General features: G+C 45.9%; 1 protein-coding gene across 5 annotated transcripts; it reads right to left on the bottom strand.

Moving 5' to 3' along the window:
* Positions 1-17564: 17564 nt before the first annotated feature.
* Positions 17565-59359, bottom strand: LOC146859470 (uncharacterized). 5 transcript variants are annotated; one of them, XR_014980124.1, is made up of 4 exons: positions 59247-59334; positions 52384-52528; positions 28228-28387; positions 17565-21901 (listed from the first exon to the last, which is right to left on the bottom strand). XR_014980124.1 is itself a non-coding variant. In XM_085650191.1 (2 exons), exon 2 carries the CDS (start codon positions 20368-20370, stop codon positions 18994-18996), a length of 1377 nt encoding a protein of 458 aa, XP_085506317.1. In that variant the 5' UTR covers positions 20371-21901; positions 59199-59317; the 3' UTR covers positions 17565-18993. The 5 variants fall into 5 exon arrangements, 1 of the variants encoding a protein (XP_085506317.1); XR_014980126.1 differs by lacking the exon at positions 52384-52528 and having other exon boundaries at positions 59247-59352; XR_014980125.1 differs by lacking the exon at positions 28228-28387 and having other exon boundaries at positions 59247-59346.
* Between the last annotated feature and the right edge of the window lie 12730 nt (positions 59360-72089).

The raw sequence follows: 72089 nt of genomic DNA, 5'->3' as shown, positions 1-72089 counted from the left end.
TAGGGGGTAAAAATTACTATTCCCACTCTAGAGAGCGCAACAGTAGGGAAAGCGTTGGATAGCGTAGGGGTACAAATTACTATTCCCACTCCAGTAAGTGCAACAGTAGGGAAAGCTTTGGATAGCGTAGGGGTAAAAATTACTATTCCAACTCCAGAGAGTGCAACAGTAGGGATAGCGTAGGGGGTAAAATTACTATTCCCACTCCAAAGAATTGAAGAACCTGGACCTTATGGGCCTGGCGGCGCAGGGTACGCCTTAATCTCCTGAGTTCACCTGCTTTGTCGAACAGAGACACGGGACACTCCGTTAGGCGTAGAAGGTTTGGTTTATTAGCTGCAGCTAAGTACAGTTGTCCCAGAAGTACACTCGGTATGTTCTTAGGAGACTGCCACTTTACTTCGTGGCGCACAATCTTTTATAACACACATATTCACAAAGAACACTCCCAATGCATACAGGGTTAACCAATGAGAAGAATGTGAAAACAAGATATTAAGTAACTCAAATAAGCCTCCCTTCCAACTGTGTTTGTCACCCTTCCCCACAAGTTAATCAGTGGTAGTGTTTATAAGTCGACTTGCAGGTGGCAGGACACATTTGTATGCCCCGCAGGACAGTTGTGAAATGAGAGAATACGAGTAAAGAATAGCGAAGGCCAGAGGATAAGATAAAGTCAGGAAAGAATGGTGCGAACCAACAGATAGTCGAGACAGGGATCAGTCAAACCAGACGAGGATTAGTGGAGTCGGCCAGACCCTGACACCAGCTATAAACAGAGGCAGGAGGTTATTTGACACGTTGCAGTAGGATGAGGGAAAACAACACCTCGTTCACCGTGCTGCCTGAGTGAGGGCAACACAAAATGGCGGAAAGACACAAAATGGTGACTAAATAGGAAAACTGAATTACCTCAGAGTGCAACTGTAGAGAAAGCGCTGGATAGCTTAGGGGTAAAAATTACTATTCTTACCCCAGAGAGTGCAACAGTAGGGAAAGCATTGGATAGCGTAGGGGTACAAATTACTATTCCCACTCCAGTGAGTGCACCAGTAGAGAAAGCGTTGGATAGCGTAGGGGTAAAAATTACTATTCCCACTCCAGAGAGTGCAACAGTAGGGAAAGCATTGGATAGCGTAGGGGTAAAAAATACTATTCCCACTAAAGAGAGTAAAACAGTAGGGAAAGCGTTGGATAGCGTAGAGGTTAAATATAACATACTTATAAATCAAATAACTATTGTAAATAAATAATGATTTATTAATAAATTAACAATAAATAAAATACAAATACATTAAAATTAATAATTACTTTAATAATATTAAATTACTTCCCACCCTATTCCCCAATAAACACACAACACACTCCACATACAATTTCACACAATTAATGTAATTTTCAATTAATCAATTAATAGAAATCAGCAATTAATTAACAATACAATAATTATCAATTACAATAAATAATTAATAAAAATTAATAACCAACGAATAATTAATTAACAAAGAATTAATTATCAATACTCCCCCCAAAAAATGATTACTTAATTACAATTAAATTACTTCCCACCGTATTGCCATATAAACCCACAACCCGCTCCAATAATACATTAATACAATTAATATAATAATTAATCAATTAATAAAAATTAATTACCAAATGATAATTATTTAACAACAAATTACTTATTAATACCAATAATTAAAAGGTAATAATTACTTAATTAAAATTAAATTACTTCCCACCCTATTCCCCTATAAACCCACAACTCGCTAGGGTACTAAAACACATAATTAACTTTAAAAAAAGTATACATATATTTAAAAAAACAGTACAATACTTAACAAAAAATATAGCACACATTCATACAAAATAGATACTAAAATACATAACACGAATATAAATATCGATATTATTAACATCGATATCTTTGCTATCGATATTACTTACTTCGATATTTGCAACATCTATATTTCTTACCTTCGGTTCGATATTCTGGTAGTCTATATTCTTGATCGATATTCTGTCCCCACGATATATAAAATTAATGTAGGTCGATATTAAAAACTCAATATTATGTCAGTGCACCACTACACACTTGGAATGTGAGAGACATTGGCACATATGTGTGAAGAGGCATAGGTTATACGCATATCTAAAGAGGCGTAAAATACACTTTGTATGCCTCTGGAAGACACATTTAACACCAGTGGAACTCACCAAGCTGTGTAAACAATGGCGGGGAGGGATTTTTGACAGAATTTATTAGGCATTCTCTAAGGAAGTTCTTGTGTGGGTGTTCCCAGGAGTCCCGTACGTGGTCTCACACACTTGTATAGATCCAGAGGGGCGATATATGGTGCTGGAGAGACTGCTAGACTCAGTGCTTAATTTGAGCCAGTGGTTTCCGGTGCTCGGCAATGGCACTTAATTGGTTTCCGATGCTCGGCACTGGCACTTAATTGGTTTCCGGTGCTTGGCACCAGGACTTAATTATCAACACCACACTTATGAAAGTCTGCCACATGGTGGCGCTGCTCATCTAATTTAGAGATGAGCAAAACAACAGTTTATGAATACAATATACATTTTAAATAAATAAAACCTACCTCCCCAGCCATTCATTTAGATTTGAGGACCTGGAATAATCTGAACTGTTACACTTGCAGGCGAGAGAGGGTTAGTAGTTGTTTTGGTACCATCATTAGTAGCGTTGACCGGGGCAATGGGTGGTGCAAGCTGCAGTGGACTCTTGGTCAGGGCCCTGGCACTTAATATTTTACAAATTAAGCAGTGGCTAGATGGGGAGCCTCTGGTGTCGGTGCTTGGGTATGCGCCCAAAACAGGGCAGGATTCATTCTTTGCCTCCTTAACAACCTCACTCCTGGGAGACACCACGGTGTCCTTGATATGGTGCAGGGAATCCAGTTGTGTCCCAGATCTATTGAGGGATAGGCCCTCGCCCCCAGTTCCGGGCATGCACTCCTGTGTATAGTGTACTGTTCCCATGACCTGGTCCAGTCATTTCCATGGGCGGAGCACCTGGGGCGGGCCCTCTCTGGTCACAACACACTACTGATTTCACTCACCTGGGGCAGACCCTGCGGGAGGATCCAAACGTGGCGCCTGCCGACAGCAGCGCTGAATGATGAGGGGTTCTGTACGCAGTCGAGTGAGACCACAGGGCACCATTTCACTGTAAAGGATGGCCCAGCATCGGATGCGCTTGTAGAATGGGATGCATTCAAGGTGGTTCTGAGGGGAATGTGCATGAAAACTGTGTGAGGTGCAAAAGATGTTAAATGAGGAAGTGCTTGGAACAATGGATCATATTAAAACCTTAGAAGGTGAGTGTGTGTCACACCTGTACTGACGGGTATAGCTAATGGAGAAGAGGAAGGATTATTGAATAAATTATCCAATCTAGACTATAAAACCTACCTTAAACCCAGTATGAAACGGGGAATACAGTTGACAGCCTCCTGGCGTGGTTGTTATGAACAGAGTCCCCCGACCCTAGTAACTGCTGTCCGTTCAGGATCAGGGCACATGGTGAACTCCAAACAAAAGATATTTAATTTGAGGTTTATTACAGGGAGTTATATGAAGACAACATGGGAGTGATGCACGAAATGGCAGTGTCATACCTAGAGAAAGTCACAATCAACCCCTTTCATGGACAGGATCTGAAGGACCCCTTAGCCCTGGAGGAAATCATTGGGCATATTATCAACGGCCAGCGATAATTGTCGCTGGCCGTACATAGCGATAAAAATATTATCGCCGGCTATCGCTGAATATTATCGCCATGATAACGCTATATTTACAACGCATAGCGCTATGGCGATAATATTTCAGCGATAGCGGTGTTTTCAATGGAACACCGCTGGTTTTCCAGCGATGTTCCATTGAAGACAGCGATAACATTGCTGATAGGACCCTGTGGTCCTATCAGCATAATCCATCTCCCATTAAAAGTATGCCTTAGTCAGGAATTTAACAGATGTTAAATTCCTGAGTTAAGGCTGAGGTAGCACGATTTTTTTTTATCGCTGCACCTCCTGGTTAATATCGCGAAGCTGCCTTCAGGATATTAACATGTGTTGTTTTCACAGCCACGCCTTCTTTGCATATCATTAGAGATGCGAGGCGAGGATGTGAAAAAACGGGCTGTACATCAAGGAAACACGTGCTAGCGTGTCCTTGATGATATTGCGATATAATTATCGCCGCTTTTCGCCCAAAAACGGATGCTAAAGTGGCGATAATTATATCGCCAGCCCTTGCTAATATGCCCCTAAGTGTGCAAGCGCAGCTCACGTGGGGTAAAGTGCCGGGAACAGATAAGTTTCCAATGGAGATTTACCGCACCTTCCAGGTTTCGATTGCCCCCAGACTGCTGCAGATGTACGAGGTGGCACAGGGGGTCCTTCTCCGGCTCAATGAAGGATGTATTAATTGTAATGCTTCCAAAATCTGGACGAGACCCCCTGAACTTGACATCTTATCGCCCTTTATCCCTATTAAATTTGGACTATCAGATACTTCACAATAGTCGATTCGTTAGGGCACCCCGACCAAAACAGTTTTATATCGGGTTGCAACATGTTTCTTAACTTGTCCATCATAGACAGGGCAGGCCCCACAAACACGGATAGATGGGTTGCCTCCCTGGATATTGAAAAGGTGTTTGATACGCTCGGTGGCTATTTCTCATGGCGGTACTGTGGTGCATTGGCACAGGACGGTTTATTCTTGAAGTAGGTATCACTTCTATAGGCAGTGCCGGTGGCACTGGTGCGCAGAGGGGAGGGGGTGATATTGAATCCTATTCTGATTGTCAGGGGAACAACACAGAGATGTCCCCTGCCCCCCATTCTCTTCGCTTTAGCAGTACAGTAGTTCCCACATGTCATATCACTCTATGCCGATGATGCGTTACTATATCTCTGAGCTCTCCCGAGGGTGCTCCCTGAGGCAATGACAGTATTGAACGAGTTTGGGCAAATATCCGAGCTCAACATTAACCGTGTTTATTCTCTCTGACCCCTGCTGACTGATACCCTACAAGCACCGTTCCTAGATTCGGGCTACAAATGGAGTTTGACAGTATCAAATATTTAGGGGTTCAAGTTTACCATGTGGAGGATAACTTGGATGGTAATCTAGGCAGGGCAGTGACCTAGATTCGTCGTTCCTTCCCCTTCTGGACAATACTGCAATTGTCACCAATAGGGAGGGTGACCATTTCCAAAATGCCGATAGTCCCAAGGCTCCTTTATAATTTTGCTGCCATTCCGATGGTTTTGCAGAAGCCCTTCTTCAGGGAGTCACGAGTGCTGACAGCTAGTTTGGGGGGGATAGCAGGTGCTGGGTCGCACTTAGTGAGCTTTTTGCCCCACTGGAGGAAGGTGGATTGAGGGCTTCTAATTATGAACTGTATTATGCTGTGGCACAGTTGCAGTGGCCAATGCGCTGGCTCGCTTGTGCACTTCCTTTAGAATATATGGGACATTGGATGAACTGGGTGGGCGGCCCCCTTCTATATCAGTTACTGGATGTCACCGAGTCCAGAGGGGTAGACATTGTATTAATGCGCCTAGCAACACAGACCTGGCGACGGTATGTTCAAGGGGCGCCTAGGCCACATCCTACGCTCCATGTCTTCTCATATGGGCCTCCGTATGTCATTTCGGACAGAAGACTGAATGGAAGCGGGAATCCAGACATGGGCTGATGTGACGGTGGATGGCAGTCTGAGAACTTTTGAGGACCTAGTAAATTCATATGGTCTGAGACCTGCGCAGATTACGCTCTATTCAACCCTTAAGGGAGTGATGTGGGTAGTGGACTGCAGTGTGTCCTTCCCCCCACCCCTCCCATCATAGCAACCTCGTTGGAGGTGCTATTGACTGAAGGGGGCACAGGAGAGCTATCACCTGCCTATTTGCAGATAATATGGCATCACTACACGGGGGAACCAGAGAACTTAAAGAGTGATGGAGCACAGCACTGGCTACTGACATATTATGGGGCAAGTGCTTTTAATCGTTCGGCAAGTGTCACAGGCTACTCGATTCAGATTAGTCCAGTTCAATTATACCGATCTGACCCCTGAGAGAAGTAGATTATACCTAGAAGTGAGGAGTGCTTCTCCCAGGTGCAGGAGGGTTAATGCAGGTTTTCTACACATGGTTTGGTCGGGTCCAATGATATCCCAGTTCTGGATGCAGGTGACACAGAGCATATCAGGGGTCTCCTCCCACTTCCACCCCTCAGGTGTTTGCTGGACGCAGGACCCGCTACCAGAAAGCTAGCGGCAGCATGCTGTTCCAGAACCTACCCCTGATCTTGGCAAAAAGATTTATAGCTATGGCTTGGAAAACTTATGGGGTCCTACCCGTGGCCTGCTGGAGGAATGGAGTGGCAAATTGGGACAACACGGATTTATTTGTTTACAAAGCTTTGAATTCCGGGGGTGAGAGGGGGACCCATTGGAGCACCTACCTGACAAAGGTTGACCCAAAGCCACATGAATGACCCCCCATGAATGAAGTCTTGGCCCTCTAGAGTATGTGGGACAGGGGGAGGTGCCCAAAGTACTCTTTGCCAGCACCCGAATATAGTATGTCCTGAAGACTGCCACATCAGTTGAGAAGGGATGTATGACGTTACAACGCACACTATTACAACGCATGCACTTACAACGCATTTTTTACAACGCATAATCCATTACAACGCATGACATTACAACGCATGACACTACAACGCATTTTAAAAAAATACCTTTACAACGCACTACCATTACAACGCATACTACCTTTACAACGCATACCATTACAACGCATAATATTAAATTACATTTAAGGTAAGTATTAGATAGTATAGGGGTAAAAATTACTATTCTAACTCCAGGGGGTGCAACAGTAGGGTAAGTGTTGGATAGTGTAGGGGTAAAAATTACTATTCTAACTCCAGGGGGTGCAACAGTAGGGTAAGTGTTGGATAGTGTAGGGGTAAAAATTACTATTCTAACTCCAGGGGGTGCAACAGTAGGGTAAGTGTTGGATAGTATAGGGGTAAAAATTACTAATCTAACTCCAGGGGGTGCAACAGTAGGGTAAGTGTTGGATAGTATAGGGGTAAAAATTACTATTCTAACTCCAGGGGGTGCAACAGTAGGGTAAGTGTTGGATAGTATAGGGGTAAAAATTACTATTCTAACTCCAGGGGGTGCAACAGTAGGGTAAGTGTTGGATAGTATAGGGGTAAAAATTACTATTCTAACTCCAGGGGGTGCATCAGTAGGGTCAGTGTTGGATAGTATAGGGGTAAAAATTACTATTCTAACTCCAGGGGGTGCATCAGTAGGGTAAGTGTTGGATAGTATAGGGGTAAAAATTACTATTCTAACTCCAGGGGGTGCATCAGTAGGGTAAGTGTTGGATAGTATAGGGGTAAAAATTACTATTCTAACTCCAGGGGGTGCATCAGTAGGGTAAGTGTTGGATAGTATAGGGGTAAAAATTACTATTCTAACTCCAGGGGGTGCATCAGTAGGGTAAGTGTTGGATAGTATAGGGGTAAAAATTACTATTCTAACTCCAGGGGGTGCATCAGTAGGGAAAGTGTTGGATAGTATAGGGGTAAAAATTACTATTCTAACTCCAGGGGGTGCAACAGTAGGGAAAGTGTTGGATAGTATAGGGGTAAAAATTACTATTCTAACTCCAGGGGGTGCATCAGTAGGGTAAGTGTTGGATAGTATAGTGTAATATTATGCGTTGTAATGGTATGCGTTGTAATGGTAGTATGCGTTGTAATGGAATGCGTTGTAATGGTAGTTTTTAAAAATGCGTTGTAGTGTCATGCGTTGTAATATCATGCGTTGTAATGGATTATGCGTTGTAAAAAATGCGTTGTAATGGTAGTGCGTTGTAAAAGTTGCGTTGTAAAGGTTGTTCCCCGTTGAGAAGGGCCTGCCTACCATACGTAAGGTTACTATGTTAGGGAGTGCTCTAATGAGTGATTAGATGGAGTATGGAGGCCTGAGGGGAGGGGTAGAGGGAGAGTGGAAGCCACACACAACTTGTTTATTCCAATCTATTTTTGTACTTAATGTGGTTATAGTTTTTATTTTTTTGTGGATATTTCCTGTCAAGACATGATGTTATTATATTAAATGCTGGATCAACAGATATCCGCTTCGGAGGTACCGTACACACCGACAGGGGGACTTTCCAATACCGCATTGTGATAATTGCTTTCTAGACACAATAAGTTTGCTATGGGCTTTCCTACTGTCAACGGCCAAAAGCCATGTGAAATTAAAGTGGATTTTGTAATTGTAAAAACCAAACAAATATTTGCAAAAATAATAGTTCCATGTGTTCTGTAATATTCCAATAAAGGCTATTTTACAGGAAGCTGTTCCACTAAGAATATTTATGTCACTGTCTGTATAGTCTGATTTCTTAGACAACCCTTTAATAGTAAAAGTGGTCCTAAGATACAAAGTGGTCTTTGTCTGTGATCCCAGCATGTTACCGGCAGTGCTTTCTTTGGAAGCACTTTTCCAATCCAATCCAAATTTTCTTTATTTCGGCCAATTAGGCCATAAAAGATGCAATCACACAATACATTTAAAACAATCAGTAAAAATACAAGCAATTAATAAAATCAGTAAAATCAGTATACAAAAGGTTACGGACATCTAGGCAATGGAATTCATTAAACAGAGCAGTTCTTATTTAAATTAGACCTTATATGCCACATAGCCGTTAAAAATTTTGCAACTGCAAAGACTATGTGCGGATCAGTGTTCGTTTTCAGTATTCTGTACACCTGCAGATGTCTCCTAATGCCCAGATTTCTGCATAGCGGGGCTAGCCAGTATCTTCTTGGTCTATTATAAGCTGGGCAAAAGAACACAATGTGGGTTTCTTCCTCATCATGAATGCAGCAGCCTGGACAGATTTTATCATTCTTTTTTGTCCAGTTGCGGGTAAAAATTTTAATAGGGAGAGTCCCTAGCCTCCATTGTATAAACAGTTTTCTAGATAAAATGGGAAAAATAATGTCCATAAATCCCTCAAACTGGTAATAGTCCTTGAAAGTCAAAAATCGATCAGTCAAGGTCCCTTTGTTAGATGCAGAGACCAGGGAGGCATAACGTTGCTCCCTGTATATACCCACAAGGCGTTTGCGAGAGACCCCAAGACAGCCTTGCTCGGGCGATTCCCATAATTCGGGGAGTCCCAGCCGATAGAGTTCTTTCTTTATGGAGGCTAGCCAGGTAATTTTATCGCAGGAATTCAGATTCATAACATGTACAAGCTCTTGCCTATAATGTGAAAGCTCAACAGTAGACCAGAGCCTATGCCAGAACCTTAATGGCATAAGTTCCAGGTCCTCTTTTATAGAGGGTAGACCCATGTCCATTCTTAGGGGAAGAAGGGGTGTGCCTCGGGGGAGGGCCAGGAGACGCCTTAAAAAATTGTTTTCTACATTAATAATTCCTGTGCCCGCCGTGTATCCCCAGAGTTCTCCACCATAGGATGCGGCTGCTTTGGCTTGCGACTTGTACATTACGACTGCCGGGCTGATTGGTTTGTAGGTGGAAGAATTTGCCACCTTCAGAATTCCCCCCCGACAGTTGTGCAAGTTTCAAGCGACTGATTGCTACGTGAGGTTCCCATGATAGGTTCTCATGCAGCGTTACCCCTAGATACTGAAAGGTTTTTACTCTCTCCAGTGTTACTGAACTCAAGGATGGGTTTGGTCTAGTTTTGGCTGTAGGGTTGAATATCATAAACTTGGTCTTCCCTGTGTTTATTTCCAGGCCATGTTGGCTACAGAAAAGGCCAAAACCATCTAAAATCCGTTGGATCCCCATCGGAGATTTGGACAGCAGGAGGGTATCATCCGCGAACATAATGGCCGGTACCCTCCTGCCGGCCAGAGACGGGGCATCATTATCATGAACGTTGTCAAGATATGCTATTACGTTGTTAACGTAGAGGCAGAACAGGGTCGGGGCAAGAACACAACCCTGTCTGACCCCTCTATGAACTGGAAATTTAGATGTCAGCGCACCCGTCCTTCCATACCTGACCTGTGCAAAATTGTTTTCATGGAGCCTAATAATGGCATTTAATAGATGAAGTGGAACTCCCAGCCCCATTAATGTCTCCCATAGTTTCTTCCTGGGGACCAGGTCGAAAGCTGACCTCAAGTCCACGAACACCATGTACAGCCTTCCCCTCTCAATGATCACAGTTTTCCAATATAGGAGTACGAGGCGGAAGATCTGATCCATGGTGGACGTGTTTTTCCTGAAGCCAGCTTGTAAGGGGCTGAGAATTTTATTTTCCTCCATCCACTCCGTGAGGTGGTTTAGGAGTAGGCGCGAGTAAATTTTCTGGGGGACGTCTATGAGACTTATCGGCCTGTAGTTGGCTGGGAGTAGAGGAGAACCCTTTTTAAAAATGGGTACTATCTCAGCCCCCAGCCAAGTACAAGGAATCTCCATCCCACCCAGAATGGCGTTAAAGAGTGTGAGAAGATAAGGACCCCATATGTCTGCGTATGAACGAAAAAGATCGCCAGGCAACCTATCAAGACCAGGGGCCTTTCCCCTCGACAGGGCTAGAATAACACTGACCACCTCAGAAAGAGTAAATTCCAGGGCTGCTACTGGGGCAGGAACAACAGTAAAAACCGTGTCCCTTCCACCGTCAATTTGAGGTGGTTCCTGGTATAGTTGGCCAAAATGGGCCTCCCAAACGGATGCTGCAATATTTGGCTCTATTGCAGCTTTGGGATCTGGCATACCAGTGTTCACCAGGGACCAAAATTTCCTCAGATCTTTCGCTTCCAGTGCTGATGTTAAATCCTGCCATTTGTTCCAGTCCCAGTCAGCTCGCGCCACTGCCATGGTTTTCTTGTAAATCCGTCTAAGCTCAACAAGTTTGCGCTTGTCCGATCCTTTTTTAACACACTTCAAAAGTTCGGACTTAGCCTTTTTACAAGATGCATTATACCAGGTTGGAGTTCGAGTTGTATTTTTCCTTGAGGGTAACACTGGGTAAAAGACCTCGCCTAAAAGGGCCACCAATTCTTCATGTATGTGGGCTAGTTTCTTGTTGAATTCCAAGTTTCTTGGCTGCGAGATTAGATTGTCCGTTTCTATTAGCTTCGGGAGTGCTAGCCGAAAAATTTTACTTAGGGACTCTTCTGAGCTCGCCAGTTTCCCCCATTTGATCCTACGTCTATTGGAACTAATTAGCAAGTTCCCAGGATCTGTACTGGGCTCAACGGCAAGTGATCGAGCAGCACCTTTAGGGTGCGCCATATACATTACAAGAGCATTATGATCACTGTCCGTTCTTGCTATTATTCTGAAGTCCTGGATCATGGGCCAGAGACTAATGTCTACAAAAATATAATCTAACCTAGATTCGTGGTTCACCCTATTAAAAGTACATGCAGAGGGGGTATCTGAGGTACTGCGACCATTGCATGCCCTTAAGGAGAAGTTTAGCGTTAAGGACAGAATTTGTACTACTAAGGGAGACCAGATTTTAACATATGGGGATTGGCAACGCGGAACACCCCAGAGGTCATCTTCAGCTACGAGGGCTCCTTCCTTAAGGCCTTCTAAGGGCTCAAAGTGGCAGTTCAAGTCGCCTCCCAAGACTATCTTAAAGTCATTAGGGAGGGTGGCCAGAAAGCAAGTAAGATCATCAAGTGTGGGAGATTCCATGGCCAGCTTGGTGGGACGGGAGTATACATTAATTATTGCTAAACTCGAAGCATTAGGCCACCTGAGTAGGACACACTGAATATCCTGCGAATGCGTCGGTAAACTCTCCGCATCACACCCAATGTGACTAGCTACCCAGATCGCCAATCCTCCGGAGGGCCTCCCTCTACCTGACCAGATCGCGTTTATTTCAAACACAGCATACCCCACTCTAGATAATGGTTCCCTTGCCCATGTCTCTTGAAAGAGGCAGATGTCGCTATTGGCTATCAGGGAGTCCCAGTCGCTCGTGTCAAGTTTATTGGCAATGCCAGCGACATTCCAGGAGAGAACCTTTAAGGAATCGTCAAGCGGGTCTGGATCACTTCCACCACTTTTAAGCGGGGCAGCATCCATTGGTGGAATCATAAGCCTGGGCAAAGATATTTCCAAAGTAGATGGTTCCATCGGGTCTGCTTTTTGATGTGTTGGGACTGGCAATTTTAACTTGTTATTAGTGCCGCCCAAGATAGTTATGATTTTGGATGGATCGGTTTCTTCACCGTGGGGGTTAATAGATGTCAAATTCTCCCCTCGAGGGGCACCATATTCTTGAATGGCGATGTCTATTTCGCATCCGCCATGCCCCTGACCCTTAAAAAGTCAATCTATCTGTTCAAGGCAGCTGTATCTATTAGGATGCAAAAAGTTACCAAAGTTGGTACTGGGAGCATTACGGGTGGGCCTGGCTCTGCGGCCATCAGCAACAGGTCCAACCCGGGTCCAACCAATGTCATTGTTCAAAATTGGCTTATAAATATTAGGATAAAAATATGACAGGTGGACCACTTCAATAGATGTAGACCCTGTGTTCCCAGTCCAATTGCAAATATAGGGCACGATTTTGGGGTTCCTAAAGTTTACAATTATGCAGTCACCAACACATTTCTTATCGGTATGACCGATCCATGGGACTCTTCTAACCATGAGAATTTCTCCCTTAGTATTAGGTGGTAGTGGCCTGTGAGTATTAAGCCAGCTAGTGACCTTGTTGTGTAAAGAGTCATAAGGTTCCACCACGGTTCCCTCGAACGAGGGTACTCCCTTTAAGACAGCGGAATAGGCAGCAGCCTCAGGAGGCAAATTTATCACTTTGCGCCAATTTTGTTGGCTGTCTTGCCTGTCTGTAGGGTTCCTTGCGTCGTTTAAAGATTTTTCCTGATCAGAACCAGAGGCCGGACCGGATGAGTTCGGCCTACTGGTAGATCCTGTGACGGATTGGTGGTTACTGGGTAGTGCGGGAACGGATTTTGACAAAGAAACTGGCTGCACATTTTCCAATGAGGTGACTGTCAGAGGTGCAGGGGACGAGGTGATAGAATTTAAAGGTAGGTTAGGTAAATTAGGAGTCCCTGTGGAGTGCCCAACTACTGCGTGCGTACCTGCTCTTTGGTCTGAGACTAAGCCTAGTAATCCCCTGCGCAAATCTATTAGGCAGATTTCTATATTGGCCAAACGGTCTTCTAGGGGATTAAGCAATTCCCTCAGTAGAGTGCGTAAACCAGTGAACATACTATCATACATCCCGGCAGCAATTTGTTGGCTAGATGGATTTTTTGCCGGGGTGTGTTGGTGCAGGGCTTCGTGTTTACGGGATGGAACCGGCCCTTTGCTAGCTATGTCCTGTTTAGTTCCCCTAGCCCTAGAGTTGGCTTTAGTAGCTTTAGAATTTCCCCCCCTGGTTTTATAGGCCCTTTTGTCCATTTTCGGGATTGCTCCCTCCTTCTCCCGCTGTGTGGGCTGGGTCAGGTCCTTGGTATTGCTTGTGGTCAGCTCAGTGGCAACTACCTCAGCAGTGGTGTATACTGTGGGGCCCTTGCAGTTTGGAAGAGGTAGTAAACTAAGCTCTGCATGCTCAGAATTATCACAGTCAGTGGAGGAGGTAATGGAGCAGTTAATAACAGATGAGTCTGGGAGAACAGGCAGCCCAACTACCCCCCCTACCGGATGTGTTATGGGATTTGGTGGCTTGACGGGGGTGGTAACGTGTGCGATGGGTCCCAGGGAGGATCTCCTCACCCAGTCTATTTCTTGGGAGATGCGTCTTTCAAGAATGGAAATCTCATCCACAAGAAGGGACCCAGCTTTAGCAAAGTACGTATCCAGTGTACCTGTTGGCCTTCCCATCGCCATAGCACTCTTGCTCCTGGTTTCTCTCATCGTCATAATGTCACCGACAGCACCTGGGATGTAGTGGAATGCAGACAGGCTGAGGTGCCCCACGCCCTCCCTCGTCCGTACTCGAACGGCCTCAAACGGCCCGCTCTTAGCACTTTTCAATTTGATAACAATTGTAACCAAATTTGAGGAGCTTCGATCTATAATCTCCGTCTTATGCTGCTCCTTCAGTTGGTGCCTGTGCATTGCAATTACATTCTAGTGTGTCCTTTGTAAGGAGATGGCAAGTCAACTAAATACAGCTTTGACTGCACTGGACTCCTTTACAAAGCAATGCATATTGTTGCTCTCATAATGAAACTTTCACACATGAAACTGCTAATAAAAACCTGAACCAAATTTACATTTGCAGCATTAACTATAAAACAAAGATGCTTGTAGTATACGGTCAGTCCTAGAGCATAGACTAACATAAAACTACGGTACCTGTAAGTAAATGAAGACATCGCGACTTAACATAGGAACCAAGATTTATGTGAGCTAATAACTAATGCATGGGTTGACACTGTGATAATACAATAAAACAAACACTAGTAATCAGAGCACTTGCTTTTAGCATTAATTAACAAAAAACATTGAAGCTAGAGGCCCTATGTACTAATCATTTTAAGAGTCGCAAACACTCTGAATTGGTGTTTGCAACATTAAATGTGTTTCTTTAATGCACTAATCCCAGTCTGTAAACTTTTAGCGACTCCTAAAATGGGATTGCAAATGGATTACAATTTGGTATCGGTATCTGTCCGGTTATTGGTTTTGTGACTGAAATCCAGTCGCAAAATATTGAAAAATGACTACCTCTCAAGTTAGAGTGATAACCCATTTACAAAGGGGAAGGGGTCGCCTGGGGATCACTTCCTATTTCTGAATGTAAAAGAAAGGCTGTAGTACAGTAAGCAGCAGACACACACACAAACTTTAAAAAACAGGACACTTTCATTTGTGTGCAGCCCCGTTTCCTCTAAGGAAAACAGGCGGCACTTAAAACATTTTTTTTATTTAAATGCAATCACAGACAAAATGGTGGTCTGCTAAAATCTAATCTAATGATTAAGTTGGGTTTTAAATTACTATTTTGAAAAAGCCACTTATGGAAAGTTGGCATTTTCCAGCGTAAAGCTTCTAGTAGCCTATTCAGAGTTAATTCCCAACTATCAACTGGAAGCCTGCTGGCCCCCTGCAAGGAGGTGTAAATGGCTCCTAGGAAAGTGAACAAAAGGGCCTTGTTTGACAATAAGTGTGACCTTCTTCTGACAGATGGCTTGGGGGATGTGTCCAAGTGCACAAGGTTCAAAGGGGCAGCCCTTGGCACAGGCAGATGTAATGCAACCATAGCCTATTGCCAATGTCCCAGTAGCTAGGGTAGAACCAATCCCATTGGGGGATACCTGTTTCAGAACTAGTTTGAAGGGGAAGTTTCTAATTTCACTAGACACCCTTAAGGGGTGTGTCAAGAGAGGAAGAAAGGCTCTTCCATGATGAATTGTAGGAGAACAGTGCACTGGGGGATTGTTTAGGTCTAAACCCCCAGGAAGTGATATCAAAGTGGGTAGTTTGCCCCAAGGAATGTTTTACACATTGGACAGAGTCTCCACCGCCCACAAACTAGTGTCATACATAAATGTGACAGCCCAGAGTACCTTCTTCAGAAACCACTGGACCTGTGGACCACAGAAGGACATGTAGCGAGAAACCCAAGGATTGGGCCTGCTCCCCACTTGTACCCAGGACACAATAGTGGATTTTCCCTGGGCCCTGCTGTTGGCTTCTGGGAGACTTAGTCCTAACCCCCAATTGGTGTTGTGCCGCTAGTGATGTTCCACCTGGTATCAGCTTCTGAGTTAATCTAAGGTGAGCGGTATGCACAGCTTTCTGGGCCCTGTAAGTGCTTTGTAGGGCTGTGTTCTCTAAGAAAACTTACCAGATGGCAGCCAGCCTGCCAGTGCAGTCTTTGGCTCCTCCATTCTTCACCTTTGGGGGTTTCTGGGAAGTGAGGCCTTGTGCACCTCCATTCTTTTGCTCCTTCTTCTTCCCAGAATCATCTAGTCAGGATTTCTGGGATAGAAATATAGCTTACTCCAAGATGGCCTGCATTCTACCGCTGCCTATGGAAGTTTTCCCGCTCCATTATGGGTTACTGGGTTTTTGAGGTAATACCTTGTTATCCCACTGTATGAGCAAGGGAATTCTTCTGCTCCTTCCATCGCAACTCTTTGAGCAGTGCAATTTTCATGTTTATCTTTCCTGTCCTTTTCTATGTATTTCTTGGGTAGTGAGTCCTTCTTTGCTCCTTGCCTCCTTCTTGACTTCTCAAAATACTCCTACCATTTCCTGAAGGTTCTTATTGACCCACCCATCCTCCACGCACTGCGGATATGTTTCTAAGGTCCAGGTTGTTCCCTTTCAGGGCCCTAGTGTTTTAAACACACCAATGTCAGTACACTTCATGGCAATTCGTGAAAATTAACTGACATCAGCATGCCGAAGTGGCGCCTATATAGGTGACGCCGATGTCACTTCCAGCACAGATGACACAGACGCCTGGCAAATTCAAAGGGAAGGAATCTGCGGCTACATACAGTCTCTACCAGATAAGGTGTTACGGGAGGTAAGTAACTTATCCATTAACACTGTGACTATGGGCAATAGCCTCTTGAGGGCTGATCAGCAAAAGGTCTGTGAGAGGGTGATGGAAGTGGAGACCGCGCTGGCAAGTACCAGGTCAACAGTGCTTGAAATTCAGAAACAGGTCTCCGAATTGCAAGCTAGAAAAACCGTGCTGGAAAACAGTGTGGAGGGCTCTATTTTGCATTCACATGTCATGCTCCCTACTCCCCTTATCTCGATCAACTTGACTCCTTTGTTCCTTCCACATTTGCTAGAATGCATATTGAGTCTGTAAGACAGCAACAGCAGTCACATTGTAAATACTTAATATCTGAAAACCCTGCCCTTTCATCCCATACCACCTACACTTAACTGAATCATCATGAGCACACTATACTTCTGTGATACAGACTTTGTGGGTGTCCTGGAGCATGCCTTTCTCATTCTCCTACAAAGTGATCAACTTTGTAACACACGTGCTCGCCACTCTTCCACAAAAAATAGCTCATCTGACTTTAGCGACAACAGCCTGGGCGACCCCTCACACGCCGTGAAGCCCAATTCAAATTCCTTGCTTTTGTATTTAAGCAAATGTCTGTCTGACTCTCACTCCTGCTATTCACCTTTCAACTTTGTGCTCAAAAAGGGTTTACATCTGCGCTGTTGTACCTTCTTGGAATGCTTCATTACATTGTATTTCTACTTGGTTTCCTGCTATGCACTCCTTTCCTTCTATTACAATAAGTCGCAAATGTCTTCACTTCTCCAATGTGAGTCACGCCTATACTAGCCACAGCCCACCACTTCTCTCCTTCTGTCCTCTCCATTATTGAACCATGGCCCCTGAAGTAGTTCAACATAAGTTAACATGGATAGTATGTAACATATGAAGCATATTATAGAATGCCCTGGCTTGTTCAGTGACAATCCTTTAACTTCAACACCTTCAGAACTTCATGTAATCACCCAGTCAACCTTGTCCATTAGGGTTGCGTTTTATTACCATGCATCTCAATTCAGAAGAAAATCAGCAAATTAACTTAATTTAAAGGATATAGAAACAAACATGGTTTACAATGCCTTATGTTATTTTACTTCTGTTTTCTGCAATTCTGATTGGTTCATGAGCCTGATGTCCATCTGGCACTGAGATGTTATATTTACATAGTATTAACAAGACAAGTGAATTTCTTGTGTGTATTTGCAAAATAGCTTTCTGCAGTGAGTAGTTAACCACAGACCAAGTGCAACCGTCTCCAACTCTTCAAGCAAAATACAATCCTGTCAGGTAGTTTTATTTGTACGCATACAGTAAAATCACTTTCAGTTTAAACCACTGACCTGGACTTTAATGCTTAATCCATCACCTATGTTTTGCAGTTGTCCGCATAGCCATTCATGCACCTGGACTTGTTTATTCTGTTGATTCCTTCCTGCCACTTTGATAGACTGCCTGTCACAATTTTCATAAGGAGGTCCACCAGTGAAAATTTCATGATGGAAGTTGAGTTAGGCCTGTATGTACGTAGTCTTGTTGTCGTGAACCTTCAGGCGTACCTGTTTCAATGAGGCTCATGCCATCTCTTCATGGAACGGTCTGGGAATGGAGTGGATTTTGTAAATCATCTTTATATTTAGTAATTTACCAACCCAGTTGGTTTATCATCTCCTGTAGCTAAGACTGTTAATATAAAGCTACAGGATATCATAAGAAATATAAATTGACAGCTTGTTTTGTCGCACTTTGAAGAGGTTTATCGGAATTACTTTGAACTGAATTATTCCTGCTGTCAGATCCACGATTTATCAGAAGCTTAAACTTTGTAGTATAAGCCTTGTCCGATTCAGAGTGTATATGGCTTCTTGCACATTTAAGCTCTAAAACCTGCTCATAGAACAAACATCTGACCAGCTTTACCACAATCAGCCCATTTAATGAATTCTTTGATGATCTGACAGAGTTCCCCTTTAGTATGAAAACATTATCACACTTCAAACTTTCATGTAGCTTCTTCCCAAAATGAACTCGCAAAAGAAATTATAGAGCTCTATTTAGAATGAAGCATTCTTCACATTTAGAAAATGTATATTTTCTCACCTTTATGTGTTCTATGATGTTGAGAGAACAATTGTGCTCTGCTTAAAGCCTTTAGACACCCTGAACGTATTAATGGTTTCACACCTGAGTGAACTCTTTGATGCTGCAATAGGTATTGCTTTAGTTTGGAAGCATATTCACATTCAGAACGTTTATATGGTTTCTCATCTATGATGCATCAACAGAGCCCCCTTTACCTTGAAAGCCATGTCACATTCAAAACATTTATACGGTTTCTTACTTGTGTTATTTCTATGATGTGACATCAGTAGGTCTTTCCACTGAAAGCCTCTTCACATTCAGAACATTAATATGGTTTCTCGCTGGTGTGAGTTCTCAGATGTTGTGATAGCCCAATCTTTTGACAGAACGCCTTGTCACATTCAGTACATTTATATGGTTTCTCACCTGTGTGAGTTCTATGGTGTACTATCAATTGTTGTTGTTCACTGAAAGCCTTGACACATTCAGAACATTTATATGGTTTCTCACCAGTGTGAGTTCTATGGTGTACCATCAATTGTTGTTTTCCCCTGAAAGCCTGGTCACATTCGGAACATTTAAATGGTTTCTCACCTGTGTGAATTGTCTGATGTAATGACAGACCACCTTTTACCCTGAAAGCTTTGCCACATTCAGAGCATTTATATGGTTTCTCCCCGGTATGAATTCTCAGATGCTGTAACAGCTCCCTCTTATGAATGAAAGCTTTGTCACATTCAGAACATGTATATACCTTCTCTCTTGTGTAAAATCTATGATGTTGCGCCAGGTGTCTCTTTGTAGCGTAAGACTTACCACATTCAGAACATTTATACGGTTTGGCATCTTTGTGAGCTCTCTGACACAGAGATAGATCCCCATTTTGGCTGAAAGCATTGTCACATTCAAAACATTTATATATTTTCTCACCTCTGTGAATTCCATGATGTTGCGCGAGCACTTGCTTTCTGTTGAAAGCCTTGCTACATCCCGCACATATAAATGGTTTCTCGTCTGTGTGAATTCCCTGATGTTGCAATAGGTGGTCCTTTCGTTTGCAAGAATATTCACATTCAGAACATTTAAATGGTTTCTCATCTGTGTGAGTTCGATGATGTATCAATAGAGCACTCTTTACCTTGAAAGCTTTGTCACATTCAGAACATTTATATGGTTTCTCACCTGTGTGAGTTCTATGATGTGATATAAGTAGTCCCTTTCTACTGAATGCCTTGCAACATTCAGAACATTTATATGGTTTGTCACCAGTGTGTGTTCTATGGTGTACCATCAAATGTTGTTTTTCACTGAAAGTCTTATCACATTCAAAACATTTATATGGTTTCTCACCTGTGTGAGTTCTCTGATGTGATGATAGACCCTCTTTTACCCTAAAAGTCCTGTCACATTCAGAACATTTATATGGTTTCTCCCCAGTGTGAACTCTCAGATGCCGTAACAGATCTCCTTTCTGACTGAAAGCTTTGTCACATTCAGAACATGAATATATCTTCTCTCCTGTTTGAATTTTAGAATGTTGCGCCAATTGTTTCCCTGTAGTGTAAGCCTTGCAACATTTGTATGGTTTCGCTTCTTCATGAGTTCTCTGATCTAGTGATAGAACCTCATTTTCACTAAAAGCCTTGACATATTCAGAACAAGCATATGGTTTCTCTCCCGTGTGAGTTCTATGATGTAACATCAGTAGATATTTTCTACTAAAAGCCCTGTCATCTTCAGAATATTTATGTGGTTTCTCAAAAGTGTGACTTTTTCAACGTTCCACCTGCTGCCTTTTTGTATTCAAAGTATTGCTGCATTTACTATATTAACTATTGTCCTGGTGTAGCATTTCTGATTCCAATATAGATCAATCCTTCTCAAAAGTGCCATGTCACATGTATGTGGTCACTCTCTAGTGTGAGTTTGCTGATAAGTAGTTTTTAAAAATGACTGCTCAAACTTCATACATTCATAGTTTTTTGTGTGGTTTTTATGGTGACACTTTAGAGAGCCATTGGTACTGATGCATCGCTATATTTGGTTGACTGAAATAGGCTACTGGTGCAGTTTTTGTGGGCATGTATCAGATGACTCAAATGGAATATCATTACACTAGGTGTAGATATATAGGGTCAGAGTTCAGTGTAGTCTATCTGATATTTCTTTACATAGGTATTTCTATAGAAAGTTGTAAAATTTAGAACCGTTATGTAACCTATATAGTGTTCATATGTTGTGCTTTACAAGGAATCTCATTGCACTCCTTGTCACCTGTAGTACATTGAATAACCTCTCCCTGGGCCGTGCTTTGGTGAGCTTGCTTTCCTTCGCTGAGTGCATCTTGCATACATTCATTGCTGGGAACAAACCTCAATTATTTTGAACGGTTGCAGTGTTTCGGCCATCTCAGCTCCGGCTGGTGGTGGTCTCCCTTTATAAGGTACAGTGTCTTCGATTTGCTGAGATTAGTTATTGAACAACAGTGTGAAGGTAGTCAGTTAACTCTTAATTTCGTAGTTAACGTTCACCTCTGCTAAATAAATCTCTTATTTTTCCCAGGCGTGTATGCAGTTAATACCCTGGTCAGGGTTATTCCCTATGTAGCATGCATAATGTCTCTGTAGATCGTCTTTACCGCTGGAAGGTTTATCACATTCGGTACACCTCTGCTGCTCAAGTCAGTGGCTTTTCGGATGTCTCTTTGGAAATCCCTTTTACAGAAAATGCTGTGTAATGTTTAATAAATGTTTCTAACCTTCCAGAAAGTTAATGCACTTGTGGATTTTCTGTGGTAACATTAGTTATGTTTACAAGACAGTCTTTGTTCCACTGAGTACGTTTGTATAACATTTGAAAATGACCTCGTCAGTGTATGTCATCCGAGTTCATAACAAGGATATCATACTCATCAGCAACAGATTGCTTCTTTAGTCTGTGACCTGCAGCTCAATACATGCAGGATTTGCGCTGAGGTTCCACTTCCAAGAACTTCTTATGTCAATAGTAATCATCGACAGTCTTTAGGGAAGTAACATTTACAAAACTGAGTTTATATGTTTCATGGTGTCGTCGTCTCCTCAACGAGGTTGGAATCTGGTGTCTGAGAAGACCTTCAGGAGTTTCTGGCTGTCATTAGATGGAGATTCTATGAGGAACACAACACCGTAGATTCTACCAGGACCTCTTCATACAAGTATTTTGTTGCGTGCTTCATACAGTGCAACTTTCACCTGTTAGAATGAAAATAAAAACTGAAATTATTGGTCTGCGAGCTATTCATGACAGAAATCAAAATGTAACTAATTTATACAAACTCCATACTTAAGGGTTTCTGCACATATGAAACTTTGTTAATGAACATTATAATTGAAAATTACAATTGCAGCACAAATTAATAATAAAACAAAGGTACAGCTAACTATTTGACTACACCAAAAGCATGAAATAACATAGAAAATAGGGTACCTGTAATTCAATGACTACACAATGAATTACAAGAGGAGCTATGATATTTATTTATTTATTTATTTATTTATTTGCGGGTTTATATAGCGCTGGAATCGACTCCAATGGAGTATCTCTGCGCTCTGGAACGGGTTTCAGCTGATCATTAGCAGACAGGGAGAGCCGTCTTAGATGTCACTTTTAAACAACAAAGTTTTAAGCTGTTTCCTGAATTGCAAGTGTTCGGGACATAGTCTTAAAGTTAGGGGTAGACTGTTCCACAGTATAGGTCCTACGACTGACAATGCTTTACCCCCATGTCTTGCTTTTTTGGCACGGGGCACCACCAGCAGAGAACCATTGCTGGATCTCAAGGACCTGGTAGGAATATAGGGAATGAATTTGTTTTCCAAGTACAGGGGACCTTGGCCATTTATACTTTTGTGGATCAGGCAACAGATTTTAAACTTAGTCCGTTGCCGGATTGACAGCCAATGCAGTTTTTCCAAAAGAGGTTTAGAAGCTGTTCTCGGAGGGGCGTTAAGGACCAGTCGAGCTGCTGTATTCTGGATCACCTGTAACTTGGCCAACACTCCCTCATTTGCTGCGAGGAGCAGGCCATTACAGTAATCCAGCCGACTTAGAACAAGAGCCTGCACCAGGGTCCTCCTGGAGGCATCCGGCAACAAAGGAAGAATCTTACGCAACAGGCCAATAGTGTGGAAGCATACACCTGTAATATAGTTGGTATGCTGCCTTAACACTAAATCCTGGTCAAGGCGTATCCCCAGATTTTTAACAACCTGCTTCGGTTCAGGAACCATACCCAGATCCGGGGGCCACCAATCGGGGGACCACAGTATCTTGGCCCCTCCAAACAACATAATCTCTGTTTTGCTGACATTGCATTGTAGGTAATTAGATGACATCCATTGCCCTACAGCCTTCATGCCTGCCGAGAAAGAGTTCTTAATTTCCGTCGTGAGGGTTTTGAAAGGGAAGAGGAGCTGTGTGTCGTCAGCATAAGACACTGGAATAAAACCAAATTCGCGCATCACTCTTGCCAGGGGTGCCACATAGATGTTAAAAAGTGTAGGGCTCAGACAGGAGCCCTGTGGCACCCCTTTCGTAATTTCTACTTCCCTGGAACGGTAAGTACCCATGGTGACAGTCTGGGTACGGCCAGTAAGAAAGCTTCTCAGCCAGGCAAGGGCTTTGTTCTTCACTCCCATGTTCGACAACCGGTCAACAAGAATGCTATGTGACACGGTGTCGAACGCTGCCGACAAGTCAAGCAAAACCAAGATTACAGAGTAACCCCTATCTTGAAGCATATGTAGGTCGTCTACCACAGACAGAAGAGTAGACTCTGTACTGTGTTTTGGCCTGAACCCGGATTGTGAGTAGTCCAGGCCACCCACATCTTCAACAAAGCCGGACAAGTGTCTGTTGACATGTTTTTCTGTCAGTTTCCCCAGAAAAGGAAGCAGTGAGATAGGTCTTAAATTGGTAAGCTCGGTCCAAGGAATAGATGTATTTTTCCTGATGGGCCTTACCAACGCACGCTTCCAATCCTTGGGAACAGAGCCCAAGCCAAGAGACAGGTTGACCAGTCCTTGAATCATGGGGCCAAGTTGTCCAGAAAGGATGGGCATAAGTTTGGCAGGTATGATGTCATCCGGGCTACCACTTTTTATCTGGGTCATCAGAGCCAATAAGTCTGGGGAAGAGATTGAGGGAAAGGTGTCTAAAACTTGTGTATTAGGCACATGTTCAGTATCATTAAAGACCTGACAGGGGACCATGGCAGTGGAGGCGAGATTAGAATTGACAATATTCTCATAAATCCTGTCTATCTTATTAGAAAAGAAGGACGAAATTTGATCACAGAGAAGTTGGGATGCTGCTTCAGAGCTTTCGCAGGCAACTGGCTTCACAAAAGACTGTAAAACCTGATAGAGAACCCTTGAGGAGTTCCCTGCCGCAGCAATTTGTGATGCTATATGGGTTTTACGTGCCCCACGAATGGCTTTGTGATAGATGGATAGAGAAGCCCAGTATTGCTTTCTATCCTTCTCCTGATGAGAGGTTCTCCATCTTTTTTCCAGCTTCCTAGAGTTCTGTTTTAAAATTCGAAGCTCATCAGAAAACCAGATCTCTTGTTTATTGGCAGGGCGTGGTTTAAATTGTCTCAATGGGGCGATGATGTCTATCGTTCGCCTAGTGGCTAAATCAAATTCCCTTAAGGCACCATCCATTCCCTCTGAGGCAGGGTAGGAGGGGTTAATAAAATTATCTTTAAAAGTCTGTTCATTAACCTTATACCAGGGGCGGCGTTTGCAGGGAAGAAAAACTGATTCATGACCAATATTTTTATGTTGAAAGGTATGAAATTCAATAACAAAATGATCAGACCAGCTGGTTTGAATAGGCGGTAGACATGCGATTGAGGGATGGTTTGTTAATATGAGGTCTAATGTATGTCCTGCCCGGTGTGTAGGTCCAGAGTTAACCTGTGATAACCCCAGAAGCAAAAGGTCCTGTAAAACCGACTGGGCTTCTTTACAATTTATTAGTTCACTGTGAATGTTAAAATCTCCAAGTAAAATAAAATCTTTATCATTGCTGATATATGGAGCCAAAGATTCGAGTAAAACATTAGAAAAGTTAGCACATGAGCCCGGGGGGCGATAAACTAAGGCACCCATCTGCGTGGCTGTGTTTTTTTCAGAGGGAGTGATTTTAAATATTATTAGTTCAATTTCCGGTGTAGATAGCTCAGTTACCATAGAACAGTCAATATCTTGTTTGTGAACAATAGCAATTCCTCCGCCTATTTTCGAGGGTCGATCTAATCTAATAATTTTATAACCCAAGGGAATGGCTAATGCAATTGTAGGAGTTGAGCAAGGTTTTAACCATGTTTCCGTGAGAAAGCATAGATCTGGATTGCTAGTGGAAATTAGGTCCCATATCTCAGAAGCATGTTTCGGTAGAGATCTTACATTACACAAAAGATTTTTCCTTCTTGTAGTAGCACTGGCAGATTTGTTACTAGTGTTACCGGTGGGGGAAAGATCCGTCCTAGAGCCATGAGGATGAGTGTTCTGGCTGGCAATGGTAAACTGGGTCTGACAATGGCGGCAGGAGAAGGGGCCTTCCACCTCTACATTACCTCCTAGTCCACATATCCGAATGGGGCTCACGCCCAGCTGACGTAGCGTCTCACTGGAATATATGATCCTCGTTGTGGCGGTCAGCGATTGGATTATCGACGGTGCCCCCATTGCCCCTTGTCCCGTCCTGTCGCGGACGGGCGCAGACGGGCGCAGACGGGCTGGTCTTAGGCTAGTCTTTGGCGCCGTCAAGGGCGCCCCTCTGCGCGCAACCGCTGCGCGCTCGGGCCGACTGCTGGCTAAATAGTCTCTCGTCAGGGCTACTAGAGCGCTAACCGCTCAGCTGCGTCAATGTCAGTGGGCGTGTCTGGCTCTCACCTGCCCCGCCCTCCGCTCAACGGTAGCCAATACCGAGTCGGAACGGGGCGGGCAGGCAGTGACACCGAGCACAGACCAGGTTTGAGCCCTGAAGGCCCCCGCAATCAGCGGACAGTTCAAGTAGGTTAAAATTACTCAATCGAGCGCTACGTGAAACGAGCAGAATTAACAATCTTACACACCAATCATTAAAATTGCTACATTAAAATGAATATAAAAAGTGTGCAAAATACAAAGTGCAAAGTAAGACCGGCGTTTTAACCAGGTCAAGCAATTCTCTCGTGACAAATCACCACTCTCTCCGGGCAATGACAGCTGACGCCGGGCGCCAAGCGGATTAGGAAGACACTGCCACCGTCTTCCCTTACCGCGAAGAGCCCAGGCCTCCTTCCGCCTAAATAGTCTCTCGTCAGGGCTACTAGAGCGCTAACCGCTCAGCTGCGTCAATGTCAGTGGGCGTGTCTGGCTCTCACCTGCCCCGCCCTCCGCTCAACGGTAGCCAATACCGAGTCGGAACGGGGCGGGCAGGCAGTGACACCGAGCACAGACCAGGTTTGAGCCCTGAAGGCCCCCGCAATCAGCGGACAGTTCAAGTAGGTTAAAATTACTCAATCGAGCGCTACGTGAAACGAGCAGAATTAACAATCTTACACACCAATCATTAAAATTGCTACATTAAAATGAATATAAAAAGTGTGCAAAATACAAAGTGCAAAGTAAGACCGGCGTTTTAACCAGGTCAAGCAATTCTCTCGTGACAAATCACCACTCTCTCCGGGCAATGACAGCTGACGCCGGGCGCCAAGCGGATTAGGAAGACACTGCCACCGTCTTCCCTTACCGCGAAGAGCCCAGGCCTCCTTCCGCCTAAATAGTCTCTCGTCAGGGCTACTAGAGCGCTAACCGCTCAGCTGCGTCAATGTCAGTGGGCGTGTCTGGCTCTCACCTGCCCCGCCCTCCGCTCAACGGTAGCCAATACCGAGTCGGAACGGGGCGGGCAGGCAGTGACACCGAGCACAGACCAGGTTTGAGCCCTGAAGGCCCCCGCAATCAGCGGACAGTTCAAGTAGGTTAAAATTACTCAATCGAGCGCTACGTGAAACGAGCAGAATTAACAATCTTACACACCAATCATTAAAATTGCTACATTAAAATGAATATAAAAAGTGTGCAAAATACAAAGTGCAAAGTAAGACCGGCGTTTTAACCAGGTCAAGCAATTCTCTCGTGACAAATCACCACTCTCTCCGGGCAATGACAGCTGACGCCGGGCGCCAAGCGGATTAGGAAGACACTGCCACCGTCTTCCCTTACCGCGAAGAGCCCAGGCCTCCTTCCGCCTAAATAGTCTCTCGTCAGGGCTACTAGAGCGCTAACCGCTCAGCTGCGTCAATGTCAGTGGGCGTGTCTGGCTCTCACCTGCCCCGCCCTCCGCTCAACGGTAGCCAATACCGAGTCGGAACGGGGCGGGCAGGCAGTGACACCGAGCACAGACCAGGTTTGAGCCCTGAAGGCCCCCGCAATCAGCGGACAGTTCAAGTAGGTTAAAATTACTCAATCGAGCGCTACGTGAAACGAGCAGAATTAACAATCTTACACACCAATCATTACAATTGCTACATTAAAATGAATATAAAAAGTGTGCAAAATACAAAGTGCAAAGTAAGACCGGCGTTTTAACCAGGTCAAGCAATTCTCTCGTGACAAATCACCACTCTCTCCGGGCAATGACAGCTGACGCCGGGCGCCAAGCGGATTAGGAAGACACTGCCACCGTCTTCCCTTACCGCGAAGAGCCCAGGCCTCCTTCCGCCTAAATAGTCTCTCGTCAGGGCTACTAGAGCGCTAACCGCTCAGCTGCGTCAATGTCAGTGGGCGTGTCTGGCTCTCACCTGCCCCGCCCTCCGCTCAACGGTAGCCAATACTAACACAAAGGCCCTTTGCGACCAGGAAACAGAAGAGTTGCTTAATCACCACAACTGTGGGTTTCTTTACATCCATGAACTATAAAGAGAGACCCAAGTATGGGATACAATCCATGGTTAATTGCCAAACTGCATGTACTAATTTGTCTTTGCAACACCTTTTACAAAATAAGCGCTATCAGAGCTAGGTTAATTATCAAGTCGCTGTACACTTTGCGGAGAAACATCTCAGTAATCCCTCAGTTGTAAAAGCAGTGGCATTATACAATGACTTAAAATGGGCCTAGGTGGTGAAGGATAATTGGGTCTTTAATGCATAGAAACTAAGAGCAAACTTAAATTGCAGACAATATCACTAGTATGCCTCAACCCAAAAGAGGGGTTACATGTCCTATATACAACCTTTACATTATCTTAAATAATACAATTGTAGCTGCTGAAGGTGTATGATCTATTGTCTTATGAGTTGGTCATTAGGCTGTGACTACTTGTTTTTTCTTTATACTCCAAAGGGCTGGTATAAGAGAATACGATTTAGATCAAGAGTCTGGATATGACATTTCAATTAGCATAAAGTGGTTGTAAAGTCTTTACAGATGTTTTGCTAATAGAAAATAATTTTGTGAACCGTTCTGTGTACTAATAGGTTGGTTGACAAAATTCTGGATAACAGTGGATCACAATCTGACTTACCTCATCAATATTCATTAGGAAGTTGGTAAACTGTGGCTCACTACAACTGGATGCCATCAGGGGGATGGTGGTCTGCTGGGGTCAGCAGATCAATAGGTCTGTGATCGCTTTGACAAACCTTTCTTGTTAAAGTCAACCTGCTTTCTTCAACGCAGACGGGCTGCATGTGAAAAGGAAAGTTTATTTTTTCACGTTTGACAGTTCTCAGTGGTCCCCAGACAATTTTATTTAAATTAAATTTTTTATTTACTTTTGCAAATGTGTTACTATGCCATGTAACTCGCAGGTGACAGTGCGCTTTAGAAATACATATAACATAACTTTGGAGTTGGTAACTTTTCAATGTTTGTGACTGGATTTAAAAACATTGATATATATCACAACAAATTCCTATTTAGAAGGGACTCCCTAAACATAACCTTTCCAAATAGCGATTCATTATGCCTTTCCAAATCCATTGTGCAATTTGATAACTTGTTACCAAATTGAAAAATGGGTTAAGTACATTTAAAAAAGCCATTTTGTGGATTTGCAAATCGCATGCTTAGCGACCACACAATGGCTTTATGCATGAGTTCCTTTAACTTCATTTCAAGATCTGAGCTGAAATGATGGAGGATGGTAATAAGAAAATTAAATGCGGGCACTATTTTAATTTAAAACAATGTGCAACGGATGTAAGATGAGCAAAATATGGTTGGTGAAACACTCTGTGGAAATTTGCTACCCTTAATAATGTGAATGAAATAGTGTGTGATCAAACGCTAGATGCAGGATGTTGGAGATTGTCAAGGACTGAGCCCCCACTCACTCTTTATCTGGCACTAATACTTCTGCAGCAACCTTGACTTCATGTGCAAGGCTGTGTGTCTCAGATGTTTATTGGGGAAGTTTATTTATCTTATTTGAAAGTTTTATATAACATGAACAAGACGCTCGCGGGTATCGGAGCACTTTGCAAATGACAGAGCAGGGACGTATAAAATCCATAGTGACATAAACTAGAACAGTACCGGATAAGGAAACACCGCAAAGCAGGTGTTGACTCCTTCAATGTTACGACAGATAGATCCGCAAAGACATTATCAGGACAAGCGAATAATAATTGGAATTGCATGATTAAGAGTAGTACATGCTTGGCAACACCCCCAATGAGGGTGGTGACACCTTAATAATAATAAAGATAGATCAGAAAAGGCAAAACCATAACAAGTGAGCAATAATCATACTGTCATAATCTAGGGCAGTACAGGATCAGGCTACACCCAGCAAAGGGCAGTGTTGCCACATTGTTGAAACAGGTAGCATACCCAGATAGCAGTAGTCCAGAGTGTAGTTGACGAGTCATACAATGCTTGGAGAGAGAGAGAATCTTAGGGTCTAGGGCAGAAATGTATTCATCATTAGCAGTTTAACTTCTTTCTTGAAAGATGTAGTTGAAAGATTCAGTCTTATTTCAGGGGGGAGGGAGTTCCAAATTCTCAGGGCGATGCCAGAGAAGGTTCTGTTATAAGTTTTCTTTTTGTAGAATCTCTGTGGTTTCAGCAGTAGAGCTTGACAAAGATCTGGAGCGCCCCAAAAGTTCGAGCCTCTACATGAGGTAGCTAGAGGTAGTGAAGTGTAGAGCTTTTTGGGTCATACAGACAATTTTCAGTTGAATTCTTGCTTGGTAGGGGAGCCAATCAACGGATTTTAAATCCGGGGTGATGTGATTTTCATTTTGATCCAGTGACGAGCCTTGTAGCAGAGTTGAGGGAGGTTCTTAATGGAGCGGTTTTCGATCTGGTCAAGCCGCAGAGGGTGGCACTTCCATAGTCCAACCTGGGAAGCACTAGAGCTTGAATGGCAGACTTGAAGTCGTTGCAGGGGAGGAGGAGTTTTTATTTCCTATACATATAGACCATATTGTTATATACAGAGGAATATCTATATTTATTAAATACAATCCAATGATCTATTTGATAAAAAAGTCATGTGTATATTAAAACAATTTTACACATTCTTTATATCAATCATATCTCATAATATGTTGTTTTTATGTATGATTTTTAATTGTAGAAGGATTTGGTTTTTAAACTGATTGTATTGATGAAAAGCAAAGTCTTATGTGTGAATGTTATGATATAATGAGATATATAATTGATGTGGGGAATGTGTGAAATTGTTTTTAATATACACATTATTTTTTGTATGAAATAGATAATTGGATTGTATTCAATAAATCTGCATATTTCTATATATATAGCAATATAGTGTACATGGCATTTTTGTGATACAGCTCTTTAATGTATAACATTAGTGCATTTTATTTTACTCTTGACCAGTAAACCCCACAGCCCACTTCAGACGGTTGCACAAAAGAGGACCCCACTTTTTTCAGATATGCATCTACCCTGTCCCTCTTGGCAGTTTAGGGTACTTATCCCGGTTTTGCAGGGGTAGAATAGCAAGTGTACTGTATGTGAGGCCCTGCTTTTCCCTTAGGAATAGCAGAAAATATACTACTATCTTGATGGTAGCCAGCAATGAATTAGGCTTTGTCTTGGGGCCATACCTACTTCTTTAAGTTGTAGAATTATAAATATGCTCTGAAGCGAAAAAAGCGAATATAATGTAAAGATGGAATTATAGTTCATAAAATGTATTTTTTACGTACCTTAGTAATGAAGAAGTGTGGATCTATCAATCTATAGGAAGCACAAAATAAATAATGAAGAATGTTTTTGAATGCTGCTAAGTTATTATGCAATGGAAGTGTGTATTGTAAATAAGTTATTAAATACAGCTGATAATTCTTTACTGTTTGAACCAAGACTTTATTTCCATATCATAACATTTATTTGTTGTTGTTGCAAAATTTTAATATTAAATGTAAGCTGTAATATGAACAGTACCGTTTGTAAGCGGACACTGTTCATTGGGTGGATTCTCATTTAACACTTGCTTCATTTAACGCTAAATGTTTTAACCCTGAACTTGCAGTGGCCAATGCAAAAGTGATATTTGTTGCTTTTCTGTGCCTGCCGTTTGTAGATAGTTAATAAAGTAAAAATGCACCGTTAATTATCAACTTCAGTCTTCTTAGTGTGTGTGTATATATATATATATATATATCGAAGAATACAAACAAAAAGTCTTTTTGTGAAAGAAATATTAAATGAAAAGGTGTTTATTGTGTACCGTGCATATATAATTAAAGGCCAGGAGGTGTCAACGTACCTTTGTATAACTCATTCACAGTAATACCATTTCACCATTATAGAAGATGATACATAACCAACAGTTACATACATTTTATATTGGTGCGCATCTACTGTTACTGTACGTAATTGCACATGGGAACATTATTTTAAAGGCATTTGTTTAGTGATGTCCCAATATTTGTAGGATCCTTAAGTGCTTTTAGAAGCTGAGTGTTCTTTGTGGCTCCCATTAACAGGAGTCAACATGGCCCGCTGACAATATATCTAGTAGTGTTTCTTATGGTTTAGTGGATGAAATGTTCACGTACACCAATGTATGTAATGGAGTCATGCCTGGCTGGATACTTTTTGTCTCTTTCTGAAGCATTATGTGAACGGATGCATGCGTCGATGGACATTTCTTTCATCCTGCCGTTAAGTAGCTGCATGCTAGCTATGTGAATTTGAAGCTGTTCGATTTACATGCAGGCGTGGTAAGTTTGAGCTCCAAAATACTTTCTTCGGGAAATTTGCAAAGTTAACTGGTGAGATACCGCAGTGAAAAATACTTAGCCCACAATATTGTTTGGAGCCATGTTGTGCACGTAGTGACACACTACAGAAAATGGATGCTGAAAGAGACATGGTCACTTCTAACCTCTACTGTAAAGTTTATAACAAGTGCTAGGTTATTTTTAATATTAGGACCATTCTAATGCACATGGTCTGTACATGGTGTAAAGATGAATAGCCTATAATAACTAATCATGTAGTATAAAATACCAATTACTGTGTGTGCGAAAACACACGCAGCCCCCCTTGTTCCGCATAAGACCAGCATCCAAGCGTGCTTCTAATTAAGTTGAGTAGTTTTGCTGTTAGAAATTGTTTAATGCTGTCAAAGCAAGTCAAATGGTACAGTAAGGGAGACATGCTTCTCTTCAAATCCATTTTTGACTTCCTGACATTCAGTCAGGTGTGACAGACTCACCAACGTATGGATCCTTTCAAGAAATGTGGTGCAATGGCAGCTTAACAGGAGTCTGCTCGCCTGAATGTGATGATGTCTGGCTGAACAGGTGCAGGCCCAGGCTCTAGTAAAGCTACAGGAGTCACAGACAGCAACATGTGCTAGTTTTGGCTCTGACGAGGAACAGTAGGCTTTTTTGAGATGCACGATGGGTCAAGCATTAGTGCAGTCACATGATTGGTTAGTGGTGATAGGCACACAAGAGGGTTAGGTCTCCCGAAGTTTACTAGGATAGTCTTTCCTGGGCAGAAGAACGGATCTTCCTGTACCTTGTTAGCACAGGGTAACTGCTAGCACAGTTGTCGTATTTTTCTTTAAAGCAAACCTGACTGCTGGGACATTACAAGACATTTGGAGTAGAGGAATGACATGGTTGTGATTGAAAAGGGCATATTGCCATTTAGCAAACTGCCATTGAAAGTGGTTGCCAAACAACGTAGTAATCCCAGGCAGATGGGTGGCGCCCACAACATGGGATGGAATCTGCTCTGATGACTGACTTTGATGACATCATGTTTATGCTTGATGATGGCAATGTAACAGCAACCCTGCTGGATCTTTCTGTCGTCTTCAATACTGCATACCACAGGGTTTTGATCCGAAGACTAAAGAAAATTGACACTGTACGTGTGATGTTGAGATAGTTTAGTGTCTTCCCACAGGGCATTTGCAGACCCTCTCACTACTCCCTTTTAGATGGGACACTGTCGTTCAGTGTGAGCTGTAAAAGGGTCTTCAGTTGCCCATCCAATTTAACATTTATGTCAGGGCCTGATACTAATAACACAACAGGAATCCTGGGGTCTAAAGGTAAAGGGAAATAGGTGGTATGTGGGGTGAGGAGAGAAAGCCTAATGTACGTAGTGAAAATGGAGGAAGCTCCAATACCAAGGTCATGTAATCACCGAGGGTAGAACCCCATCACATGGGATTTTCATCCCAAAGAAAATCTCAAAATCTCCCAGGGCAGGCAGCGCCCTTATGTGAGATGTGAGTCCTTTGTGCTATGATTGATATGCACCAAACAATGGAATAAATCAAAAATGAGCCTAAAGTGAGTGGGGATTGCAGTGCTAGTAGTAGTGAAAAAAGTAGGTGTATTAAAACTAGTGACGGGACGGCCAGAGGACTTCTGTTAGACAATGCCGTCCCGATGTTAGATTAAAAAGAAGTGGGGGCAACACTAATCTAGTCTGATCAATGAAGCAACGTGAAAGAATGTGGTCGACATGTTTCAGCCATAACGCCTGACTAGGCTAGGCTTTCATCAGGACCTAGAAGCTACTGCAGGGAAAAAAAAAAAAAAAAAAAAAAAAAAAAAACATGACAAAGGATATGGTATGCACCCTCAACTTGATTGTAGAGTGCAAGTCTCTTCAGCGAAACAAGCAGCACCTAGATAACAGATAAAGAGGAGACAGTGTGGAAATAGAACCAATATGCTCAGTCGTGATAAATAGGAAAAATGTATAAATATAGACTTGAAGCATGGTCCAACTCACCCGATCAAACTGGGTGGTAAGAGGACCTCCACCTGGCAACCGCTCAGGAAGGAACACCGCTCTGGAATGGAAATGTAAGGACTGGTGAAGGGACTTACAAAAATTGAGCAAGTGTCAAAGAGGTGGGAAAAACAGCTGAAAACTAGGGAGAACTGCCCGGGGCAGAGTCTGCACACAAAATGAGCTCGGTGAGATCATTGTGACAATTAAAACAAGGCTGCAAAAGGGCAGATAGTCAGAGTGATCACGGATAATGCAGATCCGTACAGAGGCAGACCAAGATTGAGGCGAGGAAATACCATGCTAAAAGATAAGCGCCTTTGAATGAACGCAAACACCGACAGCGTAGGAGCCTACCTGTCCGTCGGGGAACCAGGCTGGAATGAGCCTGCAGCCGGAGGTCCCGTGTGATTGGACGGAGGCGGAAGAAATGAAAAAACTGCCGGTGGAAGGGGCCAATGGCGTGGCAGGTGTAGTACACATGCTGGAGTGGGAGCCAATACAAAACGCTGTCACACGCAACTGGCTGTTGATGGAAATGACAGGGCAGGAATGACGCTGTCAAAATATCGCTGACTCGATACACCTGGGGAGTCAGGGAGATGACGCGGTGCGCTTGCGGAATGCGGAAGCCGCCGTCAGATTTAGAATGACGGCTCTCAAGGCACGTGTTGCTCTGAAAGGTGCGAGTCATCTTGGGGAATACGGGCGGAAGTAAAGAACACCAAAAAAATGCTTGTGTGTAATGTCCCAGGGAGGCCACGGGCTGTGGGGCAGACGGTTATGGAACAAAAATCACGGCCAAAGGTGTAAACGCCAGTGGATGCGGGGGGAAGAAAGCAAGGATATGATGTGGGCTGGATCACGAGTGTCCCACTCAGAAGTATGAAACAAGGTCAAACGGACAGGCTAAGTGCGTTTATAACGATAGCCAAGGGATATCGTCATTAAGTCCCCGAACATGTGTTTGTAGTTTATACACCCACCTCTGCTCTCGTTTAAAAAGGAAAGCGGAGCTGTCTGTAAGGTGTGGTGGTATGTGGGGTTTGTCAATGACGGTCCAATGTAAGTCATCAGGGGCATGTTTAACCTCCAAAAAGTGGTTAGTAAGTTTGGTGGAGGTGCGGCCACACCGTATCGTGCTCTTGTGTTCCAGAATACGGGTTTTAATACGGCGGGTGGTCATGCCGATGTATCTCAACTCGCAAGGGCAGGTGATCAAATAGATCAGATGGGAGCTGTTGCAGTTCGTATGGCTCCTCAAAATCCAGGGTCGGCCAGTGCCAATGTCAATCTCCTTGGTCACAGAGGTAAGGCTGCATGCAGCACAAGAACCGCAAGGGTAATGGCCCACAACTGGAGGGAGACCCCACAAGGTAGGTTGGGTGCATCTCTGATTAATGCGTGGGCGGGTATGTACCAATTGGTCCCTGATATTGCTGCTGCGTTTAAACGCAAAAAGGGGTTGGGGTAGCCCAACCTCACCTATATTAAGAATCTTCCAATTGGAAAGAATGATTTTCTTGAGTTTATTGGAAAATTGGCAATAGGTGTGGACACACGTGAGTCTGTTTTCGGATGCTTTAGGAGTCTTGGGTTCTAACAGAGCCTCTCGGTTGTTGTTAGCAGCTCGTTTAGAAGCCCTCCGAATGAGATGTTTAGGGTAGTCTCTAGCCTGCAATTGCTTAGAGAGATTGTTGGCGTGTTCCTTGTATTTGTCGCTAGAGGAACAATTCCGTTTAAGGCGCAGGAATTGGCCGAAGGGCAGATTGTCACGCAGAGCTCGTGGGTGAAAGCTGTCATACTTTAAAAGAGCGTTCACCGCCATGGGCTTTCTGTATAGCTCAGTGCCCAAATGCCCTTCCGATGGGGTGATGAGGATGTCGAGAAAGGGTAAGTGAGTCTTGGAGTACTCGCAAGTGAATTTCAAAAAGGGGTCACAGTTGTTGAGCCAGTCTTTGAAGGCCAAGAGGGAGGACAGGGATCCCTGCCACAGCACAAACACATCATCTATGTACCTCTTCCAAATCGTGATGTGATCCCTATATGGGTTGGTAGTATTGAGGACATGTTGTTCTTCAAAAACATGAACGTACAGGTTCGCCAGGCTGGGAGCAAAAATGCTCCCCATTGATGTACCTGATACTTGCAAGAATAGCTGGTCCTCGAATTGGAAGAAGTTCTCTTTCATTGCAAGTCTGGCACATGACATGATGAAAGAGACTGGAGTAATGGAGTCAGGAGGATCTGCAAGCAGGAGAGATTCAATGACAGATAAAGTTTCATCCTGCGGGATACAAGTGTACAGCGACTCCACATCAAATGATACAAGAAAGTCAGTAGTGCAATCAAAGGACAAATCCGTAAGGAGGATGAGAATATCCTTGGTGTCCTTGAGGTAGGTAGGCATCTTCGACACTAAGGGACGAAGGAAATGGTCAGTAAAAGCCGACAGGGGTTCCAGTAAGGACCCCAGCCCTGAGATGATAGGGCGGCCAGGGGGAGGGTGCACCTTCTTGTGTACCTTGGGTAAAATGTAGAAGTACGGTATAGTGGCAGTGGAATTAACCAGGTATTGTGCTTCATTAGAAGTGATCCAGCCGTTGGCACTGGCTTCATTGACTAAGATCCGGATCATCTGAAGTAGACGGGTGGTGGGATCTTCGGCAAGGGGTTGATAGAAATTGGTGTTACCCAACTGTCTTAAACATTCAGAACGGTAGGCAGTGGTGTCCATCAAGACAGTGGCGCCACCCTTGTCTGCTGGTTTGATAATTATGGTATCATCAGAAGTGAGGGAGTTTAATGCCAGGCGTTCTGACTTGGTGAGGTTCTGATATTGGCGGTTAGTGGAGCCGCTGAAGGAAGATACTTGAGAGGTCACTGCTTTCTCGAAGGTGAGAACCTGTGGAGGAATTTGGCTTGGCAAAGGATTAAAAGAGGATTTAATTCGTAAGCCCGTGTTCAAGTCATGATCGCTCGGCGGGTGATTTTTTCACCCGATGTGCACAGTTTGCACACACAGTTCTCTTAACCTGCCGTGGGTTCTTTCTTCTGACTCCCTGGTTGAGACTCCCTCGACTTTGTCTGCTCTTCACTTAGTCATTCTCACAATCATGGCAGAACGCCTTGGTTTAACGTTCAATGACACAATAGCTCAAGCTATCCTTGATACACCTAGTATCATGGACACCTTCCAAAGTCCCCCTATCAGTGCAGAGGTCGATTGGACTAAGGTCCTCACCCTTAAGAAATCACACTCTCGTATTTACATTCATGGGGCCATCATGACCGAATACTTGAGAGCCAACTGTGCCCCGACGGGACTAATTGTGACAAACGCTCCTAGATTGTTCTTGGACGATAAAATCTTCCTCAATGATTGGTCCCTCATAGCGTGGAAATGTACCAGAGACTGGCTCATCCTCATCATAAACACGGCCAAACGTGTTGCTGACGCTGTGTTGATTGAGATACAGGCTTTGGAATCCCAAATAAAAGTGACACTCACTGGTGCGCTGTTTAAGAAACAACAAGAAGAGTCCAGTAAACATAATAAAGAGTTCAAAGATACTGTTCTGATGACCAAGATTACTAAATTCAAAAAAGATCTGGCCCGCTTTTCAATGGAGAAAGTATACCCATACACAAGTGCTGACTACGCTCCACCTCAATTCAACCGACAGGGCCGCAAGTATGGGTCTAACTACTCCACATCGGGCAGTGATGATTGGTCCAGTGGATCAGACACTGCCTCAGGCGAAGAATCCTCACAAAGAGGGAATAAAAGGAGAGGCGGTGCAAACAGGAGAAACCAGAGGGGTACACCCAACCACATGCACCCTTCCCAATGGTGGCCGCATGCTGGTTACAACTACCCTCCGTTTCCACCATTTGGACAACCCCCTCCTTTTGGACAACCTTGTCCCTATCCCCCGCCTCCACAAATGTACTCTAACCAGCCTTTTTTAGGGTTTGGCCGAGGACGATCCAGGGGAAGGAGACGGAACCAAGTCCAATGGCAGGACCAACAACAAGGGAATCTACCATTGAACCCGAGGAACACTCCAGTCGCTCCGAGCACGAGCGCGACCTAGTTATTAATTTATCTAGTAGAATCCTCACAGCTGACGAGAACTCTCTTCTTAATAAAGGTCTTGGCTTTGTTCCGTCCTTCAAAGGAGACATGTTCTCCATCCACCAGGAACTTGCCCAATTCTTTAGGAAAATTCGTTTGAATTTCTTCTTCAGAGCAGAATCCCTCAGCTCGCCGAGCGATCATGACTTGAACACGGGCTTACGAATTAAATCCTCTTTTAATCCTTTGCCAAGCCAAATTCCTCCACAGGTTCTCACCTTCGAGAAAGCAGTGACCTCTCAAGTATCTTCCTTCAGCGGCTCCACTAACCGCCAATATCAGAACCTCACCAAGTCAGAACGCCTGGCATTAAACTCCCTCACTTCTGATGATACCATAATTATCAAACCAGCAGACAAGGGTGGCGCCACTGTCTTGATGGACACCACTGCCTACCGTTCTGAATGTTTAAGACAGTTGGGTAACACCAATTTCTATCAACCCCTTGCCGAAGATCCCACCACCCGTCTACTTCAGACGATCCGGATCTTAGTCAATGAAGCCAGTGCCAACGGCTGGATCACTTCTAATGAAGCACAATACCTGGTTAATTCCACTGCCACTATACCGTACTTCTACATTTTACCCAAGGTACACAAGAAGGTGCACCCTCCCCCTGGCCGCCCTATCATCTCAGGGCTGGGGTCCTTACTGGAACCCCTGTCGGCTTTTACTGACCATTTCCTTCGTCCCTTAGTGTCGAAGATGCCTACCTACCTCAAGGACACCAAGGATATTCTCATCCTCCTTACGGATTTGTCCTTTGATTGCACTACTGACTTTCTTGTATCATTTGATGTGGAGTCGCTGTACACTTGTATCCCGCAGGATGAAACTTTATCTGTCATTGAATCTCTCCTGCTTGCAGATCCTCCTGACTCCATTACTCCAGTCTCTTTCATCATGTCATGTGCCAGACTTGCAATGAAAGAGAACTTCTTCCAATTCGAGGACCAGCTATTCTTGCAAGTATCAGGTACATCAATGGGGAGCATTTTTGCTCCCAGCCTGGCGAACCTGTACGTTCATGTTTTTGAAGAACAACATGTCCTCAATACTACCAACCCATATAGGGATCACATCACGATTTGGAAGAGGTACATAGATGATGTGTTTGTGCTGTGGCAGGGATCCCTGTCCTCCCTCTTGGCCTTCAAAGACTGGCTCAACAACTGTGACCCCTTTTTGAAATTCACTTGCGAGTACTCCAAGACTCACTTACCCTTTCTCGACATCCTCATCACCCCATCGGAAGGGCATTTGGGCACTGAGCTATACAGAAAGCCCATGGCGGTGAACGCTCTTTTAAAGTATGACAGCTTTCACCCACGAGCTCTGCGTGACAATCTGCCCTTCGGCCAATTCCTGCGCCTTAAACGGAATTGTTCCTCTAGCGACAAATACAAGGAACACGCCAACAATCTCTCTAAGCAATTGCAGGCTAGAGACTACCCTAAACATCTCATTCGGAGGGCTTCTAAACGAGCTGCTAACAACAACCGAGAGGCTCTGTTAGAACCCAAGACTCCTAAAGCATCCGAAAACAGACTCACGTGTGTCCACACCTATTGCCAATTTTCCAATAAACTCAAGAAAATCATTCTTTCCAATTGGAAGATTCTTAATATAGGTGAGGTTGGGCTACCCCAACCCCTTTTTGCGTTTAAACGCAGCAGCAATATCAGGGACCAATTGGTACATACCCGCCCACGCATTAATCAGAGATGCACCCAACCTACCTTGTGGGGTCTCCCTCCAGTTGTGGGCCATTACCCTTGCGGTTCTTGTGCTGCATGCAGCCTTACCTCTGTGACCAAGGAGATTGACATTGGCACTGGCCGACCCTGGATTTTGAGGAGCCATACGAACTGCAACAGCTCCCATCTGATCTATTTGATCACCTGCCCTTGCGAGTTGAGATACATCGGCATGACCACCCGCCGTATTAAAACCCGTATTCTGGAACACAAGAGCACGATACGGTGTGGCCGCACCTCCACCAAACTTACTAACCACTTTTTGGAGGTTAAACATGCCCCTGATGACTTACATTGGACCGTCATTGACAAACCCCACATACCACCACACCTTACAGACAGCTCCGCTTTCCTTTTTAAACGAGAGCAGAGGTGGGTGTATAAACTACAAACACATGTTCGGGGACTTAATGACGATATCCCTTGGCTATCATTATAAACGCACTTAGCCTGTCCGTTTGACCTTGTTTCATACTTCTGAGTGGGACACTCGTGATCCAGCCCACATCATATCCTTGCTTTCTTCCCCCCGCATCCACTGGCGTTTACACCTTTGGCCGTGATTTTTGTTCCATAACCGTCTGCCCCACAGCCCGTGGCCTCCCTGGGACATTACACACAAGCATTTTTTTGGTGTTCTTTACTTCCGCCCGTATTCCCCAAGATGACTCGCACCTTTCAGAGCAACACGTGCCTTGAGAGCCGTCATTCTAAATCTGACGGCGGCTTCCGCATTCCGCAAGCGCACCGCGTCATCTCCCTGACTCCCCAGGTGTATCGAGTCAGCGATATTTTGACAGCGTCATTCCTGCCCTGTCATTTCCATCAACAGCCAGTTGCGTGTGACAGCGTTTTGTATTGGCTCCCACTCCAGCATGTGTACTACACCTGCCACGCCATTGGCCCCTTCCACCGGCAGTTTTTTCATTTCTTCCGCCTCCGTCCAATCACACGGGACCTCCGGCTGCAGGCTCATTCCAGCCTGGTTCCCCGACGGACAGGTAGGCTCCTACGCTGTCGGTGTTTGCGTTCATTCAAAGGCGCTTATCTTTTAGCATGGTATTTCCTCGCCTCAATCTTGGTCTGCCTCTGTACGGATCTGCATTATCCGTGATCACTCTGACTATCTGCCCTTTTGCAGCCTTGTTTTAATTGTCACAATGATCTCACCGAGCTCATTTTGTGTGCAGACTCTGCCCCGGGCAGTTCTCCCTAGTTTTCAGCTGTTTTTCCCACCTCTTTGACACTTGCTCAATTTTTGTAAGTCCCTTCACCAGTCCTTACATTTCCATTCCAGAGCGGTGTTCCTTCCTGAGCGGTTGCCAGGTGGAGGTCCTCTTACCACCCAGTTTGATCGGGTGAGTTGGACCATGCTTCAAGTCTATATTTATACATTTTTCCTATTTATCACGACTGAGCATATTGGTTCTATTTCCACACTGTCTCCTCTTTATCTGTTATCTAGGTGCTGCTTGTTTCGCTGAAGAGACTTGCACTCTACAATCAAGTTGAGGGTGCATACCATATCCTTTGTCATGTTTTTTTTTTTTTTTTTTCCCTGCAGTAGCTTCTAGGTCCTGATGAAAGCCTAGCCTAGTCAGGCGTTATGGCTGAAACATGTCGACCACATTCTTTCACGTTGCTTCATTGATCAGACTAGATTAGTGTTGCCCCCACTTCTTTTTAATCTAACATCGGGACGGCATTGTCTAACAGAAGTCCTCTGGCCGTCCCGTCACTAGTTTTAATACACCTACTTTTTTCACTACTACTAGCACTGCAATCCCCACTCACTTTAGGCTCATTTTTGATTTATTCCATTGTTTGGTGCATATCAATCATAGCACAAAGGACTCACATCTCACATAAGGGCGCTGCCTGCCCTGGGAGATTTTGAGATTTTCTTTGGGATGAAAATCCCATGTGATGGGGTTCTACCCTCGGTGATTACATGACCTTGGTATTGGAGCTTCCTCCATTTTCACTACGTACATTAGGCTTTCTCTCCTCACCCCACATACCACCTATTTCCCTTTACCTTTAGACCCCAGGATTCCTGTTGTGTTATATGTACTTCTATGGGGGAATCAATCCTGTGCGGTCTCTAAACTTGCTCCCTCCGACCCTCTGGTGCCCAACCGTTTCTTATTAGGTTTCATGTACAGCTTTCTGGCTGTGGGTCTATTTTGAGCACATTTTTTGTGCCTTTAACTGTCTTGCAAAAACTATATGTATTTTTGCTGGGTGATTTTTTCACCCGATGTGCACAGTTTGCACACACAGTTCTCTTAACCTGCCGTGGGTTCTTTCTTCTGACTCCCTGGTTGAGACTCCCTCGACTTTGTCTGCTCTTCACTTAGTCATTCTCACAATCATGGCAGAACGCCTTGGTTTAACGTTCGATGACACAATAGCTCAAGCTATCCTTGATACACCTAGTATCATGGACACCTTCCAAAGTCCCCCTATCAGTGCAGAGGTCGATTGGACTAAGGTCCTCACCCTTAAGAAATCACACTCTCGTATTTACATTCATGGGGCCATCATGACCGAATACTTGAGAGCCAACTGTGCCCCGACGGGACTAATTGTGACAAACGCTCCTAGATTGTTCTTGGACGATAAAATCTTCCTCAATGATTGGTCCCTCATAGCGTGGAAATGTACCAGAGACTGGCTCATCCTCATCATAAACACGGCCAAACGTGTTGCTGACGCTGTGTTGATTGAGATACAGGCTTTGGAATCCCAAATAAAAGTGACACTCACTGGTGCGCTGTTTAAGAAACAACAAGAAGAGTCCAGTAAACATAATAAAGAGTTCAAAGATACTGTTCTGATGACCAAGATTACTAAATTCAAAAAAGATCTGGCCCGCTTTTCAATGGAGAAAGTATACCCATACACAAGTGCTGACTACGCTCCACCTCAATTCAACCGACAGGGCCGCAAGTATGGGTCTAACTACTCCACATCGGGCAGTGATGATTGGTCCAGTGGATCAGACACTGCCTCAGGCGAAGAATCCTCACAAAGAGGGAATAAAAGGAGAGGCGGTGCAAACAGGAGAAACCAGAGGGGTACACCCAACCACATGCACCCTTCCCAATGGTGGCCGCATGCTGGTTACAACTACCCTCCGTTTCCACCATTTGGACAACCCCCTCCTTTTGGACAACCTTGTCCCTATCCCCCGCCTCCACAAATGTACTCTAACCAGCCTTTTTTAGGGTTTGGCCGAGGACGATCCAGGGGAAGGAGACGGAACCAAGTCCAATGGCAGGACCAACAACAAGGGAATCTACCATTGAACCCGAGGAACACTCCAGTCGCTCCGAGCACGAGCGCGACCTAGTTATTAATTTATCTAGTAGAATCCTCACAGCTGACGAGAACTCTCTTCTTAATAAAGGTCTTGGCTTTGTTCCGTCCTTCAAAGGAGACATGTTCTCCATCCACCAGGAACTTGCCCAATTCTTTAGGAAAATTCGTTTGAATTTCTTCTTCAGAGCAGAATCCCTCAGCTCGCCGAGCGATCATGACTTGAACACGGGCTTACGAATTAAATCCTCTTTTAATCCTTTGCCAAGCCAAATTCCTCCACAGGTTCTCACCTTCGAGAAAGCAGTGACCTCTCAAGTATCTTCCTTCAGCGGCTCCACTAACCGCCAATATCAGAACCTCACCAAGTCAGAACGCCTGGCATTAAACTCCCTCACTTCTGATGATACCATAATTATCAAACCAGCAGACAAGGGTGGCGCCACTGTCTTGATGGACACCACTGCCTACCGTTCTGAATGTTTAAGACAGTTGGGTAACACCAATTTCTATCAACCCCTTGCCGAAGATCCCACCACCCGTCTACTTCAGACGATCCGGATCTTAGTCAATGAAGCCAGTGCCAACGGCTGGATCACTTCTAATGAAGCACAATACCTGGTTAATTCCACTGCCACTATACCGTACTTCTACATTTTACCCAAGGTACACAAGAAGGTGCACCCTCCCCCTGGCCGCCCTATCATCTCAGGGCTGGGGTCCTTACTGGAACCCCTGTCGGCTTTTACTGACCATTTCCTTCGTCCCTTAGTGTCGAAGATGCCTACCTACCTCAAGGACACCAAGGATATTCTCATCCTCCTTACGGATTTGTCCTTTGATTGCACTACTGACTTTCTTGTATCATTTGATGTGGAGTCGCTGTACACTTGTATCCCGCAGGATGAAACTTTATCTGTCATTGAATCTCTCCTGCTTGCAGATCCTCCTGACTCCATTACTCCAGTCTCTTTCATCATGTCATGTGCCAGACTTGCAATGAAAGAGAACTTCTTCCAATTCGAGGACCAGCTATTCTTGCAAGTATCAGGTACATCAATGGGGAGCATTTTTGCTCCCAGCCTGGCGAACCTGTACGTTCATGTTTTTGAAGAACAACATGTCCTCAATACTACCAACCCATATAGGGATCACATCACGATTTGGAAGAGGTACATAGATGATGTGTTTGTGCTGTGGCAGGGATCCCTGTCCTCCCTCTTGGCCTTCAAAGACTGGCTCAACAACTGTGACCCCTTTTTGAAATTCACTTGCGAGTACTCCAAGACTCACTTACCCTTTCTCGACATCCTCATCACCCCATCGGAAGGGCATTTGGGCACTGAGCTATACAGAAAGCCCATGGCGGTGAACGCTCTTTTAAAGTATGACAGCTTTCACCCACGAGCTCTGCGTGACAATCTGCCCTTCGGCCAATTCCTGCGCCTTAAACGGAATTGTTCCTCTAGCGACAAATACAAGGAACACGCCAACAATCTCTCTAAGCAATTGCAGGCTAGAGACTACCCTAAACATCTCATTCGGAGGGCTTCTAAACGAGCTGCTAACAACAACCGAGAGGCTCTGTTAGAACCCAAGACTCCTAAAGCATCCGAAAACAGACTCACGTGTGTCCACACCTATTGCCAATTTTCCAATAAACTCAAGAAAATCATTCTTTCCAATTGGAAGATTCTTAATATAGGTGAGGTTGGGCTACCCCAACCCCTTTTTGCGTTTAAACGCAGCAGCAATATCAGGGACCAATTGGTACATACCCGCCCACGCATTAATCAGAGATGCACCCAACCTACCTTGTGGGGTCTCCCTCCAGTTGTGGGCCATTACCCTTGCGGTTCTTGTGCTGCATGCAGCCTTACCTCTGTGACCAAGGAGATTGACATTGGCACTGGCCGACCCTGGATTTTGAGGAGCCATACGAACTGCAACAGCTCCCATCTGATCTATTTGATCACCTGCCCTTGCGAGTTGAGATACATCGGCATGACCACCCGCCGTATTAAAACCCGTATTCTGGAACACAAGAGCACGATACGGTGTGGCCGCACCTCCACCAAACTTACTAACCACTTTTTGGAGGTTAAACATGCCCCTGATGACTTACATTGGACCGTCATTGACAAACCCCACATACCACCACACCTTACAGACAGCTCCGCTTTCCTTTTTAAACGAGAGCAGAGGTGGGTGTATAAACTACAAACACATGTTCGGGGACTTAATGACGATATCCCTTGGCTATCGTTATAAACGCACTTAGCCTGTCCGTTTGACCTTGTTTCATACTTCTGAGTGGGACACTCGTGATCCAGCCCACATCATATCCTTGCTTTCTTCCCCCCGCATCCACTGGCGTTTACACCTTTGGCCGTGATTTTTGTTCCATAACCGTCTGCCCCACAGCCCGTGGCCTCCCTGGGACATTACACACAAGCATTTTTTTGGTGTTCTTTACTTCCGCCCGTATTCCCCAAGATGACTCGCACCTTTCAGAGCAACACGTGCCTTGAGAGCCGTCATTCTAAATCTGACGGCGGCTTCCGCATTCCGCAAGCGCACCGCGTCATCTCCCTGACTCCCCAGGTGTATCGAGTCAGCGATATTTTGACAGCGTCATTCCTGCCCTGTCATTTCCATCAACAGCCAGTTGCGTGTGACAGCGTTTTGTATTGGCTCCCACTCCAGCATGTGTACTACACCTGCCACGCCATTGGCCCCTTCCACCGGCAGTTTTTTCATTTCTTCCGCCTCCGTCCAATCACACGGGACCTCCGGCTGCAGGCTCATTCCAGCCTGGTTCCCCGACGGACAGGTAGGCTCCTACGCTGTCGGTGTTTGCGTTCATTCAAAGGCGCTTATCTTTTAGCATGGTATTTCCTCGCCTCAATCTTGGTCTGCCTCTGTACGGATCTGCATTATCCGTGATCACTCTGACTATCTGCCCTTTTGCAGCCTTGTTTTAATTGTCACAATGATCTCACCGAGCTCATTTTGTGTGCAGACTCTGCCCCGGGCAGTTCTCCCTAGTTTTCAGCTGTTTTTCCCACCTCTTTGACACTTGCTCAATTTTTGTAAGTCCCTTCACCAGTCCTTACATTTCCATTCCAGAGCGGTGTTCCTTCCTGAGCGGTTGCCAGGTGGAGGTCCTCTTACCACCCAGTTTGATCGGGTGAGTTGGACCATGCTTCAAGTCTATATTTATACATTTTTCCTATTTATCACGACTGAGCATATTGGTTCTATTTCCACACTGTCTCCTCTTTATCTGTTATCTAGGTGCTGCTTGTTTCGCTGAAGAGACTTGCACTCTACAATCAAGTTGAGGGTGCATACCATATCCTTTGTCATGTTTTTTTTTTTTTTTTTTTTTTTCCCTGCAGTAGCTTCTAGGTCCTGATGAAAGCCTAGCCTAGTCAGGCGTTATGGCTGAAACATGTCGACCACATTCTTTCACGTTGCTTCATTGATCAGACTAGATTAGTGTTGCCCCCACTTCTTTTTAATCTAACATCGGGACGGCATTGTCTAACAGAAGTCCTCTGGCCGTCCCGTCACTAGTTTTAATACACCTACTTTTTTCACTACTACTAGCACTGCAATCCCCACTCACTTTAGGCTCATTTTTGATTTATTCCATTGTTTGGTGCATATCAATCATAGCACAAAGGACTCACATCTCACATAAGGGCGCTGCCTGCCCTGGGAGATTTTGAGATTTTCTTTGGGATGAAAATCCCATGTGATGGGGTTCTACCCTCGGTGATTACATGACCTTGGTATTGGAGCTTCCTCCATTTTCACTACGTACATTAGGCTTTCTCTCCTCACCCCACATACCACCTATTTCCCTTTACCTTTAGACCCCAGGATTCCTGTTGTGTTATATGTACTTCTATGGGGGAATCAATCCTGTGCGGTCTCTAAACTTGCTCCCTCCGACCCTCTGGTGCCCAACCGTTTCTTATTAGGGCCTGATACTACCCTTTGGTTGCCTGCACTTTACAAATGACATGCACGTTATAGCACTTGACAGACACGTTCCGAAATCTGCAATGTGTTTGAGGAAGTGCTTTGCAGCTACACAACAAGAGACAGGTCACAAGCTCCTGCAACTCAAAGGTAGATAAATTGAGAAACTGAGCGATTTGCCTTGGAGAACAATGTGGACCATTAATACAGCCCCTGCTGACCTTCCTGGATGGGAGTTCCTCAGGCTTCGGTACCAAAAGGCAAGTCACTGAGAGTTTTAAGGAGCCTGGAGTCACTGTGAAACTGCAGGTCGGTGTGGTCGCTAGCGCGTGCTTACAAATATTTCAACTTCGAAGAAAAATTCACTAATTTCTTCCCATGTCAAACCATTCTTCTGTAGTCACTGTTTTGATCTCTCCAAAGTAGACTACTGCAACAGTCTGTATTTAAGAATGCCTGTTTGTCTACAGAAATCCTACAATGCATGCAAAACTCTGTAGTCAACACAGCATGCAACTTATAGAAATCCAACCAAATTTCAGAGACACAGAGAGAACTATATTGGGTGGGATTTGAACAGAGGGTTTATTTGCGTCACTTACCAGATGTTTCGCAAGCCAAAGAGCTAATCCCTTACATCCCACTATGTGTACATCTACTGTGTGCTCTGTGTGTCAAGAGAATTTTTGCGGAAGGATGTTACTTTTGAAACATAGCCTGAATTTCTGGAATGACGTCCACTGATTCAAGCTATATTGACAATCAGTTGAAGATTAGAAAACAGCTAAAAAAAAAATGTTTCATTACCTTCTGTCATGATTTTTTTTTCTCTACTATGTGCTCTTGCCTCGATTGTCTGAGTGCTATGGAGCATTCTAGGTGTTGGCACACTTTAGAAATAAGTTAAAAAAAAAACAAGCCACTGCTCCTCTGAGTGGAACCAAGCTCTTACAATCCAGATGTTGCCTGGAATGTAAACACTGCAACAATTGAGCAGTAGTCACGTTGGATTCGCGACTACTGCCAAAAATGAGAAATAAAACGACGCAAGGGCTCCCACACTATTTTTCATTTGGGCCTCCGGGTGGAGAGCACACAGGTCCCCCTCCTCGGACTGTTCAATGCCACGGGCCTGCCACCTCCCTGGGACAGCCACATAATTATATGCAGGGGAGCCTCGTGGCTCCCCCGTGGACCACCACCTCTCCGGGGCACAAATGTTATATTAAAATAATGCAGGGAAGGCCATACAGCCTTCCACGCTGCCCCGGGGCCCACCACCACCCAAGAGCACTTTATATTAGGAATGCTGGGGGGGCCATCGTCCTGCCCCCCCCGCATCCCTCTGCACCACCACCTCCCAGGGGTACAAATAGAATTAAGGGGGTCAGTTGCGGATCCTCAGCCCAGGGGACCACCACCTACCTGGGGCTTAAGAAAGGTGGGGGGTGCACAGCCCCCTCCCGGAGCCAAGTGATGGCCCTGGGGACAGCCACCCCGAGGGCCGGCTCCAACAATGCCCCGGGGTGCCCACCCCAGGGACATTGTAGTTTGCTATGGCATGGCGGGAGCACCGCCATGCCATAACATTGTGACCCGCTGTTTACTGAGCTAACTATAACTCGCACCCCCACAATGCACACCTTATGATCTCACATAATACATCAGTCATGACATGGTTAGTGACATCACTGATAACATCTCAAATGACATCACTGATGACATTATCCAGTGAATCTATGACGCATCCACTCACACCCCCATATACCTTTCATACACCCACTCCAACTTACACACTACCATTCTCAAACCCATTCACACACCCATATCAGTACTTACACAGCTACTCACTGATTCATAGATCAGCACACACACACTCACTCACCCATACACCCACTCATACACCCACTCACTCATCAATTCAGCCATTAACATATCCACTCATACACCCATACAGCCACTCACACACTAAGTCATCACCCATAGAGATACTCACACACCTAGTCACTCACACATACAATCACATAGCCACTTACTCACCCATACAGTTACACACACCCACTTACTTACTCACACAAATGCTAACACATACTCACTCGGTATGCATACGGTCACTGACAGAAGCGCACACAAACCCATATAGCCACTCGCACATTCACTCACCCATACAGTCCCTCCTATACCCCATCACTCACCGATTTTGCTTTTTACATACCCAGTTACTCACTCATATACCACTGACACATCCACTCACCCACACAGCCATACACATACTCACCCATACAGCCCCTCACACACACACACACTACAGCCACGGACTCACCCACTCACTCATTCATGCAGGCAGACACACACCCTCACCCACCCACAAAGACACTCATACAGCCAGACAGGTAGTCCGACAACCAATCACCCATACAGCCACTTATGTACCCACTCACGAACTAATAAGGCTACTTAGACACCAACTGACAGACTGATGCAGACATTCACACAAACTAGTCATTCACCCATACATTCACTGAGACACTTAATCACTCACTTATACAGTTAGTCCCGCACCCACTGAATCATCCATACAGGCACTCATACACCCACTGATTCACCAAAACACCTTGGTATATATATTTAATACTCAAACTTTTAAAAAACATACACAGTCACCGGATTATATCATCAGTGATATCATTTGAGATGTCATCAGTGATGTCACTTACTATGTCATAAGTGATGTAATATGTGAGGTCATAAGCAGTGCACAGTGGGGGCACGAGTTATAGTGTGCTCACGGCTGAATTTCACTGGTTTTGTACGAGTGAAATCTGACCCTACCTATAAAGTCCCTGTAACCTTTGTTTTTTTGTGTGTGAATTTCTAAGGTTTTTTAAATTCTATTTTCTAACTATAACGTACCTGTGACCTTTGTTTTTTTCCAGTGAATAACACACACGCGCACACCCACACACACATATATATATATATATATATATATATATATATATACACACTTGAAATAAAAAAAAAAATAATATATATCAAGAAAGTTGTGGTTATGCTGGCATGCTACCATGTCGTTGGTGGTGCAAGAAAGTATATTGCTACCGCAAGCACCTTCAAACATTCCCGAAACTCCCATATGGAAGTGAGCTTGCACTCGAAGGCAGGAGAAATTAAAATCTTTTTAATTGATCTGGCCTCACCGGACACAGACAAGGGTAATACATAGAGAGACGCGTTTCGGCAGTGCCTTTCTCAATCTAAAATGCTCCATGTTGGGACTCAATTTAAACATTTGGAACAGTAAACATACACAATGCACTACACTTTAGCAGCTTCAATAATAATCACGTGTGAAAGTCTAAAACATTTCAACATAATGCATCACATTACAGTGCCTCAATTAGAAATTGGCACGTAAAGAAAGCTCTTGAATGAGCAACTATACAATGATGTTCAGCCAGCGCCACTGAGCACTATTCGTGTGATTGGTAAAGTCCGCTTCTGTTACAATTTTCCACCACATATCACAATTGGCATACAGGAAAACACAAACTGGAATTTAATTTAAGCCCTCAGTCGCAACGTGAGAGTCTTTATTGTAAATGTCTTTATCTAAAATAAACATGTTTAAATAACGGCTGCACCATAGCTGCCAAGGTTCCAGATTGCTATGTGTGACATTTTCCTAATTTCAATGTAATTATGTGTGACATTTCAACGACTAGGAGTTATCTCACGGATGTCAATTGTTAAGACCAATTGGACTGCGGGTCACCGCTATATGAATGTAGTAATATCAATGTTTAGCCTGCCCAGGTAGAGGGACCCGATTTCCCTGCTCAGCTTACAGCCACAGTTCTTGCCCTTGCAGCCAACTGGCTCTAGTGGCGCCCTCAAGTACAAGTATTGGGAAGTCTTGTATTCTCGGTGGTGTGGGGAAAACTAAAGCGCTGCTCATGGCCTGCAAGGGGGAGGGGCCGATATTGCAGTCCAAATCCTCTGGTACCGCTATCAAAGGTGTCCCGATTAACCGGAAGGGCAGTGGTGGTGCCAACTCATAACCTGCCCCACAAATATGCAGTGATCTAAGGATGTGGCGGGCAGAAGTGCATAAATGCTGGTCGCCCATAAAATTTACCCTGAATCCATGCAGTGTGGTCTCGTTGGCGGGTGCGCCGGTCCCAGCCCCGCAGCCAGTGGCACAGATTAGCTGCCTAAGTCACCTCATGACACACAACTCGCAGAGAGACACCTCCCCAGCACGGGGCAATGATTGAGGGGCAAGCCTCAGACACAAATAGCTGGGCGGCAGCCTGAGAGTGAGCCAGGGAGCTGTTTACATTGTCTCGTGAAAACTACAGTGTGAGTGATGACCAGTATTTCAAGTGTGACATTTTTAGTACACAGTCTGACTCACCTTACAAGCCGCTGTAATTTGGTTAAGGTTTAAACGGTCGTGGCCGCGCCACCTGGGTATTAAGACTTGGCTTAGCAGAGCAGCTCAGTGGTGTGCACTGGGCTCCAGCAGCCACCATAGTCGTGTAGTTCGGTCTCGTCGTGGGGAGGATCATTATGGATTCTAAAATTTCACCGCAGCCTCCCACAACTTTATCATGAGGAAATGCAGCCTGAACCACCCGAAGCGCTCACGCCACTTATAACTCTGCGTCACGAGTGCTAACATCACGGTAGCCACTGGGCACTACCAGTCGCATGAAGGGAATGCCGCGCAGTCATGTCGGGAAATAGCTTATTGTTACTTTGTAGCACTGCAGCTCAGTACAATCAGCCCCCAAGCCTGCTGAGAGCAGTACACCTGCCCGGGCGAAGCTGCCACTCCAGCTTTTAGTTTCAGTCACCCTTGCATTGCTGAATTATTTAGCAGCACTTCATCTTCATGACAGTGGACGCAGGCTACGCCTCTATTGCATGACTTTGCATTTCAGTGCAGTGATGCGACCACCACACTGAAATGCGTTCGTCTAACGCCTGATGCGTGGTACTTGGCTGGGCGGCTGCACTTAACAGCTGAGCTGTCTTTCAATCACTGAGAGCTTTAAAGGAAAGGATTTACAGTGTCCAGGGGTGTGATACCTTGGTTTTTAACTGTGCTCGGTTGTGTTTTTTCCTCTTTACTGAAAATGTCAATAAAAAGATTGGGAAAAAGTATTCCCCATTTTTCAGCCCCTCTGCCCTGTCCCTCCCATATTTACTACTAATATATCTTTGTACTTACTTGTGCGGAGACCTGCACAGTCGGGGTGGAGACCTGTGCACAGAAAGGATAGAAGACATGGGGCGGAGACCTCTGCACAGAAAAGATAGAAGATACGGGGTGGAGACCTCTCCACAGAAAGGATAGAAGACATGGGCGGAGACCTCTGCACAGAAAAGATAGAAGACACTGCGGTGGAGACTTTCGCTTTTACATTTGTGAATAGTATTTTGTAGTACGTTAACAGTCCTATTGCAGTACTACTAACATGCTGCAGAATACAGTTTGTGAATAGGCCCCAATGTGTTTTGTGTGGGCAGTCTCAGTGAATGAATATATCCTATACTAAGAGATTAAGCCACTGTAGCCCACAATGGTGGGCCCAGTTCCTGTCTCAAGGCTTAAATTACTCAACTACCTGGAAGGCAAAAGAGATGCTTTGAACTTCAAGTCTCTATTTTTTTAAAGCCAACTTTAGACTCTAGTTCTATGCCACATAGAGCTTAAGAGATAACGTTCTCTTCAAATTAACCAACAGTGGAACTTTAGAGTTTATTTATGTGCCATATAGAGCTTAAAAAAAGACTTTCACTTTTAACTAACCAACAGTGGAACTGAAGAATGTCAGACATCCTCTAACAAAGTCCATGCACTTTAATGGGCATCATAGACATATTGTCTTTTCTGGTATCCGGTCTTCTGTTCTAGTCTGGTGGGGAATGTTGTGGGTCATGATGGATGTGTGAGGTCACTAGTATGTGTTCTATCCCTGTTTACTTGGAGTTTCACCCCACAGCTGGCGGCTGAGCTGGTTACATCCTAAGTTCTGATGGGGTTCCCTTACTTCGAAATTGTTCCTAAAGTAAAGCACCTATTCCTGTACCTGCTTGCCTCTTGAGTCTCCTCACCAACTTGCAACCTAAATGAAGAAATGGCAATGAGGATGGGATTCGAACCCCTGCATGCAAAGTGAATGGGAAAATTAATGTGGAGATTGTTTCGTTTTTTCTTCCGCCAAAACACACTGTAACAGATTTCCCTTTTTCTTGCTGTAGTAGGGAGTGCGGGCCTGCAGGCCCCAGGTTATTAGTGCCCATGTGCTGTTTGAGTGGAGGGTGAGTTCTCTGCTGGGTTATAGGCCCCTGTGCTGGTTGAGAGGAGGGTGATTTCTCTGCTGGGTTGAAGGCCCCTCTGCTGTTTGAGTGGAGGGTAAGTTCTCTGCTGGGTTGAAGGCCCCTGTGCTGGTTGAGAGGAGGGTGAGTTCTCTGCTGGGTTGAAGGCCCCTGTGCTGGTTGAGAGGAGGGTGAGTTCTCTCCTGGGTTGAAGGCCCCTGTGCTGGTTGAGAGGAGGGTGTGATCTCCACAGGGTTGAATTCCCAGGTGCTGTGTGCGTGGAGGATGCACAAATCACTGGATTGAAGGCTCATGGACTATTTGTGTGGAGTGTACATACTATACTGGATGTGATGCCCACGTAGATTATTGTGTTAAAGTTATATTTGTTTGTGTGGGTCCTGCCTGGGTCCTGTTAGAAGGGGTGTGCAAGTTTGTATGTGTCGCCACGTGTCCTGTAAGAAGTTGTATGTGGTCGTGTTTGGTTTTGAGGTCATTTCGTGCACTCTGCATGTGCTCTACATTACATAATGTTCTACTTTACTTTCATTGTTTCAGCAACATTTGTGTATTACAAGTCAAATAAGTTGTGTTATTTTAGTTAGGCAATTATGTGTTCTCTTTCTTTTCTTTTAAGTTCATGTACTTTGAGGAGCTGCAGTTGTGGTAGTAATCTTTATTTTGAATGTGTAAAAAACATCCATAAAAGCATAACAAACGTCAGACAGCGTTATATAATACTTATCTTAGGATAAAAGAGAACTGCTATAGTCAGTTAAAATACACAGACAGTATTAAAAAAGGAGCTGCAGTTCTTTGTGAGGAGGACAATGTGTGGTAACCTGTCTTCAGTTATAATGGTGTGGAATGCCATGAGTCATAAGGAATGTGTGATGTCATTAGTTTGTGTTCTAACATGCGTGCACAAATCTTTAGGAAATTGAATGTGAAGTGGACCTTCAAAATTACAATATCAGCGTATCATTGACCAGATGCTAATCGTTATCAAAAATATTTTTATTCATTCAACAATATTATGTTTTTCTTATTTTTTTGTTAAAAATCAGAACAAATACAATATATACATATACAAAAGATCTTTTTTTTAGTTCATTGCACACCACGTGATTGATATATTTATATAGGGGTTCTCACTAAAGTTTTTCAGACATACTCCCACATTCATCCACTGCCTATCTCATCATGGGTTTAATACCACTATGATACATAAATTCTAAAACAGTTTTTGTCCTTTAGGCAAACCATGGATTGTCCAATATATTCATTGGAAGTAGCCTCTAATTTTCATATAGGGTGTCTTCCTGGCTCCTGGTGGTGTTCCCATACTTGCAACTTGTTTATTAATACAGTACTTGTTTCTGTACTTGTCTGCCTGCTATGTCTCCTTACAAATGTTCAACTCCAAAGGCAATAGTTTCCTAACTCAAATTTGATGAAAAAGGCATTAAAAGATCATCAACGTAAATAAGGAATTCGAGTGCCCCCCATTTTGAACGAAAATGACTGTGTTATGTCCACTCTCGCCATTAATATTTGCACTGGTGCTAGAACCATTGGCGACATGGATTCGGGGGATCCGCTTCTTAGAGGACTCAAATGGATGGATGAGTGGGAATATCTAATCTCCTTATATGCAGACAACATATTACTTTACCTGGCCAACCCATATTCCTCCATGCACAGAGTTCTGCATATATTTTCCCTCTTCCAAAAATATTCAGGTTATACTATTAATTGGGACAAGTCGCTCATAAATGTCCTAAGCGGCCAGGCTATCAAACTCCCTAGAATTCGCTCGGCTCAAAAAGTAGCAGATGGGTTTCAATATCTAGGGATTTATGTTACAACAGACCCAACAGTCTTTTATGAGCGTAATTTGGCCACCCCATTGCATCAGCTACAAGAAGATGTGCGGCACTGGAGGACACTACCTCTCGCGTTGCTTGGGAAAGCCACCCTATATAAAATGATGGCACTCCCCAGATTTGTATAGGTTTTACAGAATGCTCCCTATCTGGTCCCATTAAAGTATTTCCAGGCAATTGGTGCTAAGATTCGCACGCTCCTTTGGGACGGTGGTGTCCCTTGCATATCTCTGACTAAACTCACAAAAAGTTGGTAGGATGAGGGTATAGCCCTCCCAGCAACCCAATATTATTATTGGGTTGCTGGGAGGTCGCTATACGGTGGGCAGGCAACTCGCCGCAACACACGACAACATCAACAACAATTGCACTATGGCACACTGCAACAACCCCACTGGGGTGGAAAAATAGGATAACATTGGCTACTCCACTATTGGAGTCGGCGCAATTGGCATTGCTGGCTAAACACCCTGGGTTTGGTAAATGGGATGTCATTGGACTCTCCAGGGTCGGGGACCTCTCCAGGGTCGGGGACCTATGGGTGGAAGGGGAGACAATCCCCTTTGGGAATCTCCAGAGGGAATATGAACTCGGAGTTGGGGAAACCTTCTGATACCTGCAGGTGCGTAGCGCACTTCAAAAAGCAATTCCTAGGGGTACTGAGCTCCCGGCCTCCACCCCCCTGGAGGATAGACTCCTAGATGATTATTTACCCAAAAAAAGTGATATCACAAACTTATAGGAAGATTTTAAATAATATGCCAGATCAAGTGGGGAAAATACGGGGTAGGCGGGTGGAGGATGTTGGAGACATGAGCGACGGAGAGCGGCAAGAAGCACTGGCATGACCCTGAGAGGTAGCAATATGTTGTCGATTTTGTTTAATACAACTAAAGGTTTTACATAGAACGTACTACACGAGTACGACACTAGCCAAAAAGGGTATCTCTGATTTGTCGCTCTGCCCTAGAAATTGTGGTCAAATGCCAACCTTTTTACATCAGTGGTGGGATGGCCCGATTATTCAAAAATACTGGGATACAATAACGGTAAAATGTTGACACTGTGTGGTAAACAAGTAACGGTTTCTCCCTGATGGTTCCTACTTAATATCTGGGACAACAATGACTTTACATCCAAAGAAAGAACCTGGATTGCACTGGGGTGCATGGTTTCAAAACGTAATATTGCAAGGAAGTGGAGAGGGGTGGCCGGGCCTGGACTCAGAGAATGGGAAGATGACATGGGTTGGTGCATGCAGGTGGAAAGAGTGATTTATGAGGGAAGAGGTTGTCCACAAAAGTGGACCAAGATCTGTGGGACTTGGAATAAAAGCAGAGGAATGATATGCTTGCCATTTGACGATTCGCCCTTGCACGGGGAACAATGAGGGGTGGACATTACAACACATGCTACAGATAATTCCGTATTTATTGTATTTTATGCACACCCTGCAATGTGAAGATGATGTAGTTATTGACATGTACTGCAACTATATATCGTTAACAATAGTTTACTTCCATGTTTTCAATAAAAAGAATTATGAAAAAATAAAAGAAAATGACTGTGTTGGTCATAACACCTGTGGAAAACCAGCAAAATACAGTGCAAAGACAGTGGGGGAGAAAAGACATAAAACACATCCGTTTTTAATCCATTGGTAATTGTAATCCAAGATGAACGGTTTACCTTTAAATCTATTTGCACTTGGACCCAGTAATATGTATGCAATATCTGTAACCTCTTCAAACACCCTGGAATCGTCTTTCAAGAATGCGGCTGAGCCCACAGTATGCCATGAGCTACTAGACTGGAAGCAGGCCAGAAATCCATGAAGCAAGAGCATCATTTTCTATGATGGAGTTGAGTTTAAACAAGGATCTGAGAGATTGGTTCCTCTATTCCTTTCTCGGACTGCACTCTGCCCGATTTTGCTATGCCCTTAATTGATTGTTCGCACTCTCGCCCAACTCGCCTATCACTTGAGGATATTGTACATCTGCCCCTCACAGATGTGAGCTGTGTTTCTGGGTTCCCTCGTCAGTTTTGAACCCCTTTCTTCATCCCTTTTGTATGAACCCCCATTGCAGCTTTCTCTAAAGGCCCTCTCATTTCGCAGTCACTTTTGAAGAAGTAGCGGACTCCTTGGGTTCCGGTTAGGGAGCCAAATGCACGCTCCTTAATTAGGTTAGTGATAACCTGGGACACATAGGGTCACTCCTCACTTTCACTTGGAAGTTGGGTGTCTTCTTTTTTCAAATATTTGATGTCCCAAGGTTAACTAAGCCATGTTGATGAGTAAGTATCATAGCGATGGATAAGGTTACATTTGGGCAACCTCAATGCTATTTAACTTGATGAATTGTTTTAAAAGCAATGAGCAATCTTATAGACACTGAGTATACATTTGGAAAAGGAGATGAGGCAGGATATCAGCCTGGCTGCAACCGCCCCAACCTTCGCCGCCTCAGGGAGCCTCTGGGAATCTTGGGGTTCAAAGGGTCCCAGGGGTTGCTGAGCCAACCCTCAAGATATCAGTGGCAATCCTGGGACTCTTGGACTCCCCCTAGGATAGCTGCACTCCTTGGGCTACCAGGGTCCCTTGGGTGGCTGTGCGTACACTCAATATACCACAGAGGATCTTGGGGTTCCCAGGGCCCTTAGGATGAGTGCATGCCAACCGTACAGTGGGAGCGGGTATCCTGGTGCCAGTGAGAATCCTGGGGCTGGTACTACCCCACCTCTCAGCCCCAAGGAGCTAACACCTCCCCTGAGGATACTAGATAGAATCCGGGGGCACCCAGGCAAACAGAGCCTCATGGGCGTTGGTGTCCTGCTTAAAGGGCCAGACTCTTGATTATATGAGGAAGGGTGCTTCGGAGAGCCCACTAAGTGGGGGCTGCTTCTGAGATCCCACTGACTGGGGGAGCGGTGGGGGGCTGCTTCTGAGATACCACTGGGGGAGCGTCTTTTTCTGATATAACACTAAGTAAGGGTCTGCTTAAGAGATCCCACCGAGTGGGGGGGGGGGGGGGGGGGGGGAACAGCTTCTCAAATTTTACTGAGTTTCGGGCTTCTTCTGAGACCCCACTGAGAGGGGGGTGCTTCTGAGATCTCACTGGGCGGAAACATGTCACCATTTGGAAAGAGGGAGCTTCTGGAAGAAAAGAGATCGGTTTGTTCTCTCCACTGGTTGGCATTACAGTGGAAGGAATATGTGTCTCGAGACACAGAGGGTGGGCGAACCAACAGATTTACAGGGAGAGCTCAGTCAGTACTGATCTTAGAGCCCATGCATGGATCAAGCCCTATAAATGTTTGAAGTAAACCACACAACAAACATCACGTAAAATATAACAAGGCTGCTTCAAAATTCAAGAAAGTGTACATACTTAACATGTGAAGCTTCAACATTAATAAATTATATTGAAACACTGCACCGAGAAGTACTAAATAAAAAATAAAAAAGTGATAGCTTTAAAAAATGAACAATTAGTCCACTAAAAGGTAAAACAACTGTCATGTAAACAGAGCAAGATTGTAATCTATTAAATCAAGCAGAATTGGTTTTGCTTTGGTACAACTGGTTTTCTAAACTCACTATATCTGAATACATGATGATAAAGAAATAAGGCAGTTTGGGTGAAATACAATATTTGCCATAGATCACACTGTTTAATTGGGGAAGCCGCAATGTATCCGGGTTTTTTTTGTTTCACTTTGTACAAACCAGACAGGAATGATCACCTATTTGTGTTTCTTTATGCTAAGGCTTTGTTTTTACTTCTTTGTGAATGTTTTTATATACCGTGGACTCGCCCTAGAGTGCTTAACATACCCGTGGACCCCTAGACAGAGAGCATGGGAGATTTCGGGTGGCACCCACCTTCGCCGAGGCCTCCTTGGGTATCCGGCCCGCCCTGGCCCGAGGCAGCCGCGGTTCATCCTCCGAGCAGTGACTGCGGGCCTCAGAGCTCCTGCGGTCTGACGGGAGCGCACTGAGCATGCGCAGAGCAGAGGTAAACCCTCTACGCGTGCGCAGTGGAGATGAGCGGGTTACTGCTCATGTGCGCGCGTGCAACAAAGTCACTGACCAGAAGAGCGTGCGCAGTGCGACTTTCAAACAGATACCAGATGTAGAGATTCTGAGACTGTGAAAAGTTTGATGATCTGCTGCACTGTGCACAAGGATTCTTACAAGTCTGTAGTCCTATGCAAAAGGATTCTGTAAAATAGACTAAGAACTCCGCCTGCTCTTATGGAACGGTAGTGCTAAGCAACCTCCAAAGAGGGATATACAATGGAGGGCTCGCAATACCGGAAGTTAAAAAGTACTACTGTGCATCACAGCTACTGGTGGTAAATGGATGGGTTTTCTCTGATAGACAGGAGTCAGCCTATCAAGTAAACAGAGAAGCTATGGGGAGTGGAGGGCATGAGGCAATCCTCTATTGCAAACAACAGGAAAAGTGATTGCCATCTCACACTGGAATGGTTGTCCGGATCTGGAGAAAGACCCTGAGTTGCCTGGGCAAATGGCCCTGACTCCTTTGAGGCATAGTGACCTGCTACACAAGGTAGGTACTCTGACAGGTTTTTCTCAATGGGCGACTATAGGCATTGAACATCTGGGCGATGTGTGGAGGGATCGGTCACTGATAGGGTTCGAGGTCCTCAGACAGGAATATGAGATGGCAGAGACTGGGCACTGTCGATACCGTCAACTGGGACATGTGCTGCTGGTGCATAGTTTCAAAAGCAACGACTTAGCGGACGCTTCGCCTCAAGACGACCATTTGCTCACTGAACCCAATACTCGAAAAGGAATCGCCACTATTTACCGGAATTTAGTCAACAACTCCCCAGACTAACATGGTGCCCTAAGACTTGCCTGGACTGATGACTTGGGCGACCTTGATGACGATGATGGGTTGGAGGCTCTTCAGGGACCACGCTAAATAGCTATTGGAGCCCGGCATAGGTTGGTCCAACCTAAGATTCTGCATAGGATGTATTATTCACGGACCCTTCTGCATGATATTGGGAAGACTGATTCCCTATTATGTACCAGAGGCTGTGCACCTTCTTTCATATCCTATGGGACTGTCCGGTGATTCAGGGGTTTTGGCGTTGGGTGGTGGGGATAATGTCCAGAGTCATGTCTTTACAGGTGCCCCTTGATGCTAAATAGTGGCTACTAATGGTGGAAGGGGAGGAAATCTCGCCCAGATACCAGAAGATATGGCTGGCAATGGCCGCCAGGGTCGCAAAATGCAATATCTTGGGCCGCCTCAACTCCCTCAAGTGTTCTAGATTGGGAGTCAGACCTTGACTGGTGTCAGAAGGCAGAGGAGGTGATATATCAGAGCTGTGGTTGCCCCAGAAAATGGAACACGGTATGGGGGGGCCTGGAGAGACTTCTGGGGAGCTGGACCAGAGTCCTCTTTGGCGGGAAGAGCTGAGGCTATGTGACTATATTGTGCTATGCATGCTGTCCAGTATGGAGAATGTATCAAATATAGACCATGGCAGTGCCAATGATGTATGGATCGCACTGGTGATTGTTCAAATGAGGAATGAGTTGGTGTCTCTTCTTATTACATGTACAGCAGTGATTCTCTCTGTCCTGCCCTGTAAGATGAGAGTTGTTTTAATATAATGAATTATATATATATAAAAAAGAACCAGAATAGTGGAGGAAAAGTGTAGGGAAATATCCCTGCCCATTTCCTCCATTGGGCATTTTCCATTGACTGTGGGTACCAGATGATGAATATTGCATTTCCTGCCATTGCAAGCAGGTTGACTGTGGGCACCCCCACTTTTGAAAGTATTGCTGAAGTACTTGGAAATTCATCTGCCACTCATGTACTTGTTAAGGGGTGGTGCTTAACAGGTTTGCAAAGTTGGCGTTCACCCCTGGTAGATGCCCAGCTAAGAGCAGGATTTGGTGTTGAGTGGCCCAGTACCATATTGTCTGAACCAATGTGACACCTGAGGCAAGGGAGTGCCTCCTTGCTTCTGGATGTAATAGTTGCTATCAGGTCTGCTCTCAATAGTACTGTTTTGTTGTGAACTATTAGGTAAAATGCTTTGAGTGCTAATTTAACTGCTGCCAGTCCTAAGAAATTGACTTAGCATTAGTTGTTGCTGTTCCACTTCCTTGAACAGTCAGGTGGTCCAGATGCACTCCTCACCCTGCAAGTGAGACATCTGTGGTAATGGTCACCTGCAACAGAGGGTCAACAAAGTGCATGCCCAGTCATTCTTGGTAAGGTGGGATGTTTGGTTGAGTGTTGTGAGACTTCTAGCAGTATCCATGTCGGACAACTGACAGAACTCACCTATCTGAAATGTTATTTTCTCTTTGTGGAAGGAATAAGCTGATCCTTACCCTGAGTGGTGTGTGATTAGTTGAATGGTGGCAGATCTTTGCTTGGTGGCAGAGGCGTGGATGTTGCAAGTTGTTTATCTTTGAAGCATAAGTTTCAGTTTCAAAATAACTTGTAAAACCCACAATATAGTAGGAAGTAGGAGAAAGACTCCTCTCCATTGTGTTTTTTTACCACCATCATGTTCAGACGTGCCTTTGGAGCTACGTGCCTGCAGAACTACAAACCGGAACAGAGAGTTTCTCTTGCCAACAGCTCATATGAAATGATGGGGCGGGGGGAGGGCTTGGAGAGTTCCACATTTCAAGAGGAACTGTCATCAGGGGGCCCAGTGAAACCTGCACCGAGTACAGAGACTGTACCAAAGACACTGGCACCTCACAAGCCATCTGAGGATCATCCCAGTGGGATTCAATCTCAACAATAGTCTGGAAGCCCAGGCAGATACCGGTCTCAAGACGGTGGGGCTTAGAGCCACAGAAACAGGCAGATACCGGTCTCAAGACGGTGGGGCTTGGAGCCACAGAAACAGGCAGATACCGGTCTCAAGACGGTGGGGCTTAGAGCCACAGAAACAGGCAGATACCGGTCTCAAGACGGTGGGGCTTAGAGCCACAGAAACAGGCATATACCGGTCTCAAGACGGTGAGGCTTAGAGCCACAGAAACAGGCATATACCGGTCTCAAGACGGTGAGGCTTAGAGCCACAGAAACAGGCAGATACCGGTCTCAAGACGGTGGGGCTTAGAGCCACAGAAACAGGCAGATATCGGTCTCAAGACGGTGGGGCTTAGAGCCACAGAAACAGGCGGATACCGGTCTCAAGACAGTGGGGCTTAGAGCCACAGAAACAGGCAGATACCGGTCTCAAGACAGTGGGGCTTAGAGCCACAGAAACAGGCAGATACCGGTCTCAAGACAGTGGGGCTTAGAGCCACAGAAACAGGCAGATACCGGTCTCAAGACGGTGAGGCTTAGAGCCACAGCAACAGGCAGATACCGGTCTCAAGACGGTGGGGCTTAGAGCCACAGAAACAGGCAGATACCGGTCTCAAGACGGTGGGGCTTAGAGCCACAGAAACAGGCAGATACCGGTCTCAAGACGGTGGGGCTTAGAGCCACAGAAACAGGCAGATACCGGTCTCAAGACAGTGGGGCTTAGAGCCACAGAAACAGACATATACCGGTCTCAAGACGGTGAGGCTTAGAGCCACAGAAACAGGCATATACCGGTCTCAAGACGGTGAGGCTTAGAGCCACAGAAACAGGCAGATACCGGTCTCAAGACGGTGGGGCTTAGAGCCACAGAAACAGGCAGATACCGGTCTCAAGACGGTGGGGCTTAGAGCCACAGAAACAGGCAGATACCGGTCTCAAGACAGTGGGGCTTAGAGCCACAGAAACAGGCAGATACCGGTCTCAAGACAGTGGGGCTTAGAGCCACAGAAACAGGCAGATACCGGTCTCAAGACAGTGGGGCTTAGAGCCACAGAAACAGGCAGATACCGGTCTCAAGACGGTGAGGCTTAGAGCCACAGAAACAGGCAGATACCGGTCTCAAGACGGTGGGGCTTAGAGCCACAGAAACAGGCAGATACCGGTCTCAAGACGGTGGGGCTTAGAGCCACAGAAACAGGCAGATACCGGTCTCAAGACGGTGGGGCTTAGAGCCACAGAAACAGGCAGATACCGGTCTCAAGACGGTGGGGCTTAGAGCCACAGAAACAGGCAGATACCGGTCTCAAGACGGTGGGGCTTAGAGCCACAGAAACAGGCAGATACCGGTCTCAAGACGGTGGGGCTTAGAGCCACAGAAACAGGCAGATACCGGTCTCAAGACGGTGGGGCTTAGAGCCACAGAAACAGGCAGATACCGGTCTCAAGACGGTGGGGCTTAGAGCCACAGAAACAGGCAGATACCGGTCTCAAGACGGTGGGGCTTAGAGCCACAGAAACAGGCATATACCGGTCTCAAGACGGTGAGGCTTAGAGCCACAGAAACAGGCAGATACCGGTCTCAAGACGGTGGGGCTTAGAGCCACAGAAACAGGCAGATACCGGTCTCAAGACGGTGGGGCTTAGAGCCACAGAAACAGGCAGATACCGGTCTCAAAACGGTGGGGCTTAGAGCCACAGAAACAGGCAGATACCGGTCTCAAGACGGTGGGGCTTAGAGCCACAGAAACAGGCATATACCGGTCTCAAGACGGTGAGGCTTAGAGCCACAGAAACAGGCATATACCGGTCTCAAGACGGTGGGGCTTAGAACCACAGAAACAGGCAGATACCGGTCTCAAGACGGTGGGGCTTAGAGCCACAGAAACAGGCAGATACCGGTCTCAAGACGGTGAGGCTTAGAGCCACAGAAACAGGCAGATACCGGTCTCAAGACGGTGGGGCTTAGAGCCACAGAAACAGGCAGATACCGGTCTCAAGACGGTGGGGCTTAGAGCCACAGAAACAGGCAGATACCGGTCTCAAGACAGTGGGGCTTAGAGCCACAGAAACAGACATATACCGGTCTCAAGACGGTGAGGCTTAGAGCCACAGAAACAGGCATATACCGGTCTCAAGACGGTGAGGCTTAGAGCCACAGAAACAGGCATATACCGGTCTCAAGACGGTGGGGCTTAGAGCCACAGAAACAGGCAGATACCGGTCTCAAGACGGTGGGGCTTAGAGCCACAGAAACAGGCAGATACCGGTCTCAAGACAGTGGGGCTTAGAGCCACAGAAACAGGCAGATACCGGTCTCAAGACAGTGGGGCTTAGAGCCACAGAAACAGGCAGATACCGGTCTCAAGACAGTGGGGCTTAGAGCCACAGAAACAGGCAGATACCGGTCTCAAGACGGTGAGGCTTAGAGCCACAGAAACAGGCAGATACCGGTCTCAAGACGGTGGGGCTTAGAGCCACAGAAACAGGCAGATACCGGTCTCAAGACGGTGGGGCTTAGAGCCACAGAAACAGGCAGATACCGGTCTCAAGACGGTGGGGCTTACAGCCACAGAAACAGGCAGATACCGGTCTCAAGACGGTGGGGCTTAGAGCCACAGAAACAGGCAGATACCGGTCTCAAGACGGTGTGGCTTAGAGCCACAGAAACAGGCAGATACCGGTCTCAAGACGGTGGGGCTTAGAGCCACAGAAACAGGCAGATACCGGTCTCAAGACGGTGGGGCTTAGAGCCACAGAAACAGGCAGATACCGGTCTCAAGACGGTGGGGCTTAGAGCCACAGAAACAGGCATATACCGGTCTCAAGACGGTGAGGCTTAGAGCCACAGAAACAGGCAGATACCGGTCTCAAGACGGTGGGGCTTAGAGCCACAGAAACAGGCAGATACCGGTCTCAAGACGGTGGGGCTTAGAGCCACAGAAACAGGCAGATACCGGTCTCAAGACGGTGGGGCTTAGAGCCACAGAAACAGGCAGATACCGGTCTCAAAACGGTGGGGCTTAGAGCCACAGAAACAGGCAGATACCGGTCTCAAGACGGTGGGGCTTAGAGCCACAGAAACAGGCATATACCGGTCTCAAGACGGTGAGGCTTAGAGCCACAGAAACAGGCAGATACCGGTCTCAAGACGGTGGGGCTTAGAGCCACAGAAACAGGCAGATACCGGTCTCACGACAGTGGGGCTTAGAACCACAGAAACAGGCAGATACCGGTCTCAAGACGGTGGGGCTTAGAGCCACAGAAACAGGCAGATACCGGTCTCAAGACGGTGAGGCTTAGAGCCACAGAAACAGGCAGATACCGGTCTCAAGACGGTGGGGCTTAGAGCCACAGAAACAGGCAGATACCGGTCTCAAGACGGTGGGGCTTAGAGCCACAGAAACAGGCAGATACCGGTCTCAAGACGGTGGGGCTTAGAGCCACAGAAACAGGCAGATACCGGTCTCAAGACGGTGGGGCTTAGAGCCACAGAAACAGGCAGATACCGGTCTCAAGACGGTGGGGCTTAGAGCCACAGAAACAGGCAGATACCGGTCTCAAGACGGTGGGGCTTAGAGCCACAGAAACAGGCAGATACCGGTCTCAAGACGGTGGGGCTTAGAGCCACAGAAACAGGCAGATACCGGTCTCAAGACGGTGGGGCTTAGAGCCACAGAAACAGGCAGATACCGGTCTCAAGACGGTGGGGCTTAGAGCCACAGAAACAGGCATATACCGGTCTCAAGACGGTGAGGCTTAGAGCCACAGAAACAGGCAGATACCGGTCTCAAGACGGTGGGGCTTAGAGCCACAGAAACAGGCAGATACCGGTCTCAAGACGGTGGGGCTTAGAGCCACAGAAACAGGCAGATACCGGTCTCAAGACGGTGGGGCTTAGAGCCACAGAAACAGGCAGATACCGGTCTCAAGACGGTGGGGCTTAGAGCCACAGAAACAGGCAGATACCGGTCTCAAGACGGTGGGGCTTAGAGCCACAGAAACAGGCAGATACCGGTCTCAAGACGGTGGGGCTTAGAGCCACAGAAACAGGCAGATACCGGTCTCAAGACGGTGGGGCTTAGAGCCACAGAAACAGGCAGATACCGGTCTCAAGACGGTGGGGCTTAGAGCCACAGAAACAGGCAGATACCGGTCTCAAGACGGTGGGGCTTAGAGCCACAGAAACAGGCATATACCGGTCTCAAGACGGTGAGGCTTAGAGCCACAGAAACAGGCAGATACCGGTCTCAAGACGGTGGGGCTTAGAGCCACAGAAACAGGCAGATACCGGTCTCAAGACGGTGGGGCTTAGAGCCACAGAAACAGGCAGATACCGGTCTCAAGACGGTGGGGCTTAGAGCCACAGAAACAGGCAGATACCGGTCTCAAAACGGTGGGGCTTAGAACCACAGAAACAGGCAGATACCGGTCTCAAGACGGTGGGGCTTAGAGCCACAGAAACAGGCATATACCGGTCTCAAGACGGTGAGGCTTAGAGCCACAGAAACAGGCATATACCGGTCTCAAGACGGTGGGGCTTAGAGCCACAGAAACAGGCAGATACCGGTCTCACGACAGTGGGGCTTAGAACCACAGAAACAGGCAGATACCGGTCTCAAGACGGTGGGGCTTAGAGCCACAGAAACAGGCAGATACCGGTCTCAAGACGGTGAGGCTTAGAGCCACAGAAACAGGCAGATACCGGTCTCAAGACGGTGGGGCTTAGAGCCACAGAAACAGGCAGATACCGGTCTCAAGACGGTGGGGCTTAGAGCCACAGAAACAGGCAGATACCGGTCTCAAGACAGTGGGGCTTAGAGCCACAGAAACAGACATATACCGGTCTCAAGACGGTGAGGCTTAGAGCCACAGAAACAGGCATATACCGGTCTCAAGACGGTGAGGCTTAGAGCCACAGAAACAGGCAGATACCGGTCTCAAGACGGTGGGGCTTAGAGCCACAGAAACAGGCAGATACCGGTCTCAAGACGGTGGGGCTTAGAGCCACAGAAACAGGCAGATACCGGTCTCAAGACAGTGGGGCTTAGAGCCACAGAAACAGGCAGATACCGGTCTCAAGACAGTGGGGCTTAGAGCCACAGAAACAGGCAGATACCGGTCTCAAGACAGTGGGGCTTAGAGCCACAGAAACAGGCAGATACCGGTCTCAAGACGGTGAGGCTTAGAGCCACAGAAACAGGCAGATACCGGTCTCAAGACGGTGGGGCTTAGAGCCACAGAAACAGGCAGATACCGGTCTCAAGACGGTGGGGCTTAGAGCCACAGAAACAGGCAGATACCGGTCTCAAGACGGTGGGGCTTACAGCCACAGAAACAGGCAGATACCGGTCTCAAGACGGTGGGGCTTAGAGCCACAGAAACAGGCAGATACCGGTCTCAAGACGGTGTGGCTTAGAGCCACAGAAACAGGCAGATACCGGTCTCAAGACGGTGGGGCTTAGAGCCACAGAAACAGGCAGATACCGGTCTCAAGACGGTGGGGCTTAGAGCCACAGAAACAGGCAGATACCGGTCTCAAGACGGTGGGGCTTAGAGCCACAGAAACAGGCATATACCGGTCTCAAGACGGTGAGGCTTAGAGCCACAGAAACAGGCAGATACCGGTCTCAAGACGGTGGGGCTTAGAGCCACAGAAACAGGCAGATACCGGTCTCAAGACGGTGGGGCTTAGAGCCACAGAAACAGGCAGATACCGGTCTCAAGACGGTGGGGCTTAGAGCCACAGAAACAGGCAGATACCGGTCTCAAAACGGTGGGGCTTAGAGCCACAGAAACAGGCAGATACCGGTCTCAAGACGGTGGGGCTTAGAGCCACAGAAACAGGCATATACCGGTCTCAAGACGGTGAGGCTTAGAGCCACAGAAACAGGCAGATACCGGTCTCAAGACGGTGGGGCTTAGAGCCACAGAAACAGGCAGATACCGGTCTCACGACAGTGGGGCTTAGAACCACAGAAACAGGCAGATACCGGTCTCAAGACGGTGGGGCTTAGAGCCACAGAAACAGGCAGATACCGGTCTCAAGACGGTGAGGCTTAGAGCCACAGAAACAGGCAGATACCGGTCTCAAGACGGTGGGGCTTAGAGCCACAGAAACAGGCAGATACCGGTCTCAAGACGGTGGGGCTTAGAGCCACAGAAACAGGCAGATACCGGTCTCAAGACGGTGGGGCTTAGAGCCACAGAAACAGGCAGATACCGGTCTCAAGACGGTGGGGCTTAGAGCCACAGAAACAGGCAGATACCGGTCTCAAGACGGTGGGGCTTAGAGCCACAGAAACAGGCAGATACCGGTCTCAAGACGGTGGGGCTTAGAGCCACAGAAACAGGCAGATACCGGTCTCAAGACGGTGGGGCTTAGAGCCACAGAAACAGGCATATACCGGTCTCAAGACGGTGAGGCTTAGAGCCACAGAAACAGGCATATACCGGTCTCAAGACGGTGAGGCTTAGAGCCACAGAAACAGGCAGATACCGGTCTCAAGACGGTGGGGCTTAGAGCCACAGAAACAGGCAGATACCGGTCTCAAGACGGTGGGGCTTAGAGCCACAGAAACAGGCAGATACCGGTCTCAAGACAGTGGGGCTTAGAGCCACAGAAACAGGCAGATACCGGTCTCAAGACAGTGGGGCTTAGAGCCACAGAAACAGGCAGATACCGGTCTCAAGACAGTGGGGCTTAGAGCCACAGAAACAGGCAGATACCGGTCTCAAGACAGTGGGGCTTAGAGCCACAGAAACAGGCAGATACCGGTCTCAAGACGGTGAGGCTTAGAGCCACAGAAACAGGCAGATACCGGTCTCAAGACGGTGGGGCTTAGAGCCACAGAAACAGGCAGATACCGGTCTCAAGACAGTGGGGCTTAGAGCCACAGAAACAGGCAGATACCGGTCTCAAGACAGTGGGGCTTAGAGCCACAGAAACAGGCAGATACCGGTTTCAAGACAGTTGGGCTTAGAGCCACAGAAACAGGCAGATACCGGTCTCAAGACAGTGGGGCTTAGAGCCACAGAAGCAGGCAGATACCGGTCTCAAGACAGTGGGGCTTAGAGCCACAGAAACAGGCAGATACCGGTCTCAAGACAGTGGGGCTTAGAGCCACAGAAACAGGCAGAGAGCCACAGAAACAGGCAGATACCGCTCTCAAGACAGTGGGGCTTAGAGCCACAGAAACAGGCAGATACCGGTCTCAAGACAGTGGGGCTTAGAGCCACAGAAACAGGCAGATACCGGTCTCAAGACAGTGGGGCTTAGAGCCACAGAAACATGCCTATGGGCTTCAGCAGTTTGCTCCAGCCATTGTTCCTTAGGCTGCTTGGCGCCAAGAACCAATCTCTCTGCAATCCCCACCCAGCCTCAATGCCAGTCCTCTCTTTCCTGGTCCTACGGGATTGAACCGAAACCACCAGCACCGAAGTAGACTTCGAACTTGGCTCAGAGACCTGTACCGACGTTGAGTGACACAACCGCAGTCATTGAGCTCTCTGAATAGTAATACATTCAAATGCTGATGCTCATAAGGGTACAGTGTTGTGAGGCTGACCGTCTCTTAAGAGCAAGAATGAGTTTCTATTCCACTCAGCTATGGTCGACTTCTCTGCAGATTATCAGGGCTACCCTGAATTTGTGCTACCAGCGCAGGCAGAAACACAATGTAGTTTCAGCACTATATTTACTTGTTCCGGGGGGCGTGAGCATCTGCCGGAGCTAATGGCTGCTCACTATTGCGGATATGGGTCTGAATATTCTCTTTCCCCAATCCATCCTTCATTTATCCGGCTTCAGGAGGTGTATGCCCGCTCATCTGGCATCGGAACCTCCACAGATCCACTCCGGGGGTCTCAAACATGAGCGGCTCCCAGGGGCGACCGGCTGCGGGACGGCGGCCTACCGATGCGGAGCAGCCCTGAGCTCGTGTGGAGGCCGGCCCAGATGTAGAGGCGAGGACATGGGCACAAAGGGGAGCGCGTACGCACTGATGTCGGCGATCGCCAATTCCGGCTCGGTGGTGGCCCCGCTCTAACTGCAACCTAACAAAACTACCTCCAGCGGCCACAGCGATTGCGGCAACATGAATCGGCTGGTGGTGTCCTCCAGCTGTCCTGATTTCCCTGGCAACGCACAATCTCTGGCATTAGGCCTGCAGTGTGACGCATAGCCTTCTTGGATTTGGGACTCTTGAGGCTGCATTACTCTAATCGCTCAACGGGGCCCTCATCAATGTCGACCTCTGGGGGTAAGAAAACTTGAGGGGAAAACAGCACAGTCTACCACACAGCCAACACACCATTGTCTGCTTTCCTGATCAGGGACTGCGACCAGGAGGCCTGTCCCCTAATGCAGCGCTAGTGGACCCTACAGTATTAAAGCAGGCGGCAAGCTTGCTGCGTGAAGGGACGCTGGGACTGTAACATGCTGGCAAATGGAAGGGGTCCCACACTGATCCCTTGCTGGAGTGCCAACTTAACAGCTGAAAGACCCTGAGTGGGGTCCCTCTATCCGCGCAAGTTTCGCTGCCTGAGGAGTATACTGGGGATCGAGTGAAGAAGCTACCCACCCACCTGGTTCCCCTAGTATAAGCCCGGGGACACCGTGATAAGCCACCTCACAAACCGATGAGACCACAGGGGGACCGGGACGCTCCTTCCTGTAACCAATACGTTAACCACTGTTTCCTATGGGCCCGGCAGAGGGAGAAAATCCGACATGCCACGTGGGGTCTGCCACTGTAGACAGCGGTGAGTACCCATTCGTGCAGGGCCTGCGGACCCGTGCAGAATGGCGGTGACCAGCGGCAGCCGCAGCTCGCAGCAGCCAAAAATGTATTAATTTGTGTGGCAGAAAGTAGAGGAGGGGGACCAGGCGGCCCTGGGAGTGGGACAAGATACTCAGCTGAAATCGAGTGAACAAGATCCACCTACACTTCAAGATATTTTGGCAGCTATCAACGGCGTCCGTACATCATTAGAGGGCAGCATTGATTCAGTTGCCACAGACATATCCCTGCTTAGAGCGGATCTATGGAAGATGGATTCTCGGGTGAAGGAGGTAGAAGATGTCACGCAAGACCTGGTCACCGAGGAATCAACCCTGAAAAAAGAAGTCTCTGAATTACAACACAAACAGAGCGTCTCACGATCCAACTCAATGATTATGATGGACGATTGAGGCATAACAATGTTCAAATTCTTGGGGTGCCAGTGAGAGCCAAGGGGCCAGCAATGGACCTTTTTGTTGAGGACCTTGTAACTAAGCACCTGCAGCCCAAACACCTCTCTAACTATTTCTCCATTGAACGAGCCCACTGTGTTCCCGTGGGTAGGCCCAGACCAAGGCGCCCCCTTGACGGATACTTGCAAGGGTGTTTAACTTTAGAGACTGGGACCATATTCTTCAAACGGCTCGATCTGCCCCTCCCCTCAAATTTGAAATCAGCACGATCACTTTCTTCCCTGATTTCACTGCTAAAGTTCAAAAGCAACGGCGTTCTTTCCTGGATGTTGAAAGAGCTCTCCGGGAAAGAGAAGTCAAATACACCATGCTGTCTCCGGCAAAATTGCGTGTGGAGGGGGAAGGCAAAAGCTGGTTCTTCAAGATCCCATGGAGGCAATGGACTGGCTTGACGGCTGGAGGAGAGTGGGAGATAAAGGACCCTTGGACAGACAAGAACGACATGTGGAGAATGATGCAAAAGAGACAAGAATGCACCCAAGATGACAGAGAATAACATGCGGCGGGGCGTTTAGGGACCTCAACACAAGAGTTGGAGCCTAGACTAGTGCTTAAACACGTCTCTGGACAATCCCCCTGGGTTGCCCCACCAAAGTTATGGCAAGTTGGACTGAGAGGTCATGTCGGAACTGTTGATAGACTGGTG

The sequence above is a fragment of the Triturus cristatus genome, chromosome 3_2 (assembly GCF_964204655.1).
Source record: "Triturus cristatus chromosome 3_2, aTriCri1.1, whole genome shotgun sequence".
Classification (NCBI taxonomy): domain Eukaryota; kingdom Metazoa; phylum Chordata; class Amphibia; order Caudata; family Salamandridae; genus Triturus; species Triturus cristatus.
This window is presented reverse-complemented; position numbering and strand designations above follow the sequence as displayed.

Bases quoted from the DNA above. Each gene is read 5' to 3' on its own strand.
- LOC146859470 (XM_085650191.1), bottom strand. From the start codon at position 20,370: ATGTTACATCATAGAACTCACACGGGAGAGAAACCATATGCTTGTTCT.